General features: G+C 34.8%; 6 protein-coding genes across 9 annotated transcripts in view; 4 read left to right on the top strand and 2 right to left on the bottom strand.

Moving 5' to 3' along the window:
- Positions 1–3,795, top strand: part of LOC115963931 (probable Ufm1-specific protease) — a 9,008-nt gene extending 5,213 nt beyond the window's left edge. The window contains exons 6-12 of one of the 2 annotated variants that reach the window (XR_004085964.1): positions 318–443; positions 586–633; positions 719–795; positions 1,932–2,020; positions 2,291–2,402; positions 2,814–2,911; positions 3,154–3,246. Coding sequence is in view for 1 of the 2 variants with exons in the window: in XM_031083178.1 (XP_030939038.1) it covers positions 318–443; positions 586–633; positions 719–795; positions 1,932–2,020; positions 2,291–2,402; positions 2,809–2,911; positions 3,154–3,383 (785 nt within the window). In the remaining variant the exon portion in view is untranslated. Of the gene's footprint in view, positions 1–317; positions 444–585; positions 634–718; positions 796–1,931; positions 2,021–2,290; positions 2,403–2,808; positions 2,912–3,153 lie in introns of both variants that reach the window. The other variant, XM_031083178.1, reaches the window with a different exon arrangement.
- Positions 3,796–5,428: 1,633 nt separating this feature from the next.
- Positions 5,429–10,105, top strand: LOC115964090 (pentatricopeptide repeat-containing protein At5g50280, chloroplastic). The gene is made up of 2 exons (XM_031083406.1): positions 5,429–6,435; positions 8,275–10,105. The coding sequence occupies exons 1-2, from the start codon at positions 5,543–5,545 to the stop codon at positions 9,587–9,589; spliced, it is 2,208 nt and encodes a 735-aa protein (XP_030939266.1). The 5' UTR covers positions 5,429–5,542; the 3' UTR covers positions 9,590–10,105.
- A 6,044-nt stretch (positions 10,106–16,149) lies between these two features.
- LOC115963340 (MA3 DOMAIN-CONTAINING TRANSLATION REGULATORY FACTOR 1-like) lies at positions 16,150–21,184 on the top strand. Of its 3 annotated transcripts, none has more exons than XM_031082307.1 (4): positions 16,150–16,396; positions 16,614–16,856; positions 18,653–18,747; positions 19,064–21,184. In XM_031082307.1, exons 2-4 carry the CDS (start codon positions 16,619–16,621, stop codon positions 20,876–20,878), a joined length of 2,148 nt encoding a protein of 715 aa, XP_030938167.1. In that variant the 5' UTR covers positions 16,150–16,396; positions 16,614–16,618; the 3' UTR covers positions 20,879–21,184. The 3 variants fall into 3 exon arrangements, with proteins under 3 accessions (XP_030938167.1, XP_030938165.1, XP_030938166.1); XM_031082305.1 differs by having other exon boundaries at positions 16,603–16,856; XM_031082306.1 differs by having other exon boundaries at positions 16,592–16,856.
- Positions 21,185–26,373: 5,189 nt separating this feature from the next.
- LOC115963853 (probable UDP-N-acetylglucosamine--peptide N-acetylglucosaminyltransferase SPINDLY) lies at positions 26,374–33,677 on the top strand. The gene is made up of 11 exons (XM_031083062.1): positions 26,374–26,717; positions 27,508–27,727; positions 28,558–28,650; positions 28,737–28,838; positions 29,019–29,186; positions 29,267–29,355; positions 30,493–30,614; positions 30,803–30,984; positions 31,245–31,529; positions 32,851–32,998; positions 33,128–33,677. The coding sequence occupies exons 1-11, from the start codon at positions 26,554–26,556 to the stop codon at positions 33,499–33,501; spliced, it is 1,947 nt and encodes a 648-aa protein (XP_030938922.1). The 5' UTR covers positions 26,374–26,553; the 3' UTR covers positions 33,502–33,677.
- A 761-nt stretch (positions 33,678–34,438) lies between these two features.
- On the bottom strand, positions 34,439–45,277 carry LOC115962597 (DNA-(apurinic or apyrimidinic site) lyase). Its single transcript, XM_031081460.1, has 9 exons — positions 44,953–45,277; positions 41,941–42,033; positions 40,859–41,003; positions 36,967–37,168; positions 36,776–36,854; positions 36,433–36,494; positions 35,258–35,344; positions 34,835–34,938; positions 34,439–34,685 (listed from the first exon to the last, which is right to left on the bottom strand). Exons 1-9 carry the CDS (start codon positions 45,175–45,177, stop codon positions 34,600–34,602), a joined length of 1,083 nt encoding a protein of 360 aa, XP_030937320.1. The 5' UTR covers positions 45,178–45,277; the 3' UTR covers positions 34,439–34,599.
- An 11,022-nt stretch (positions 45,278–56,299) lies between these two features.
- Positions 56,300–60,777, bottom strand: LOC115965525 (CBBY-like protein). The gene is made up of 8 exons (XM_031084772.1): positions 60,363–60,777; positions 59,956–60,026; positions 59,569–59,727; positions 58,779–58,845; positions 58,358–58,453; positions 57,938–57,984; positions 57,547–57,627; positions 56,300–56,569 (listed from the first exon to the last, which is right to left on the bottom strand). The coding sequence occupies exons 1-8, from the start codon at positions 60,687–60,689 to the stop codon at positions 56,446–56,448; spliced, it is 972 nt and encodes a 323-aa protein (XP_030940632.1). The 5' UTR covers positions 60,690–60,777; the 3' UTR covers positions 56,300–56,445.
- Positions 60,778–70,462: the final 9,685 nt, after the last annotated feature.

Genomic DNA, 70,462 nt, shown 5'->3' with positions numbered 1-70,462 from the left:
TCTACAATTCAAAGTAGTGACAAGTTCGACCACATTGTTCAGCCATAGAGTTTACTTGTTTGTTTATTTGTTTTTGTTTTATTTTTATTTTTGTGGGCCCTTCAAGATTAAAATGTACCAATACACCTTTTACCATAAATGGTGTTTATTGACGAGGAAAAATGATGTCTTTTAATTTTTAAATAAATGGAGAATTCCGGAGAGGAAGAACCAGTGTGCTAATCTATTTTGTAATTTTATGTACTCTTATTAATCAATTAGTATTATATTTGAGACTCTTAATATTATCTTATTTTTATGGCATTTACTTTCTGCAGTTGAAATTAGAAAATCCCTACACCTAAGGCTGGGATTACCTTTTGATCGTCCTCTCTTAAGGATTGCTAATGTGCTTGATTTGTCTACAACAAATGTCGGTGGAAGGAGTGACTCAATACGAAAGGGTAACCATTCTCAACTAGAGAGGCAACCATTTTTTTTTTTTTGAAGTCAGAGGCAAACCTTTTCTTCTCACCCACTCCCCCATTCATCTTTCTGTGCGTTTTGTTCTCAAACTATGTTGGCGGATCTCTTTGGTAATATCAGGTTCTACTTTTCTTAAAGATGTGCATATTGAGATTCCAAGCAGTGGAGGTGAGTGGCTACCATTGTTTTCTGTTGATTCCTTTTCCCTGCTTCCTCTTAGTTATATTCACTGGAAGTCTGTTATTTTATGCAGTTTCAGGGGGCAGTATGTCTCTAGTTCAAGGTTCTTATGAATACTATCACTATCTTCAAGATGGTTTTAATGATTCGGTAATGTAGATTCTCTTTTCCCTAGTAGTTTAATGTTTTATTAAACAAACATATTACCTGTGACATCCACTAACATTATTATTCAATATATTAAAAACATGCTTAGAAATTACTTTGATGACTTTTGCTAATATTTACATAGTTAATGTCAACTATATTTAGATTCTCTTCAATGTTTTGATACTATATTTTCATAGAACATATTGTAATGTGTACTTAGTAATCATGATTTAATAATCTGACTTTGAGCAATGAAATAATTAATTTGTTTATGTTTTATAATTCAACATGTTGTCCTATCAAAGCTTTATATATTGTTATTCAAATCTTGGCCAGCATCCTTTCTTCAAGCTTGCATGTATAATCTTATAATTATATTTAATGTTTAAACGAATTATTACTAGAAACTATACTAAAAGCACTATGGGTAGTGTCTTTTACTTGCACTCTTTTCTCTTAGCTTCAGTTATCTAGTAGATCCAAGGAGTGGCTATATCTATTTTATCAAGAGACCAGATTAAGAGATCAGATCTTCTTTAAATTCTTGCCTTTCCCCCACAACACCCCCCCCCATACAAAAAAGAAGAAGGAAACGTCTCAATTTCTTGAGGAAGGTTTTTCCTTTGACTGAAGTCAATTTTAATTGACATGGGTGCTCTCTGCTTGGGATTTGTAGCATGACAGTTTTGGTTGTCAGAAGGTGGTGCTATGAGAGATAGCTGGAACTTTAGTTGGCCGTTTGGAGACTTCATGTACTGGGTGAACCATTAATTATTGTTGAATATGACTCCTCTGGCAATTTTAGTTGTGAAAAGAAGCTTCTTAAGGCTCAGTGAGAACCATGCACATTCCTTTGCCACGTTATAGATATTTCTTCCTTTGAGATTTTTAGGTTTTCTGTCTTATTCATCTTAGGTAAAATATAAGTTAATTTTCTTGCTGAAAGGGAGGTGCTTATTTACAAGATCATAGGGGTCACTTTGCTCTGCTCATGCTTGGTTTGAGCAGTGGCCAAGCTACTCTTCTAATTTCTTATCATATAATTAAACATTTTGTTTAATATTGGATGGCTTATCTTATCATTGTCATGTTTAGTTTTAGTATTTGAAATTCTGCAATTATATTTCACTTGCCAGGGATGGGGTTGTGCTTACCGTTCTCTTCAGACTATCATCTCATGGTTTAGACTCCAGCACTACACATCCATAGATGTTCCTTCACATAGGTACGGAAAAGTCAATGCTTAGAATGTGGAGCTTCAGATTTTTCTTTCTAAACCTGTTTAGGTAGTGTGCTCATCAGGCTTTTGAGCTCTTAAGAACTCACTGCTTTTGAAGTTTGATTTCGATCAATTTCATTACTTGAAGTTGCGTTATTTTTTATCTGTAATTCTGTACTTTATTAATTAAGAGGAAGTCATAACTGAGTAAAGAGGGTCCTTGCGATCATATCAATTTTGTAAAATTAAATCTAACAAATCAGTTGAATTTATCAGGGAAATACAGCAGTCACTTGTAGAGATTGACGATAAGGATCCTTCTTTTATCGGTTCACGTGAATGGATTGGTGCCATTGAATTGAGCTTTGTCTTGGACAAACTTCTGGGTGTAAGTTAACTTTTGCAATTTCTTAAGTGTCACTTGATTATTTTTTGCTTTTCCAGTCTGCACATGGACATGAGAATGAGATGAATTGTCAGATTGAATAATACTGGTACTATGAATAGTCCTCTGCCTGAATAACACACAAAGTAAATTTGACCTTTCCATAGATGATCAAAGCGGTGTACTAGAAAGTATATCTAATAAATTGTATCTTATGCATATATCTAATAAATTGTATCTTATGCACAAATCGGTATGGGTATGACACAGTAACACAACAATTTTCAAAAAATTAGCCCTTACTAATCCTTACCTAGGAAGCATGGGAACGGGTACGACATGGGCACCCTCAAATGAAGTGTGCTTCCTAGTTTTCAAGTTTGACGGGATATGTTGCTGTCTTGAACAGGTCAGTTGCAAAGTCATGAACTTAAGATCTGGAGCTGAGGTTCCTGAGAAGTGTCGAGAGCTGGCATTGCACTTTGAGAATCAGGGAACACCTATTATGATTGGTTAGTTGGTTGAAATAAACTGTTTTCTTTTACTCATCTGCCATGTATTTGTGGCTTCTCTCAAGTAAAGATAAAGTGATGTACTATTGCACCTTATAGCGTCAACAGAGTTGCTGAAAATTAATTTCCTATTTAGGATTATGTTTGGCCCTCCTATGGCTACAAGGTGCCTAGATATCACGAGTTGGTCTGGTAAATAGTTAGAAACATTTGGCTCTTTCTAAGTATATAAATGAATGCAGGTGGTGGTGTTCTTGCATATACCCTATTGGGAGTTGACTATAACGAAGCAAGCGGAGATTGTGCATTTCTCATACTTGATCCTCACTACACTGGCAATGATGATCTCAAGAAAATTGTAAATGGTGGATGGTGTGGGTGGAAAAAGGCTGTTGATAGCAAGGGAAAGAGCTTCTTCTTACATGATAAGTTTTATAATCTTCTGTTGCCACAACGACCAAACATGGTGTGATTTGGACAATCGAGGTGGAGTTACCACCAACTCTTTACCCTCTAATTTCCTTGCAGAAGAGGCAGCCTTTCAGTAAGTTATGTACATGCAACCAATGTTGACTACCCAAAAATGAATTAAAAAAATTGTTGGAACTTAGGGTGAACTGGGAGTGGTAAATAGTTGCCAATTGTGAGTTTTGTCTTCTTTTGAAAGTCATAGTTAATTTTGTGATTTGCATACGATGAAGTACGGTCAATTTCTTTCTCATTGCCGTTATTTTCTGGTTGAATCAGCTTCTTGTTCAATTGTGGAACTGGGCCACCCTTGTTTTATATATAACTTACTTTAGGAGTGTTGGTTGCTATAGCTGTTTGCTACTGCTGAAACCCATGTTACTACTTAATACTGCTCTGTGCTAGTTGCATATGAATCTAAATTGCTTAAAAAGTTTGCACGTCCTAAGAAATCCTAGCAGTTCTTTTCAACCTTTACAAAATGGTGGATAGAGTGTAACAACAGTATGAAAATTCTCTCTTTCTCAATGAAGTGTAAAAAGTTCAAATATTATGGATCTGAAGAAATCAAATCTTGTTACTTCGGCTGAGAATGATTCCTGAATTCATATATATATATATATATATATATATATTTTTAAAAATTTATAATAGCACGATTAATCCTTCTGTAAGGTTCTTTAGCAACCTACAAAGGAAAAGCCAAAAAAAAGTCCAAAGACATTACCAAGACGACCTTACTTTTCTTGAAGATGATCTAAATTGTTATCTCTATTTATTATTAACAGTATAGTTTAGAGGTTGTAATAGGGATAGCAATGGGGCAAAGTCGGATAAGGGGTCTTCCGTGCCCTTTACAGGGCGAGAGTGAAACAGGTTTGGTTTGGAGTAATCTTTTAGTATCCCTAATGAGATTGTTTCCACATTAATGAGATAGAAATGAAAGAAAAATGGAAGGGAGGTAGCAAGTGCACTAAAAAAGAGAGAAATCAAGTGCTTTAAGGATGGTAATAGAATATGTATAAAATTATTAATATATATAACGTTCAAGGCGGGACAAGGCGAGCAAAATCTGTCTCTCTTGTGACCTCCTCAAAGTGGGGGAAATTCATGTGGGGAAGGGAAAATCAAGTGTGCGGTGGAATTTTTTTGCCATCCTTAGAGTATAAGCAACTAAATCCTATAATTTTTAGTTATAAATTAAACCCTATAGTGTTAAAAGTAACAAATTAAATATGAACTTATATTAAACCTCATACACAATCCACTTAAATGAGTGGAGGTTTAATTTGTTACCTTTTGAAATCTCTATGTTTAATTTATTACTCTTTGAACGTCTAATTTGTTATTTTCTGAATTTCATAATTTAATTAATTACTTTTGAAACTACAAAATTTAATTTGTTTCACCATATTAATTATTAACTTTAAATCTTAGAATCTAAATTCCCCCTCCCCACCAAAAATAAATAAATAGAGTAGACACAATAGGAATGGCAACAACCTGCTTGGTATGGGGCGGGTTTCATGTCCCCCGTCCCTGCCCCACTTCCACTTCCAGGTTTTTTTTCCCACCCTGTTCTAGCAGATATTTGCGGGTATCCGTCCTGCCACACTCAATGTTATTATATATATAATTAATTAAAATTTTATTTTGAATATATTAAATTAAAACTAATCAAACATTTCTTAAAAAAAAAAAAAAAAATTCTAACATTATAAAACCTTCTCAAATCATAATAATGGGTGAAGCGGATACTCGTAGGGCAAATTTAAATTGACAATCCCCAGAGACTAGGGCCCATTTGGTAGAAAAGTTTGAGTAATATTGTTTGAGTATTTTTGATATACATGTGGGTGAAAAAGTATGTTGAAATATGTGTAAAGTTGTTTAAAATATGAAAATATATGTTAGAACTTACTCACCAAACAAGGCCACATATTGAACAATTTGTAATTTTGTCCACTGCCACTAACGACTTGTCGTTTGTATAATTTTTTGGTGTCTCTCTCCTCAAAACTCACCGTTAACGCTGTCCCACAGTGACATATAGCATAAACCTCCCGAAAGAAAAAGAACCATATCTCTTCTCCACTTAAGCTTAAGCATAGTAGTTGTTACTGACTACTACTAAGCTGAGTAGCAAGCTATCCAAAAACCACCATGGCTCTCACACACCACCACCACCACCACCTCTCTTCTTCTCCATTTTCCCTCATTCACACTCACTATCCAATTCCAAATCCAACTCCTTACCTTTCACTTTCACTCTTCTCCAAGTCCAAATCCAAAACCCCAAACCTCTTCTCTCTTTTCTCAACTCCACCCACCTCCACAAACTCCTCCGACTCCTCAACCCACATTTTCCTCCCTTTTCTCCAACAAGAAGAACTCCTAGAACCCCAACAACAACATGATAAAGAAGAAGAAGAAGAAGTAGTGGAAGAAGATGAAGATGAAGATGAAGAAGAAGAAGAAGAAGACTCAATGATAAGATTCTTCAAGTCTCGCACTTCGTCTTCAACCCAAGACCCACAACGCGAATCCAAACTCTCCTTCCAAAAGAATCGCCGCCCCACGTGGCATCTAGCTTCCGATATGGAATCCGAAACAGAACCCGAAACCGATGTCGAAAACGTAATCTTTGAGGAGAAAAAACAAGTGGGTCATGTCGAGAAGTCAAACTCGAGGCCGTTGCCGGAGGGAATTGTGGGTGAGATTGTGAGAACTGCGAGGGAGTTGCCTGGAAATATGACGCTAGGAGAGGCATTGGGTGGTTTTGAGAAAAGGGTTAGTGAGAAACAGTGTGTGGAGGTGTTGGGTTTGATGAGTGAGGAGGGTCTTGTAATGAGTTGCTTGTATTTCTTTGAATGGATGGGGTTGCAAGAACCTTTGCTTCTGACTCCTCGAGCTTGTTCAGTTTTGTTTCCAGTGTTGGGAAGAGCTAGAATGGGTGAGAAGTTAATGGTCTTGTTTAGAAACTTGCCGCCCAAGAAAGAATTCAGGGATGTTCATGTTTATAACGCTGCCATTTCGGGGCTTCTGTGTTGTGGAAGGTATGGGATTCTTTAATTATTGATTTTGGTTTTATGTATTTGTTATAAGAATATGCTAAAAGTACTACAAATTTTACTGCAAAATGGTGATAAAAGGATGTGCTAATGAATGTGATTGGTCCTGCATCAACACGCAGAAAATTTATTTCTTAATTACTTTGTTGTTTTGTTTTTCAAAAGTTACACATTGGTTTGTAAAGCCTATGTAATAAAATTTGTAGTAACTATACTATAGCATTACTCTTTGTTATGTTGTCTAGTAATTTAGACTTGTAAGTTGGTGGTTATTGATTTTGGCTGATGTTTTTGTTATGTTGTCTAGAACCCGTTTGTTTCAAATCATAGCTTTCTAAAACATCACTTTCTCTGGTACAACTTCTTCGAAAAACCTTTTTTTTTTTTTTTAATTAGTTACTTACATAGGCACCCACAACCTCAGCCTCCATCCCATTATTACTGGAAGAGGAACTTCCAGTTGCACTATAGCTCATCAGTACCCTGGTCTCTAGTTGAGCTAACTAGAACCCACCAAACAACCTATTTTCAAAAGCTAAAAAATAAGCTTTAACTTAGGCCAAGTCTAGAGATAGTAGCATCCTCAATTATTGTGCTTTAAGTTATATGTCAAACAAGAGTAAAGCACATCTTTTCAGACATTATAGTTTGCCTCATTAGTATCACCTGTGCACATGTCAATCAGGAAGAAAGGGTTTTGTAGCAGAGTCATGCTAATTGGGAACAACTAAAGTTGCTGTGAAGCAATATCAAGGCTGTTATCCCGTGGAAGAATTCAATGTGAATTTATACTCTCTACAAATTGTTGTTCAGTGCCAAGAGCGTTATAGTTCACTTGGTATCTCTTGGTATTTTCAACGGAGACATATGAGATTCAAATCCCCCACCCCCAATTATTGATGTATAAAAAAAATAGTTGCTTTTGAAAAAAAAGCAGTTGTCTATAGTGCGTGAATGTAGGTGCCTTTTTTTTGTTGTTGATAAAATTAATGGTACTAATTTAAAATGATGAAATTATAAAGCATAGGATGAATGTAGCAGCCCATTTTTGTCGTAGACCAATTCTTTTAAATGTAGCTTATTGATGATTTTTTTTCAAAATAGACTGTCTATTTTATCAGCCTGACCAACTTCTGCACTTGATTACATCTTTCATCAATGTGTTGAGGGAATTTCATGCTTGAGAAAAGAAGTTTGGAAATGGGAAAATTGTAAATCTGATACAATTCTTACAATGATGGGCAAAAAACCCATTGATTTTTTTTTCTTGTTTTATTTTTCCAAGTGATCTGGATCGTTTTCCTCATTAAGCTTATGTTGTTGAATTTCTAAATAATGCAACTCTATGTTCTTTATGTCTTAAACCTTTGATGCATTTCATTTCCTGGTTTAGGTGTCCTTGATGGCAAATAACATTTCAGTGATTTTCCCTCTTAGTTATTTCGTAACTCTCTCATTTTGTGGGGTGGGGGTTCTCTTATTATTTAAGAAGACTGTGAAGGACTACAATTGATGAGTCAATACCCAGAAGTCATCTGCTTATGATGAGCTACAAAGACGTCCACAATGTTTTTGTGGCATACATTAAGGCATTCATTTTCATATCAGATAGGGTACCACTTCAGTGGTCCTATTGGGATTTTCAGTGCCCAAATTATAATTTAGATATCAAATTTTAAAAAAATTATTATGTAGTTCTTTCTTACTCTCTCTCTCTCCCTCTCAATATATATTTAAAAGCTTCTTCTGCTACTATAGAGGAAAGTGTTTCATATTATGTTGATATACAAGAGCTCATTATTGATGTGTGCTGACTTATTTCAGGTACAATGATGCTTGGCAGGTGTATGAGGCAATGGAAACAAATAATGTGCTTCCAGATCATGTGACATGTTCTATTATGATTACAATCATGAGAAAAACTGGTCGCAGTGCAAAAGATGCATGGGAATTCTTTGAGAGAATGAATAGGAAAGGAGTCAAATGGAGTGTAGAGGTTTTGGGTACTCTAATCAAATCATTCTGTGATGAGGGGCTGAAGAATGAAGCCCTTATCATCCAGACTGAAATGCTGAAAAAGGGAATCTCCTCAAATACCTTAGTGTATAACACTTTAATGGATGCTTTTGGTAAATCCAACCAAATTGAAGAAGCTGAAGGTCTTTTTTCTGAGATGAAAATGAATGGGCTAAAACCCACATCTGCTACTTATAACACTCTAATGGATGCATACAGCAGAAGAATGCAGGCTGACATTGTTGAGAAGCTGCTGCTAGAAATGCAAGATATGGGCTTGAAGCCAAATGTCAAATCATATACATGTCTCATTAGTGCGTATGGGAGGCAGAAGAAGATGAGTGACATGGCAGCAGATGCATTTTTGAGGATGAAGAAAGTTGGCATAAAACCTACTTCACATTCTTATACAGCTCTTATCCATGCTTATTCGGTTAGTGGCTGGCATGAGAAAGCTTATTCTGCATTTGAGAACATGCAAAGGGAAGGAATAAAACCTTCAATAGAAACATATACTACTTTACTAGATGCATTTAGGCGTGCTGGTGACACACAGACATTGATGAAGATATGGAAATTGATGATCAGTGAGAAAGTTGAAGGGACTCGGGTAACATTCAACATTCTTCTTGATGGATTTGCTAAGCAAGGTCACTACATTGAAGCAAGGGATGTGGTCTCTGAATTTGGAAAGATAGGCTTACATCCAACTGTCATGACATTTAATATGTTGATGAATGCATATGCACGAGGAGGGCAACACTCAAAGTTGCCGCAACTGTTAAATGAGATGGCAGCTCTGAATCTAAAACCTGATTCTGTCACTTATTCAACAATGATCTATGCCTTTGTTCGTGTCCGTGATTTCAAGAGGGCATTCTTCTACCACAAAAGGATGGTAAAAAGTGGACAAGTGCCAGATGCCAAGTCTTATCAGAAGCTTAGGGCAATTTTGGATGTAAAAGCTGCAGTTAAGAACAGGAAGGACAAGAGTGCCATACTTGGTATAATTAATAGCCAAAAGGGTTTGTTGAAAGCTAAGAAGAAGGGAAAGAAAGATGAGTTCTGGAAGAACAAGAAAAAAGGTGTTAGAACTCATAGTTTTGCTCATGGTGGACAATGATGATGCTATCGGTGGAGTCCTGTGATCACCATAAAATCATTTTCACACACAGGCTCTCTGTATGGTTGAGCTATCTTCACTGTGTCAGTTAATGGCTTCTCCTGAGGGTTTGCTTCAAATAGAATAGAATAGTGGGGAAAAAAATACTGATGGCTGACTCCAATAAGTCTGTTGAGGATCCATTGCTGACCCCAAAAATTTTGAGACTAAAACTTGGTTGTTGTTAAATGAGATATTTCTTTCATACAAGAGATTGCTACTGTTGGGAAAGGCCTAGTCCTGCTATCATTCTTATAATGGAAGCCTTCACAGAACAGTACTCATACAGAGACATTGTTTGCAGTGGATGCATGCCATGCCAAGTGATGAACTGGGTAATTTTCTTGATCCATGCCTTATTTATATTGAAAGCTATTCTTTTTCCTTGTTGAGTGAATCCCTTGTGTAAAATCATGTTGTCATATTATACGAACAAGTAAAGTATATGAAATATTGAAGTGCAACTTTTCCCATTTGTTTTATTTTTCATTAGTGTAATCCAACCATGTAGAAGTAGTAAAAAAGGACATGTCAATTAAGGAAAAAACAAAGGGTATAACTTCGGATAAAATATTATGACAGTAAGGAATTCATGTGGGATGTTCTCTGGTTTGCTCTGTGCTTTTCTTGCATAGAGTAGCCTTTCGTATATATATTATTCTTACTTATCAAAAAAAAAAAAAAAAAAAAATCATGTGGGATGTTGCAAATCCTTAGCCAATCTCAAAATTTTGGGATCAAGGCTTGGTTGTAGTAGTTGTAAGCCTTAAGAGGAAGTATATGGGACCAAGGGTGGTATACTTAAGAGAAAGTATTTGAGCTGTCTGGGTAAGAAGATTTAGGGGCAAACAAGATGATGTGGACTCTGTTAAGCTGACTTGGTTGAGTTTAACTGGTTCTGTTTTAGCACATTGCTCATATACCAAGAAGCATATAGCTGAGAAACTACATTTTTTTTTTTTTAAATGCAAAGCCCACAATAACTTTCTTCTTTGTGGAGGGATACACTGAAGAACTACGAATGTACTGAAGGTTTGGTGATGCTTGTACAAGGCATTTTTCTGGAATTAAAAATATTTGGAAGGTGTTTGGGGGGGTGTTTAGACTTAAGATTTTGACTGGACAAACTGGGTGCAGGGATGAGTGATGACCCATTGCTTAACATGACAAGTGACAACAAGCCTCACTCCATTCTCTTGTTTTGGTAAATCAGTGGCAGACTATACTTTGCTTGCTTTTAACACTATATATCTATAGCCCCCTAGCTACTTTAAACTCTACTATCAGAAGGTTGTTACAACTTTTCTGCAGTATGTCTGTGTTTCAAATTTCAATAATTGCATATGGAATTGGAATTATGGATTAGACATAGAGTACGAATCATAGGAAAAGCATTATGTACTCCCGGAATACAATACAACTAACATGGTATCCCATGCCCAATAATGTAAATCACCTAAAATAAAAATTACTAAATCGTATAAGAAGAAATTTTCGAAATTTGGAAAGCTCACCACTCACAAACAAACAATAGAAAAACTCATCCAAACCCATGGCATTCATGTTATGGGCCTTATGGCTGGTCTCTTCCAACAGTACAAAGAAATTGATTAATACACACACATGCACACTTTTGTCTTGTGGTGTCAACTGTCATATAATGTGAGTGCAAAATCATATTTTAAGCTGTGTCAGATTTTGTGGGTTGAGGTTTGTTTAGGCATTGTGTATTATCCTTCTTTTCATACCTGATATTGGTTATGACATGCACCAGTGATTCCACTCACAAGTGATTTGTCTACTTGTTTCTTTTGTTTTATTTTTTATTTGTCTTACTTTCTTATATGTACTTAATTGAAATTTGATTTAAGCATCACTTGTATTGATTTTGTTTTTTCCTCTCAAGACTCTGCAAGGATTAAGATTCCTTGATCTTCAAACTTAATTGGTCATGGCACCAAACTGACTCATAAATAGTTTTGAAATTATCTTTTTCTTTATTTCTTTTATATATATATATATATATATATATGTGCTTACGAATAATAATCATCATTATGGTTTGTCCCTCTCAATCTCAAGAATCTGCTGGGGTACTCAGTTGCTCCATATTTTTTATTTTTATCATTGTTCAGTATTATTTTCTTTCAATCATACATCATTCTAGTTTCAAACGTGCTTGAGCACTTATAAGTATTATTTTGGACAGAATTTTCCTGACAACAAGTTAGAGAGAAGTTCTTTCCACCATTATGTCAAGGCTCAAATAAGCATTCACATTGTCTATTACTTACTAATTCAATAATCATATAATTTTTTTAAAAGGATTAAATATTTTATTTGAATAAAATACATATGGATGACGACATGAATTGTCACATAATTAGTCTAAAGATTTTCTCAAATCTAGTTTGAAATAAAATTGTTTTATTATTTTTGTCAAAGAAAGTGGATAGTTTCATAAACTATTCATCAAGTTTATGACACCTTCAATTTTTAAATAGGCATATGAGCTATGAGATTTTGTCTAAATGTGTAGTATAGATGTAATGTTAAATGCTTTTTGAAGCTGTCTTTTTCTTTATTTCTTTTTTATATATTGTGCTTACTAATAGTATTCATAGTTATGGTTTGTCCCTCACAATCTCAAGATTCTACTGGGGTACTCAGTTGCTCCCTATTTTTTATTTTAATCATCGTTTAGTATTATTTGCACCTAATCTCATCATTATTTTCTGTCAATCATACATCATTCTAGTTCCAAATGTGCTTGGACGCTTATAAGTTATAAGTATTATTTTGGACAGAATTTTCCTAAAAACAAGTTTAGAGATATGCTCTTTCCACCATTATGTGAAGACATGGTCTATAATCTATTACTCATCCATTTAATAATCATGTGATTTTTTAAAATGATTTTATACCTTATGTTAGTAAAATATATATGAATGATGATATGAATTGTCATGTAATTGGTCTGAGGATTTTCTTAAATCTAGTTTGAAAGAAAATTTTATTTTTATTATTTTTGTCAACAAAAGTGGATGGTTTTTTTTTTTTTTTTTTTTATTGTTATTTTTTTTTTTTTTTTTGGGTTGAAAAAATAATGGTTATGAGGGGATAGTCACCCCTTAACTGCCTTGGGGCGATACCTCATTTTTATGAAGTATAAGAAGCATTACCACTTCACTAGTGGGGAAAGGTTTTAAGACTTATTGGCCTAAGTCCCAGCTACTAGTCCTCTCTCAACGGAGGTGAAAGCGAATAGTTTCATAAACTATCTATCAAGTTTATGACACCATCAATTTTTAAAGATGCATACGAGGTATAAGATTTAATTGCTTAGTTATGATGTAATAGCAAATACTTTTGTAGTTTTAAATACTAACTATAGGAGGCCGTAATTTTGTTTGATTGTTGGTTTGAAAATAAAAATTATTATTATTTAAATTTCGCAACTTCTTTGAGAACTATGAGAAAAAAAAAATAGAAAATAATAATCCATTGCAAAATAGTTGGAGAAAAAAATAGATGAATATGATAAAACTTACAAGCTACAGTAAAAAAGGAGAATTTGAAATTTAAACTATAAATATTACGGATAATTAGAGAAGTACCAATCAATTAAGTTATAATACTATTGTTTTTCAAAAAAAAAGTTACGATATTATTGGCTAAACGTTATAGTATAAGTGTTCAATCTATAACATCAGTTTTATGATAATAGTTACATATCATTGGGCCTAGACCTCAATTTATTTTTTATGTAGGTGGGTATTTTAGATCTTTTACACATTGAACTTTATTAATTATAGTAACTAAAACTCACTCGATTACTTTTCTTTTGGACTTTTTTATATTTTGTGATTCTATGGGCTTTCTATAGCCCATTCTTGTAGTAAGTTTGTTTTATACGGTTTATGTTGTGTGCTGACACTTTTTTGTTATTTTCCTTTTTGGGTGTGGTAGTCTAATCTAATCCCCGTCAATGAAAAAAAGACACATAGTTTGTAATTTTTTAAAATTAAAATAAATCAAATATATGTCGACTGACTATCTACCTGTAATATATATATATATATATATATATAATTATATATATTAATTAGAAGGCTGTCTATTTTTACTTCCCTCTTGATGTGTCATGTGTGCACCGAGTCTGAGCATCCTCAGTTCTCACACACTCACTGCCAGCCTCTAAAGACAAACCGACAAAGCCCTCCACCTTCTTAAAGAAAAAAACCCAATTGGAAAAAACTTTTGACTGTTCTTATAAATTGGTTAAAAATAAAGGAGGAATGCTTCCGTCACATATTATTTTATAATATTTTTATAAAATGTTATTATGGTCAATTTTTTATTGGTTTTTATTTAGTCTTATTATTAATATTATTTTTTCATTTATCAATAATCATTTACTATATCAATAATTTATAATTTTTTTTATAAAATAATTTATATTTTTAACATTATTCAAAACTAAAAACAGCTATAATTTGGACTAGGCTCACTTCAATTATGTTTAATAAACACCACATTCACTAGAAGCTTTTCATCCACATTTTCATGTTTTTTTTTTTTTTTTTTTTTTTTTAACTTGCTGTTTGTGAACTATGAATTTTTGTTGCGACTCTAATCTCATTGTTAAAAGAAAAAAAAAAGGGTTATAGAGTTTCAAAAAAAACATTTATTGGCAAAGATGTGGTAAACAATATCTCAATGCAATGCCAATAATATCTTATCTTATGGTGGTGTGTGACAGTTATGACAAATCTGGCAATGCTTTCCTCAATAATTCATTTAATGATGGTAAACGCGTTCAGGATTGATGGGATTTTGTAGTAATAAATGTCATCAAAGGGCAGGTAATAATGAAAATTATGAAATTTTGGCATTTTCCTTGATTCCTAAAATTAATACAACAATAACCTATAATTTATGATAATCCAAAATAAACAAAATAGTAATTCCAGTTTTTTTTTTTAAAGCTGTCTTATCAAATTTTTACTTGCCCTGCAAGCTACTTCACATTTTTGTCTACTCTAAACTTTTGGACATAAATATAGTATTTTTTTGGTAAATGAACATAAATATAGTAAATGTCACTTGGGTGTTCACATTAAATATGTTTATCCAAAGAAAGAAAAGGTCGTTACATGTTTACATTCAACCTTTCTCTTTTCAAGAAAACTAGTGGATTAAATATCATTTTCTCACTTTGCAAAACTATTGGCATGATTTACTTTTAAAAACAAATCAATATATATTGCCATTACGTAAAAGGTTAAGAAACAGTAGCAAACATTTTCACGTTATGTTGTTAGGAGACCATTGTAATCGGTAATCTAATCCAATGAAAAAAAAAACATATATATTTTTAATTATTATAGTGTTGAAAACAATTGGATTTTGCAAGAAAATTGCCTCAATAGGAAGTGAACTCCCATATTAAAAAGAAAATTTATAATTTGCTATGAATAAAATCACAATTATTTGATTATGGGTGAAGCTCCATTTCCATACTGAAGAGCATTAAACGGGATACAAAAATGACACATAACTTTTCACATGTTTTGTCTGATAACTGTTCACATGTTATGTTTGTATTACTGAAATGATACATGACTTTTCACATGTTACGTTTGATGACTTGTCACATATTATGTATGTGTCATAGACACTAAGATTTGCCATACTAAAAAGAAAATTCTATATTTTGCTATGAATAAAATCATAAATATTTAATTATGAGTAAAGTTTCGATCTAGTGTTTCATTGTATTGGACCAGACACGAAAATAACACATAAACTTTTATGTCTCTTGTCTATGTCACAAAATAGTAAACACACGGAAAAATCCTTAAATAATAATAATTGCAATAAATTTCATTTAAGAATTAACATTTCTATATATTAATTGAAGGATAAGAATACATAAGATCCATTAAATGCAATTCTCTAAACCCCAAACAAACGAATGACTTAAAACAAAGAGAAAAATTAATTTAGGAAATATTTTTAAAAACAGTTAATTGGAAGAAAAAAAAAAAGTAGCTAAATTTTCCAACAACTTTTTATATTCTCATAAAAGTGGTATTAAAAATTAAAACTTTCTTAAAATAGTTCATTAACAAATACATTGAGGACACCCGTTAATCAGACGCTAAAAACAAATGTCTTGATGTGCAAGCATCAAGAATCATCTACTAAATTTATAGTCTTCTTCTAGTAACTAATGTTTCTAATTTCATTTCAAATCACACCCTAAAAAAAATAAAAAATAAAAATCAAATCTTGGAGACTTGGACAACAAAACAATACAAGGCTAGTTTGGTAAATCCACCTCCACAACCCCCCCAATTGGGCCTGGGGTGTCGACCACCACCACCACTGTGACTGGCTAGCAGCTCCTTTTATGCCACGTGCCACGTGGACACCCTAATCCAACGATGACGTGTCACTCTCAAACCATAGCCTCCCTATAAATACTCTTCTTTCCTCTATCCCTCTTTTTTCATTCTCATCCGTTTCTCACTCTCTCTCTTTCTCTTTCTCTCTCTCTTTCATTTTCTGTTTTCTCTCTTAACCGATTCAGACTCAATAGACACAAACAAACAAAATATTCGGATCCGCTCCGGGTCGGACCGGCCGGACCTAGTTCCTGATCTAGGGTTTCTTTCTGGAGCGTGGTTTCGAAGATCCGGTTCGCTTGGCTCGAGATCCGGGCCAAGCACTCAACTACCGGATTCGCCGCCAGATTCACTACAGGTTCACTCTCTTCCTGTTTGGTTTGGTTTCTAGGAAAATACGGAATCAACTATTGAAATCTTAGATTTCTTTTTTCGTTTCTAACTTCTTAGAAAACACTGATACTATTTTTTTTATTTTTTATTATTGATTAGAATTTATAGAATAAGTGCAAAAAATATTGGATTTTTTTTTTTTTTTTTTGTTGTTGATCAGATTGTGTTTAGGATTTGGTTAGTGTGAATGGCGTCGAGTGAGGGGTTTCTGACGGAAGAACAGAGGCAAAAGTTGAAGATAGCGAGTCAAAATGTGGAGAGTTGGGGTTTGTCTTCTTCGCCGAAATCGCCAACGTATTTGCTTTCGGAATACAGCATAAAAGCTCCTCCTGCCGGTGGCGGTGGCGGCAAGGCGGCCAGTGCTGGGATTGCCGTGAAGCATGTGCGCCGGTCACATTCGGGGAAGTGTGTGCGGGTGAAGAAGGGTGAGTGTTCGCCATGAATTTGATGAATTAGGTTATATTTTGTATTGTATTAATGCGATATTGACATGTTGTGTGCTAGGATGATTAAGAGTTTTAGTGTTTCAATCACTTCATGAATAGCTTTTTCTGTGTGCTTTAGGTTCATTTGTTGGTTTCTCCTAACTTGATGGAGTGATTTAAGGGAATAGAAACGATGTTTTTTTGGTTCTTTATGTGCTTTACTGGGTTATAATGTTTTGTTCTTTTGTGTATGATTACTGCACTTTAATTTGTGGCTTATTGAACAAGTTAATTATGGAATAGTCAGGAGCTTAAATACAATTTTTCACTTGAGCTGGAAATACCTAAGTCAATTTTATGAATAGATGTCTAGGTTTTTTTTTTTTGGTGGTTTTTGTAGAAATGAGGCTCCTGAATTTTCTACAATTGAATTGTTTAGTTAGGTTGTTCCCTGGAAGAATTATCCATGGGTGTTGTTCATCATGGATATGGGAAGTCTAACATGTTTCTAAAATGAATATTTTCTGTTGTGTGTGTGTGTGTGTGTGTGTGTGTGTTCTGTGGCCTGCTGCTTTTCTTTTGGGTTGGGGGGGGGGGGAGGGGGATTGGGGGGTTGATCAAAAAGTAGGAACAGTTGAGGTTGGACTATTTCATGTTGAATTTTTAGATGTTAAATAATGTGTTTTTCATTTGATTGGAAATTAATGCTTTTATCTGCTCATTTGCTTTCTTCAACGAAGATGATCTTTTTATTAAGATTTGTAGTTCCTGCATAGTGAAAGCATGTGAAAATATGCAATGGTTCTAATATGCTTCATACATCAATTCTTTATCTTTTTAATACTTTCAGATTCAGAGTGACCTTTGAAATTAGTTTTCTTATCTTCTTTTAAGAATCTATCATACACAACCACAAGAGTATAAATTTGTTCCTATTTTTGTTTCCCTTTTGATTGGTCTTTATTTACCCCCCTCCCCTATCTCTTGTTTCTCTCCTTTTGCACTTTTTTGTCTTTGTAACTGCTGAAGATTATTGATTTTCATGGATATTGGTGTAGTCTTGGTAAATTATTACCTGATAGATTTAATAACAGTGTCTAGAATGCAGTTGATAGGCATTGTTTGGAAAATTTCTATATATTCTGTGGCCTCCATCAATAGTGACTACAGATTTATAATGTTCTTCTTCAGTTGCCACGGCAATCTAATGGCTTGTTAAGGGTGGCTTCAACAATCTTTTCTAAAACTAATTAATCCCATGTAGAGGTCAAAGCTTAGATTGTTTCAATTGTTAGAGTTCTATGTTCTCATGATCTATTCTGAGTAAATAAGAATGCTGCAACCTGGAAGAAACAAATGAATATTAAAAATCTATAATGTGCCACTGTGTTTCTGATTTCCGACTAGAAATATGCTTTTATGAAGCGGCAAAAATGAGGCATGCAAAATTGCAAATGTTAGTTTTATTAAAATTTTTAAAATCTGCTATTAGATTTTCCATAACCCTATGATGAGTTTTGACTTCATTATCAAAAAGAAAAAACCGATGGTAGTCATATTTTACATTATTCTTGGGGGTGATTCTCGATTTTCCATAACCCTATGATTGTCGATTGTCTTCTTTCTTCTCTTTCGGCTAGTTTAAGATGGATGTTAGTCAAGGTAACTGAGTCATTTACCTTATGTTTCCTTGTCATACTTTAGTTATTTCAGTGCAAGTATGATATTAGTGGTTTTTCAAAGCACCTTTTCTTGTATAATAATTGGCTGCTCTTCTCTTTAACTGATATGTGCAGATGGTGCTGGTGGTAAGGGTACATGGGGAAAACTCCTTGACACTGATGGTGAATCTCATCTTGATCGGAATGATCCAAATTATGACAGTGGCGAGGTAATAGCAGTTCTTAATTTTTGTGTATTAATTAGGTATATTATTAGGATTTAGGAGTATTAAATACCACTTGTGCTAGCTGCAGTTTGACTTTGTACTGTAATGAGATATATCAATACTTGTAGTTAATGTTAATCTGGAGATCAACGCCTCCATTTTTTTTTGGGGTGGCGGGGCAGGTGGACTGTCTGCCAACCACCTCTCTTTGACTACACAAAAGTGTCTTGTTCACTGGGTATAACTTTTTGTAACGTTAATGTTGTTGTCATCCTCCTATCCTTGTTGAATGTGATTCTTTTATCCTTGCTTCCAACAGGAACCCTATCAACTTGTTGGAACATCTGTTTCAGACCCCTTAGATGATTACAAGAAATCCGTTGCCTCTATCATAGAGGAATATTTTAGCAATGGAGATGTAGAATTGGCAGCTTCTGACCTCAGAGAACAAGGGTCAAGTGGATATCTTCCTTACTTTATTAAGCGGCTTGTTTCAATGGCCATGGACAGGCATGATAAAGAGAAGGAAATGGCTTCGGTTCTGCTTTCAGCTTTGTATGCTGATGTCATCAGTCCTGACCAGATACAGGATGGATTTTTTATGCTTCTTGAATCTGCTGATGACCTTGCTGTGGACATCCTTGATGCAGTTGATATCCTTGCCTTGTTCCTAGCGCGTGCTGTGGTTGATGACATTATTCCTCCAGCTTTCCTGAATCGGGCAAAGAAAGGACTCCCAGAATCTTCCAAGGGAGTTCAGGCTATCCAAATTGCTGACAAGAGCTATCTTTCAGCTCCACACCATGCAGAACTTGTGGAGAGGAAGTGGGGTGGTAGCACTCATATCACTGTTGAGGAAGTGAAGAAAAAGATTGCTGATCTATTGAGGGAATATGTGGAGAGTGGAGACACTATTGAGGCATGTAGGTGCATAAGGGAGTTAGGGGTTTCATTCTTCCATCATGAGGTTGTGAAGAGGGCTTTGGTACTTGCTATGGAGATTCGCACAGCAGAACCCCTTATACTTAAGCTATTAAAAGAAGCAGCTGAGGAAGGCCTGATTAGTTCTAGTCAAATGGTAAAGGGTTTCTCTCGGTTGGCAGATAGCCTTGATGACCTTGCCCTTGACATTCCATCAGCAAAAACTTTGTTCCAATCACTTGTCCCCAAGGCAGTATCTGAAGGATGGCTTGATGCTTCATTTGCAAAGCCCTCAAGTGAAGACGGGGTGGTACCAGATGATGCAAAGGTGAGGCGGTTTAAGGAAGAGTGTGTGACAATAATTCATGAATATTTCCTGTCAGATGACATTCCCGAACTCATCCAGAGCCTTATGGATCTTGGAGTGCCAGAGTATAATCCAATTTTTTTGAAGAAGCTCATCACCCTTGCTATGGATAGGAAGAACAGAGAAAAAGAAATGGCGTCTGTTTTGCTGTCCTCTCTTCATAGCGAGATATTCTCAAGTGACGATATAGCGAATGGTTTTCTCTTGCTTTTGGAATCTGCAGAAGATACAGCACTGGATATTCTGGATGCTTCTAATGAGCTCGCGCTTTTTCTGGCTAGGGCAGTGATTGATGACGTCTTGGTTCCACATAATTTAGAAGAGATGAGCTGCAAGTTGCCCCCAGATTCCAGTGGGAGTGAGACTTTGCGAATGGCCCGAGCACTCCTTTCTGCACGACATGCCGGTGAGAGGATCTTGAGGTGTTGGGGAGGTGGGACTGGCTGGGCTGTGGAGGATGCAAAGGACAAGATTTTAAAGCTTCTGGAGGAATATGAAAGTGGGGGTGTTGTGGGTGAAGCCTGCCAGTGTATTCGGGATCTTGGCATGCCTTTCTTTAACCACGAGGTGGTGAAGAAGGCATTGGTTATGGCTATGGAGAAGAAGAATGATAGGATTCTGGATCTGCTGCAGGAATGTTTTACTGAAGGGCTGATCACTATCAACCAGATGACAAAAGGCTTCACTCGGATCAAGGATGGGCTTGATGATCTAGCTCTTGACATCCCAAACGCCGAGGAGAAATTCAATTTTTATCTAGAGCATGCCCAGAAGAAGGGGTGGCTCCTACCATCCTTTGGTTCATCAGCACCGGACGCCTCGCTAACTCAAGCAGCAGCTTCTTGAGAATAACATGTATTTTCACTTGTTTTTCTCTTGTATGTGCTGACCCGTTACATGATTTTATTGTTAAATGGTGAATTCACTTCAACGGGGATGGATATGGGATGTTTGAATTCGTTTCTGATGCTTCTCTTTTTGTGCTCATCTCATCTGACGGAGATTCTTGTTAATCTCAGCTGATGTAAAAAGTTGCTCTTTTATTCCATTGACAGCTTATTAGGCTTGTGTTGCAATGAGAGGGACATGGTTACATGCAATATGATGATGGTTAGAGTTAGATTTTTCATATTCATGGAAAGCTTTTTGTTTTGTTTTTTGTTTTTGATTTTTTTGTTTTTTTTTTTCCTTCTTAATCTGTATTTTCATGTTTAACAATGGATTTAGTTGGATGAATTACGTATTGTTTCTCGTGGCCAAATCAAACTGGATTTGTTGAGCTGCTGCTATAGAAGAGACACATGGGAATAATAATAATATACTACAAATTTACAAAGTTTGAAACATAAACAGGCGGGGATTGAGGAACAAGCAATGTCATTACTCATTGGGGGCAATGGCAAGGTCAAGACTGACTGTACTAGCTTTTTTCCTCAGCGTACGATTAGCTTTGTCTGCTATCGTGCGTGAGTCTTCCGGGGCTGCTTCGTGAGCTCTAGCTCCGTCGTCAGCTATTCCCTACTACCCTTCGTGGGTCTTCTTGGCTCCTTAGTGAGCTATCATCTGCCCTGTAAGTGGGCTGTCCCTGCCCCTTGTGGGTATCAATATAACAATAAACCCGTTTCAAAAATCTTGTCGATTCTCTGCCGTTTTCTTTGTCCGTGAATTAATTTCGGCAAACTATGATTCTCCTTGCATGGAATTGTCGTGGCCTAGCTCAAGTTGAGTCGAAAAGATCTCTCAAAGCCATTGTAAATAAGTCAGTCCTGACTTGCTATTTTTGTCTGAAGTTAAAATTAGTTCAAATAGAGTCAAATCTCTCCTTTATTCATTGGGTTTCTATAAGTTAGAATGTGTTGAACCAGGAGGTCTAAAAGGAGGCATCATTTTGGGATGGAAAAATGGTTTAGATGTGGAAATTGTGACGATAACGTGATAAATGGCCTTGTATTCTCGGACCCATTAAATGAACCATGGCTATTGTCAATGATCTATGGGCCAAGCGCAGGTTAGGGAAACAAGCCTTTTTGGAAGATCTTCAAAAGGTTGGTGAGTCATTTGCTAGGGCATGGATGTGTATGGGAGATTTTAACAACTTGTTGGGGCCAAGTGATAAGAAAGATAGGAAACCAGTATCTTCATCTTCCACTAGGGGATTGAAAGGATTGGTAGATTCTGCGGGATTAATTGATGTAAAATTTGTAGGGGCACCTTACACCTGGTCCAACAAATGCCTAGGCCTTGCCAACATAAAAGACTTGACAGAGCTCTAGTTAATACTAGGTGGGCTGAAATTTTCCCAAGAGTGCTGCTGAAGCACTTTCCTTTGAATTCCTCTAACTATATCCCAATTGTTCTTTTCATTGGAGGAGAACGGGGTAGTAGACCAAGACCATTCAAGTTTGAAGAAATATGGACAAGGGAGGAGGCAAGTAATCTTGTGGTGGAGAATGCTTAGAGGCTCAACTTCCCTGGCTCCCCAATGTTTAGATTATGCAAGAAGATCAAACAAGCTAATCTAGAGCTAAAACAATGGAATAGATCCTGCTTTGGCAATGCACAATCCAAAATCAAGGAGGCATGGAAGAATTTAGACCAAATTCAAAGCTTAGACCCAAATCCACAAAACTTGGAAAAGGAAGCAAATTTGTGTTTGGAAATCCAAGAACTGTTGAAAATGGAGGAAATATTATGGCATCAAAAATCTAGAATCAAATCACTTACAAGCTCCAACCTCAAAACAAGATTCTTCTATCTAAGTACAGTGATAAAGTGGAGAAGAAATTCCATTGATTTTATGAAGAAAGAAAATGGAGAATGGATATCAGGTTGGGAGGAGATTGGTCAATGCTTTCAAACCTTCTTTAATAACATGTTCTCTTCTTCAACCCCAAATATTCCTTATGATCTAAATAATTTAATTCCAAGGTGCATCACTCCAGAAGATAATGAAATGTTGCTAGTCATGCCTTCGATGGAAGAGATCAAAACAACTGTATTTTCGATGGATTCTCATAAAGCACCTAGGCTTGATGGAATGTCCCCCCTTTTCTTCGAACACTACTGGCACTTAATAGGTGGTGATGTTGTGGATGCAGTTTTAAGCTTCTTCGGAGGTGATTGTATGTTGAGAGAAATAAATTATACCTTTATCACCCTAATCCCCAAGCATGAAAGGGCTGCCACGGTTAACCAATTCAAGCCGATTTCGCTCTGTAATGTGTTATATAAGATAATTTCAAAATTATTTGCAAACAGATTGAGACCAACCCTGTAACACCCTAACCCATAATTAATTTTATGGGTTTATATGCATGTTATTATCTTAATTACTTTTAAGTGCATGAAGCTTTGATATTGTGATATTATAGAACATATATGCTCTTTTAATGTGATGGATATAACTTTATAAAGGTAAGGATACATATATATGTGTGTGTGTGTGTCTAAAGTGAAGTTATTCTTTGTAGAAAAGTGTGAGTGTGAATGCAAAAAGTTGAAAAAGTGGGTGGTGAGATTTTTTTTCCTAAGCATCACACGTATTCCATCCAAAGTCCACATCTCTTATCCCCTTTTTGCTACCCCAAAAGTCTTCTCCCTTATCCTATTTTCTTGGCTGCATCAGATCAGAAAGTCCAGTCCCTTTTCTTTTTTCTCTATTCCTCTTTCTTTGTTCTTCTTTGCATGAAGCGTATTGGAAGATGTTGTGGAAGAGTAAAATGCATGAGAGGCTTAAGCTTCTTCTTTGGAGAATAGTTTGCAAATCTCTTCCGGTCCGGGAGATTCTTAGTAAAAGATTTCTAATTCCTAACATAAGTTGTCCAGTTTGTGGGGAAGAGGTTGAAATTGTGGAACACGTCTTTATACGTTGCCCCATCACAGTTCAAGCTTGGGTCAACTCAGTTTGGCCCTTAAACATGGATGTATTCAAAGATATGAATATTGATCAGTGGATAAAGATTATAATAAATCCAAGAGAAATGTCAAAGATCCACGGCAAGGAAGCAAAGGAGTTTACTCTTTTTGCAGCAGTTCTTTGTGACCAAATTTGAAAGAACAAAAACCAAACAATGTGGGGAAACCAACTAATAGACTCAATCAAGCTCTCCATCCAAATAAATAAGGTATTTATTCAACACAAGCAAGCTTGGCAGTTGATTCTTGGAGAAAAAGAGAACTCTCCCTCATGGAAGCCTCCTCCTCTTGGATGGATCAAATGTAACTTTGATGCAGCAGTGAAGCCTGATAAGGTGGTGTTGGCAGTGGTTTGCAGAGATAGCAATGGATCCATAGTAGTAGCACAATCTCAAGAAGAATGCCCAAGTGAGTCCTTATATGGGCAGAATCTAAAGCAGCTCTCTTAGTAGCTAGTTTGGCTTGTAAAGAAGGTTTTGCTAGAGTTGTGCTAGAAGGAGATGCCCAATCTGTGATAAAAGCTTTCCTAAACCCATCTACAAAATCCTCACTGGTCCATCAATGCTGTTATGGAAGATATCTGCATGACTCTAAACTCTTTTGTATCTTGGAATGCCTATTTTGTTTTTAGAGACTCTAACTTTGTAGCCCATTCCCTAGCCCAATGGGCATACTTTGTAACAGTTTTGGGTCCCCCCTTTCTCTGCAGTTTCTGGGTTTGTGGAAGGAGGTGTAGGCTAAATCTCTCCCCTTCCCTTGCTTCTGTTTGTTTCTGCTCTTTTTTTCTTTTTTTTTTTTTTTTGTGTTAATATATTGCCTTATTCAGCAACCAAAAAAATAAAGGTCGAGACTCTGACTAAAGAGTCCATTATTCCAAGACGATACTCTTGTAGGCTTTAGATTCTAAAACTGTGGGATCTTAAGTTAAATCTTTATAGTAATATTTATTTTCATAATAAATCTTTAAAGCAATTAAAATATAACGTAATTGATTTTTTTCTTAGACTTCCATCCATTTTATTGGATGTAAAATTATCACGTACCAGTGGAAATTAATTAAAACTTTACATGTGATACTCACATGAAAATTAAATGTCAATTTACAAAGTCAAATTTTGTAATTGAGGAATGATGTCATATATCACATGTTTTTGTTCACATGAATACATGATATTTACATGCCAATTTCCTATCCAATAAAAATGAAGAAAATGTAACAAAATATCAAATACCTTGTTTTAAATACACAAAAAAAAAAAAGGGTTAACAAATGACATAAGACTATAAGAGGATTGGGTTAGGAAATATTTTTATAAACTTTTTATAAAAAAAGAAAAAAAAAACTGATTTTTTTGACAATTTTTTATATTTCTCAAGAAAGTGGTATCAAAATTGTCCTAAAATAGTCCATTATCAAATACTCAAAGGACACCTATTAACCGAACCTAAAAAATAATATTAAAAGTCAATTTACAAAGCTAATTATACAATCTATACTGTCTCTAAGAAGATTTCTCTCTTTGGACTGGACTTTTTTGTGATTCAGAAATACCCCTGGATCTTATGTTTAATAGGATAAAACTTGAGGATAACTTGATAAAAATATATCTCCAACTCCACATAAATTGATTATAAAATAGGACACTCTTCTACTAATTCATGTTTTCAAAACAAACTTATCCCAAAAAAAAAAAAAAAAAAAAACACTTCTTAGTCCACTTTGATATTTCCCATCAAGACCACGTTCCTTCCTTCTCCTTTTTTTTTTTTTTTTTTTTTTGAATTTTTGGTTTCCTTAATTTCTAATCTCACCTACACTAAACCAAAAAAAGAAAAAAGAAAAAAAGTCTTATCACACGTGCTTCATGTCTTTAAAACAAACTTATCTAAAAATTAAAATTAAAAAAAAAACTTCTTAGTCCACTTTGATATTTCTCTCAAGACCATGTTCTAACTTTTTTTTTTTTTTAATACTTTATCAACCTGTTTCTTTTATTTAATTATTCCTTTTTTTTTTTTGAATTTATGATTTCCTTAATTCCTAATCTCACATACACTAAACCCACCAAAAATAAAAAACAAAAAGCCTCATCACACACACAAAACATGTGTGATGAGAGTCAGGAGACTAGTAAAAGATAAGTATGTTTAATAATGACTTAAACAGTTAGGAGTATTATAACTAAATTGGTATTTTATTCTCAAAAAGAAACTTAACGGTATTTTTAAGAGTATTCAATTAAAACATTCAAGATTCAAATTCACATCCTATCAACAAACAAAAAAAAATTCAAATTCAAATTCACATAAACTATTGGATTTATAATATATATATATATATATATATTAAAAAAATTAAAAAATAAAATTATATTATATGCTCTATAGTCTATAGTCTATGGTCTATACGGTATATTTTTAATGGAGCGGGGTCGTTCGTGTGCAGGATGAAACCAAACCCCGACCCAACTCGCACAGAACTCTGAACCAAACAAAGCCTATTATAGCTCCATCTCAACTGTCAAGCAAAGCAACTATCTCTCTTTGTTGTTGCTTCTTCTTCTTCTTCTTCTTCTTCGACACTATAAAACTTGGAAAAGCATAAAATGTCCGAACCGCAGGAACCTCAACTCCGAACCGCAGAGAGCTTAGTCGAAGAAAGCTCCTCAAAACGACCTCCTAAGCTCGTCGTTTTAGCCGACCTCAACGACGAACCTCCTGAAGCCGACGACAACGACTCCCTCCACGTCTCACCTCCAGACCTCTCCAGGTCCCTCTCTCTCTCTTTCTCTTTGTTTGGTTGCTCGGAAAATCCGAGAAAAAAAAGAATAGGAAAAATGAATTTTCTTTCTTTCTCAAACCCTAACTGAAAGAACACTAGGTTTTGCATTGCTTTAATGCTTAAGGAAACTAGGTTTAGCTTTTAAATATTATACACAATGAAATTCTCTATTCTGTGTGGTTGAACTTTGATACAGTATATGTAGAGATTTTGATGAGCTTATTATAGTTTAGATAATTGATTCGTCACGGTTTGTAGTCGATACTAGTTTGATATAGTGGAAAGCAGGGGGAAAAAACTGCTTAATGCTACAGTATTTGTAGAGATTTTGATGAATTTAGTGTAATTTAGATAATTGATTCTTCGTGGTTTGTATTGGAGATTAGTTTGATATAATGTGCAGTAGGAAAAAAGCTGCTTAATGCTACAGTATTTGTAGAGATTTTGATGAATTTAGTATAATTTAGATAATTTCATCGTGGTTTATATTGGAGACGAGGTTGATATGATGTGAAGTGGAAATTTGATAAGCAATTCAAAAAAGTTGCTTAACGCTACAGTTTTTGTGGAGATTTTGATGAATTTAGTATAATTTAGATAATTGATTCGTCACAGTTTGTGTTGGAGAGTAGTTTGATATAATGTGTAGTGGAACTTTGATAAGTAATTCAAAAAATTGCTCAATGCTACAGTTTTTGATGAATTGATTTTAGTTTAGACAATTGTTTCGTCGCCTTGTATTGAAAAATAGTTTGAACTTTGGTGTAATATTTTATAGGTTGACTAATGATGAGAGCAGTCAGGATAAGAGTACAGTGATGTGTAAGGACAGCGAGACCATGGAAGGTGAAGTTAAACGGTCAAACAAATCGGGGAAATTCCGTTCTAGAAATAGTAAAGCGGACTGCTCTCCTGATTATGGAGCTGATGCTGATGGCGATCAGCAGGGTCAAGGAGTTCCTTCATTGCGTGAGGAGAAAGTTAGCAGTCTTAAAACTGTGAGTTCAACTCTTTTGTCTCTGTATCTATTTTTCAGCGTTTAAATTATGCTGTTTACTGCGTTTTGTTCATGTTTCTGTAACATTTGACACAGCCTTGCCAAAAGTTGGGTTTGTGCTGCATTTGCGTTTATGTGTATAGATGTATATAGTTTTCTAGGTTTGTGTTTCCATATGTTTGTTTCCTTCTGTCTGATTATGTTAGCAGCTGGCTTAGTTAATTGTTAGGAGATAATGTATTAGATTTTGTTCCCATTACTCTTTTTTTTGTGCCTTGAACTAATATTTCATCCTCTCCAAAAAAGGGGGTGAGGGTGCCTACCAATCACCTCTCCCAGACCCTGCAAAGTGGGAGTTTTGTACATTGGATATGACCTTTTTTATTTGATATTTCATGTGATTTATGATTAGGAAAAGTCTCTAGTGATTCATCCATAAATTTTTTTTGTTTATGTTTTTCTACCTATCAAATGTGATGGATTTTATAGGCATTGAGCATGCTTGTCAACTCCTTTCATGTTTCCATGGCTCACGCCACAGTTGCACAATAGTTGCAGCTGATCTATGGTAACTCTTTTGGATTTCCACTGCCCAAGATTTGTACTGTTTATTCTACAAAAATAAATCAATAAGATTCCAGCTTTTTAAACTCAATCTATATACCCTTCTGTGAATTATGTGATTGTTCTCTTTGTCAGATGTGATTGTGCATGCGGAAGTTGGAACAGCCTTGTTGGTTGTCTTGTACACACTAGTCATACTCATACTGTGGCAGATATCTTTTAAAATTTCTTTGATGTAGTTCTGATGTACTCATTTCATGCTTGCAGGGGTTAGTTCATGTTGCAAGGAAGATGCCCAAAAATGCTCATGCTCATTTTATACTTGGCCTAATGTACCAAAGGTTGGGTCAACCTCAGAAGGTAGACTCTGAAACTCTCTGAACGTTTCATTTTAAAAATTAATATGAGTTCTGTAAATATTTCATCAAGTTCTAGAATATTCTTAGGCAGTTTCGGCATATGAGAAGTCAGAAGAGATCTTACTCCGCCCTGAGGCAGAGATTGACAGGCCAGAGTTGCTTTCATTGGTTCAAATTCACCATGCACAGGTGCAGTAATCCTTATAACTTTATTTTAGTTTCCAGTGTATGTAATATTTTCTTCTTCTTTTTTTTCTTCTTTTTTAACACGATAAGTAAGTGACATATTACTATTATTTAAAAAAAGAAGAAGAAGATAATTAAGTGAATGGTCCTAATGGATGGTAACATGTTTTGTCAACTGTGTAGTGTCTTATACTAGAAAGTTCGGGGGATAATAATTCAGATAAAGAACTTGAACCCAAAGAGCTTGAGGAGATTCTTTCTAAATTGAAGGAGTCAATGCAGTCAGATATCAGGCAGGCAGCTGTGTGGAACTCCCTAGGCTTGATACTTCTTAAAACTGGTCGTCTGCAGGTATATGTATGAAGCTTCTTTTGTTCACTGTTGCGTATTCTCCTTTTGTAATCTGATTTGGACTTCGCTATTTTCTGTAGAGTGCTATTACGGTTCTATCATCATTGTTGGCTGTTTCCCCTGACAACTATGATTGCCTTGGAAACCTTGGGATTGCTTACCTTCAAAAGTAAGAGCGTAGTAATATTCCATCTTTATTGTATCTAAATGAGGTCAAAGGCATGTATGTTAAGATCTTGTCATCAGAGTTACCTAAGTTAGCATAAAAATGAAGGATGCAATTGTGGAGTGCAAACGCAAGAAGTGAATCAGACAAGTTTGAGCATGAGCATGTTATTCTGGGAACTAAAATTATCAAACATTTCGAATTTGTAGGATAAAGAAACAGAAATATCAACAATAACGTGTACGAAATTTTTAAATGATTAGTCATTGTCCTCTTGCTAGTGCTAGTGATGATGATTTCTCTACTAATCGTAGCACATATTCTCATTTCTTAATGATCAAGGACCTTTATTGACAATTATTGGATGGATGTATAAACTTTGGGGGGTAAAAAAAGCGTGGAAGGTTTGGTTTTGAATATCACCTCTTTTAAGAACTTTGAAGCATGCTGTTTCTTGCTTCTAAGATGTACTTCTGAGGAAGCAGGATTTTTACCCTTCTAGAATCTTCCAGTAATTCTTGGTATTTCTTTGACTGAACATTATATATGATAGAATTAGAAGATTTATGGCGTGGGTCTGACAATTATGAAGTATTATAATTCAATGATCATGAATCTTGACTTAAGATTAACCTATTTTAATGTCTGTTTCCTTCATTTCCCTTATTTTTGCTCGTATGACTCTGATATACTCCCCTGTATACATTGGTTTTTTTTACCCAATAAAGTATGTTATTTATATTTTTTTTTTAAAAGAAGAAGATATGTTTCCTTCATCTGCTTTATGGTGTTATATGCATTCATATAGGAGCAATATGAATGTATTTAACACCATAGTATTGTCTCAAAAATCATTCTATGATTGTGATTACTAAGAGTGTTTTTTAAAAAAAATTGTCATGTTTTGGGTGATTCTCCGGCAGCTTATTATATTTATTTATATATTTTCCTTGAAAAATATGGCTGGGGTATAACTTAACCCCAAAAAAAAAAATATGGATGGGATAGATTTTTGTATTACACTGTTGATGAATATGGGAACAGCAGTTGAAGTGTTTTCTCCCCCACACCCCCCAAATTTTTTTGAAAATTTTTGCTTCTACTTACTTGGGAAATGTTACTGATTACTCTACCCTGCAGTGGAAATTTGGATCTATCTGAAAAATGTTTCCAGGATTTGATTCTAAAGGATCAAAATCATCCTGCTGCCTTGATCAACTATGCTGCCCTTCTTTTATGTAAACATGGCTCGGTTGTAGCAGGTATGCTTTTGAAGAGTTTGAACTCATTTTGGGATAAACTCTACTGATTTGTTGTTCTCTGTGCTTATTGTGCACATTGTATGATTCTGGTGGATTCAATTCAATCTTTGTGGAATAATTATTTTATGTTGTTATTAGATTGTTTAAGAATCCTTCATAAATGCAGTTCCCTCTTTCTAAATTCTTAGGTGCTGGGGCAAATGCTGGTGAAGGTGCTTTCACAGAGCAGGTTACAGCTGTCAATGTTGCAAAGGAATGTTTGCTAGCAGCTTTAAAAGCAGATCCAAAAGCAGCACATATATGGTCGAATCTTGCTAATGCATATTATATGATTGGGGATCATAGGAGTTCTGGCAAGTGCTTGGAGAAGGTGCTCATGGCTCATTGCTAAAGTCATTATTATGTTATTTTTGGGGTCATCTATGGTCTCCTTGTACTCAATGGAAAGGTTTTCATCTTTGTTGTCTGACACTAATTATTGTAGCTATTTATTGCATGTGTTTATTTATAATGTTAAAATTACCATTTTTGTTTCTAAGCTTGTGTGTCAATTCAATTATTTTTTAACAAAAGTGTCTGCCTTTTTAACTTGTGGGTTTCAATTGACTTAAGCTTGCTATTTTTCTATAGGCAGCAAAATTGGAGCCCAATTGTATGTCTACCCGATATGCTGTTGCGGTTAACCGAATCAAGGATGCAGAAAGGTCTCAAGATCCTAGTGAACAGCTTTCTTGGGCTGGAAATGAAATGGCTTCAATTATAAGAGATGGGGATTCTATTCTGATTGATCTTCCCGTGGCATGGGCGGGGCTAGCCATGGTTCACAAAGCACAACATGAGATTTCTGCTGCATTTGAATCTAAGCAAAATGAGTTGATGGATTTGGAAGATCGGGCATTTAACAGCTTAAAGCAGGTATTTTTGGAACATTGTTTGTAGAAATACCTGCATTGTATTTACTTGATACTCTCTTATTTATAATAACTGGCTAAATTCCTACACGATGTGCAGTGCAACTTATTATTAATTTTCTCCAATATTTCAATAAGTTTGTCAAGAATATTGTAGGTTAATTGGTTGGCACCTTAATTTCCAATAGAGATATTCATGATTCATATCCCAAACTATCGATGTATAAAAAAAAAATTGAATAAATTTCCTTGTAAAAAAGTGTAATCTTTAGTTGTTTTATAGACAAAATAGAAATCATACTATATGTGTGTGTTCACAAATTGAAAATTGCATGATATTGTGGTTAATATAGATAAGCATGTTTCTTGTCTACTAAAAAAATGCATATATCCTTCAATTATTGTTTCTCATATAAATGTAGAAAAAGTATATTAAAAACACACACACACACACACACACACATATATATATATATATATATATTACATGTGATTGAAAGGAGTTAGGAAATTTAAAGGACTAAGATTTATTTTAGTGAGTTCACCTATTCAAAAAAAAAAAAATTATTTATTTTAGTGAATTCACAAATATTTAATTTTTTTATGGCTCTTGTGTCAATTGTTGTCAAAGCAATTAAACATGAGTAAGAATGTCATATTCTAAATTTATTATTATTATTCCAACTAAAAATTATCTTTTAGATAGAATTTATAAAAATAATCATATAAATTCATTTGATATAAATAATTAATGCACAACTATTGATAATTAATATAAGCATTTATTCTATTAGCTAATTTAATGAACTAATATTTTGATATAAATGCAAACTTTGTTGATTTAGAACCCTAAATAAAGAGAACTTCAAGGAATGCTCCACATGGCACAACTTCATACTCTCTAACATAAGATCTCTACTTTTATATATATATATATTGATTAGCCAATGGTTGCATGACAGGAGGAATTTATGCATCAAACTTTACATGTCCAGTATACATCATAGTAATATGATGATTATAATATGAAAAGATATTGAATTGTATCCCCTAGCTATTCTAGTGGTATATTTTCTGCATTGAACCTGTACTCTTTTTTCTTATGGTTGTCAGATTTGGAGAACAACCAATTCATGTCTTTCATATTTATGCAAAGTAATAGATAGTTCATTGATCTCACCTAATAGAATTAAACTAGTTGATGTAAATGATTAGCTAGAACCAAGCTTGGTATTGTTTTTCATGTCTATAAATTCTTCCATTGTTTTTTTTAGATAATAAATGAAAATATCTTGCATTAATCTATGCGTTTCTATTGGAGTTAGGCAATCGCAGAGGATCCAGATGATGCTGTCCAGTGGCATCAGCTTGGCCTTCATAGCCTCTGCACTCGACAATTCAAAACATCACAGAAGTACCTGAAAGCGGCAGTAGCACGTTTTAAAGAGTGCAGTTGTGCATGGTCAAATCTTGGTATGTGCAAGTCATGACTTTTTTATGTCAATTTTTTGCATCTCTAGCGTCTCCTCCGAAAAAAAGGAAAGAAAAGTAAGTGCTTTCTGTCAATATATTAATCTTGCTGTTACATATATGCATCACTAGGTATCTCACTGCAACTATCAGAGGAGCGATCACAAGCTGAAGAAGTGTACAAGCGGGCCTTGACATTGGCGTTAACTGGACAAGCACATGCTATATTTTCCAACCTTGGAAATCTTTACCGCCAGCAAAAACAATATGAGCGTGCAAAAGCAATGTTTACAAAGTCACTTGAACTTCAACCTGGCTATGCTCCTGCATTCAACAATCTGGGACTTGTATTTGTTGCTGAGGGTCGTTGGGAGGAAGCAAAGTATTGTTTTGAAAAAGCCCTCCAAGCAGACCCATTGCTAGATGCAGCCAAGTCCAACATGATTAAAGCTGTGTCCATGTCTAGATTGTGTGAAGGTTTGAACTCATGTCTTCTGCGGGACTAATATGTACTCTTTTGAAGGAAGCTCTTACCCCCCAAAAAAATAGTTAGATAGCTTTTCTCAATCATGAAATTGTGATTGTAAAATAACAGTTTAAAATGACTCTGATGAAGCATGCCTTACCCTGTATCCCTATGCTCAAATTTAAAATGACAGTTTTTCTTCAATTTTCCCCTCTATATTTTCTTGTTGAGATGTGAAATCTTCTATTATAATTGTAAAAGAGCTATCATCATATGCAATCAAAGAAATGAGGCATATTCCCATCAAAAAAAGAAAAAAGAAATGAAGCATATTAACGGTGTGCCTCTAATGACTTTTTTTTACATTGATTCTATTATAGTCTCTATAAAAAAAAATTACACAACGAAGCTTATGCTAATTTATTTTGAAAATAAATAAAATCAATTAATAAATTAATTTCAATCATAGGAAAACAAAATGGTCAATAAGGAAACTGGTTGAGGAGGCAGTTAAAATGACATAACCAAATTGATAAAAAACCAAAAAGAGAGAAGCAAGAGGGTCATCATGGTTATTTTAAAGGTATTCCAATAAAGTTACGTACGCATATTTCCTCAAAAAAAAAAAAAAAAAGTTACGTATAGGTCATTGTTTCTATTTTCATATTTTGCTAAGGGGTTAGAATTTAAAGAGTAGTACTTATCCAAGCAGGCAACTTGCATGTACTTTCTTTTTTTTGCTCGATAAAGTTTATAGACAATTTTTTCCATAATTTTGAGGTGGTGACTATGTGATGGAAAAAAGGTAAAAGAATCTAAGCAAAAGTGAACGTCAACCACACAGTCGATCGTATCATCAATTGTGGCTAATGGTATGGTCGTAGCAGAAGTAGAACTGATTTAGACTTGGCCATAATCAGCCATGTTTATGTCACCTCAGTCCATATTTACTATACCAAGCCAGGGTCAGTCTAGACTTAGCCCGATAAAAGTGCTCATTTCAATAGATTATCATTGTTATCATGTGCAATCTACAATGGAAACTTACAATAAATATTAAAAAAGCATCAGGAAAAACTCCCATAACGGTACTCAGTTTTAAGTTTTAATAATCTTTAAAAAGAGCACATATTAACTATTACATGGAAACTTCGTCTTGCTTGGAATTGGGGCACGCTTGTGAGAGCTCAAGCGTAACTGGGCAATGATCACTTCCATAAAAGCCTGCAGAGAGTTTAAGATCAATGTTAGACAATATAGTATGCTAGAAAAAGAGTAAACTTTCTGTAGGGGCTGACCTATCAAGAAATAAACAATTTCTATGTCATTTACTTTTTATTTTATGAGTATAATCAAAATGAAATAAGATGCACCTTCTAATTCAATCCCTTGCCCATGCATCTCACATGCAGTAATTCTATCTTTCAGTTGCTCAGAAACTATGAAATAGTCTATTCTCATTCTTTTTCCTCGATACCTGCAAGAAAACCACCCATTTTACATTCATGAGTCAGTAAATCCCAGCCTAGGATAGTTTTTTTTTTTTGATAAGTAATAAAGAAGTATATTAAGAAAACTGCCTCATGAAAACAGAGGCAGAACAGAAAGTACAGAGATAGAAACAAACACCAGCCTAGGATAGTTAATCACTCAGCTAGAAAATATATTGATTATCCAATGTCAACAAGTTCAACAAATTAACAATCCAACATTGTTAATATAGCATCAATTTGCTAGGATAGTTGTGATATATATATATACATATGTAAGTGATTGTTGTGATTTCAATTTCTTACTTCCCAATGGGATTTCCAGACCATGAGAAACCACGCTCCATGTCCTTCTCCTTGTGTAGGAATCTGTATGCATCTATTAGCTTTCCCCTGAGGCATAAGCCATGTTAATCAACATATAAATTGAGAAATTTATCAACAGAATTTAAAAAAAAAAAACCCTATAACCATAAGGAAGTCAATGGAGTTCAAACTTTGAATTTTTGGTCATCAATCACTAAGAATATAGCAAAATGAATAAATAAGCTTCCTACACAACATCCATAATGCCAGCCCAGGATCATGAAAAGGGTTATAAACTCACATCACCGAGTTGGTTCAACACAAGGATATTTTAGTTTGTTGATTATAAATGCAATCTCCTAATTCCTTCAGGAACAAAGAAGCAATCTCATACAACTGAATTGAACCTAACATTAATCTACCTGATATATTGAACTTAATATAACCAATTTATTAATATGTAAGTTCAGATTAAAGGCAAAGTAAATATTCATTTTTAACTAAAAAGGGAACAGATTATAGGACAAGTTTATTTGCAACAATCTGCTAATATTAGGTGAATTTTCTGCGCAAGAAACCCAACTTCATTCTTCCTACTCACAACTAGTAAAGATTGGATGATCTGTTGCAACAAAATCACAAAACTATCATGCTGATTCCTGAAACAAGTTTGGGAGATTATCTTCCTTCTTTTTTTTTTTGCTAAAAAAATTTATATAATGTGAAGCCTTTATATTTAACAATGTGGGAAAATAAACAAAAGGTTTTTCTAAAACTAAAAATGGAGCTTTTCCATGAGAAGCTGTATGAAATGGAGCCATGATGTTCCTCCAAGCACATGCATGCCATGAGAGAAGAGTAAAGAAAAAAAAGAATTATACATGAATCCATGACCAATAGAGCCTCTGCTCCATGAGAAAAGGGGTAGAGCAGCAATAGATATAATGGGGAAACTGGAACCAGCTTTCCTCTTTCCACTAAATGTAGGGGGGAATTGAAGACAGGGCAACTAAAGCAATTGTTGGAACAAGTTGCTTCTTCACTTTTTTTTTTTTTTTTCTTTTTTCCCTCCTGCTGACCTCAGTCTCATGGAAAAGCCATTTGCTTGCAGGTGATAATTTCACAATACTAATTTCTATGCAAAATGAAGGAAGCAAAGATTTTCTAATACGCACTCTTTCAGTATAGTACCAAATCGCCTCCTTTCAGCTAATGTAAATCCAGGCTGCCCACAGTCCTGCATCATAAAAAATTAAATAAAAGCCAAATCATAATTATATTAAATATGGAGTACACTACATAGTAAAGTGCACATAACTACAAGTCATTAAAAAAAATTAGTTTAGATAACAATTCATAATTCATAAACAAAACATCTCAGAAAACAGTCATCATTAGCTGAAATGGTAATGATGTTTACAGAAACATTTAAAAAACAAAGCTCAAGTATTTTGCCAAATGGATAGAGAACTAAAGTATTACAAAACTATGTCCAAACAAGCACCAATAGACTAACACCTCTTTATTTGGAGGAACGTAACCATTCTGCTTTGCTGCACTGTAAAATTCTGGATGACTCACATCGATCTCTTCATGGCTGCAAGTAACAAATGCAAGCAGTTGGAAGAGTATATAAGCTCCACAACACACACCCCCCCCCCCCCTTTTCCCCAAGAATAAGGTGATAAATGGAAGAGAAAAACAATTACCTAACATTCAGATCACCACACCATATGAGAGGCTTATCTGAAGATTGAAGGACAAACTCCAATATCCTTTTATCCCATTTCCTTCTCCTTGGAAATGAATTTTCCTCCTCTTTCCAACCATTGTTTGGTGCATATGTATTCAATAATCTAAATGTATCAAATTCAGCTAAAATGACTCGGCCATCTGGTTCATGCTTTGAAGCTAGCAACAACAAAGACAAGTGTATGATTCAACTGGCATTCCATTGCAAATGCAGAAAAGAAGAACAGATTTTAAGGGATGAATTCCCAGCATAAATATGCATCCAAGACTTCACCAAACATGGAAATAAAAATGTAAAAAATAGGAAAATGAAAACATTCATTTTTATTTTTTATTTAGCAAGTACTTAAACATGCATTCAATCTGAAAAAGTAAAAGTTTACTGACACAGGGCAAACCAAAACAATGCAATAATAATATTGAAGAAGGTTTGATTTGCAAATTAGATATTTAAAAAGCCTAGAGCATTAGCATTGGAAAATTGCAATGCTATTCTATTTTACAATTCTAAAATCCACTTTATCATTTATACCATACTATTTTACAATACCTTCACATCCCAAACTTCTATTTTCCTCTTTTACTCATTAAAATAATATATCTACGTAATAAAATAATATATCACAAAATTATAACTTTTCTCTCCATCTCTCTCATTTTCAGCCCTCTTCCATCTCATTTTCAGCTCTCTTCCGCCGGAGCCTTCATTTCCGGCGAGGTGTTGAAATAGTCTAACAATAACCCATCAACTCAAACACCCAAAACTTCATAGATCAACCAAAAACGCATCAATCAACAAAACCCACAAACAAAAAATCCTAAATTTCACAACTCGGCTTCAATAAAACCCAAAACTTCATTCGCTCCATGACGAGCTCGTACTCGCACTGCTCCGGTTTTGGATCGTGGGTCGTGGATCGCGAATTCGTGATATGGGTTTCACCGTGCTCGATGGTTGTGATCCGGTGGGTTTCGCCATGCTCGATGGTTGTGATCCGTGGATCGCGAATTCGTGATATGGCATCGCCGTGTTGGTTTCGCCGAGCTCGATGGCGTGATATGGTGCTGGGTTGGCTGTGCTCTGTGGTGCTGGGTTGCGGGTGGCTGTTTCGGTTTTTGGGTTGGCTTCATATGGTGCTGGGTGCCTGTTTCGCTGTGGTGCGGGTGGCTGTTTCGGTTTTTGGGTTGGAGTGATATGGTGTTGGGTGGCTGTTTTGCCGTGGTGTTGGTTTTTGGGTTCAGCGATGGAGAGACAGAGACGAGAGATGAGAGACAGAGGAGAGAGAGTTAGATAAAATATTATTATTTTTTTACAATACTTGCTACAGTGCAATTCTATGTTTAGAATTGCACTGTAGCAGTATTGCAAAAAAATTTGCAATACTGCTGTTTAGCATTCTCCAATGCAGATGGTTTTGGTGCTTAAAATTCTAAATTTCCCTTAGATTTGGCATTAGCATTCTCCAATGCTAATGCTCGATCATGTTAGCTGGGGAACTCTACTATATATGCTAGAGAGAATAGGGTTTGGTGAGAGATGGATGGGTTGGATCCATACGTGTATTACTACGGTTTGGTTTTCAATTCTTGTAAACAATTCTCCAATAGGCCTTTTCCAATAGGGGCTTAAGGCAAGGAATCCTCTCTCGCCTTAGCTGTTTATCTTGATGATGGAGGTTTTGAGAAAAATGTTGAGTTGGATGGAGGGCATGGAATACATATCTGGCTTCAATGCTGGTAATGGTTTTGATAATGGGTTTAAGATCTCAGCTGTTGTTTGCTGACAATATGATTCTGTTTTAAAATGCAGTAAGGTACCAACTCCTTCATGATGTTGCAGGTTTGAAATTTAATCAGAATAAGAGTGAAGTAGTTGAGGTTGAAGATATTGACAGATTGGAGGAGTTAGCTTCTTTACTAATGTAAAGTTGGGAGTTTACCCAAGAATTATTTGGGAATGCCTTTGGGGAGGGGTGGCAATTCATGTTCGCGTATCGGGTTCATGTCGTGTCAACTCATGAGTATCTAACTATTTGGGTCAACACTAACCCAACATGTTTATTAAACGGGTCAAGATTCCTCAACCCTAACAGGACCCATTTATTAAACAGGTCAATCCTCTTGACCTATTTATCAAATTTTATCAAAATGAAAAGAACAAAAATTATGTAAAAACAAACAAATAAATATTTTAATATAAAATTAAGAACTAATGAGTAACTGCATCACAAATAATCATTCAAAACTAAAACATATCTCAATATCACAAATAATCAATCACAATATGTCAAAAAAAGTAAAACACAACAACTAATAAGACACGAACTCCTTCAAACGAGTTCCATAGGTTGAACACTAACCCAATCTGTTTATTATATGGGTTAGTCATGTCAACCCGAATATGATACAAACCCATTAAGTCTTAACCCATAACTTGCTAATTTCGTGTCATGTCATGTCGGGTTTGCGAGTCATGTCCAATTTTGTCACCCCTACCTTTGGGGTTGTCTTTTAAGGCTATGATAGTGTGGAGTCCATTTATTGAGAAAATGGAGGAAAGATTGAAAAGATAAACTAACACTGCTTAAGAGTACATTGTCAAGCCTTCCAATCTACTACCTTTGTGTGTTTACTATATTGTCTTATGTGTCAAATAGATTAGAGAAGTTTGCAGAGGAATTTCTTATGGAGAGGAAAGGGGGGAGTGGTTTAAGTTTCACTTGGTGGATTGGAATACAATTTCTTCTTCAATTGCTTGTGGTGGTCTGGCTAAGAGATTCATTTATCGAGACCAATCATTGCTTAAAGTATGGGCATGATAGGCTGATAGGAGAGGTTGAACAGTGAAGCTTGTGTGTTAAACAGTTGGGTGTAGCTTATGAAGGAGTATTAAAACAGGGTGGGACATATTTGTTAGCCATGTGTGTTTTTTTGAGGTCAGGAGTGGAGAAACGTGTGAAATTTTGGCAAGATAGGTGGTGTGGGGATCTCTATTTTGAGGAGCTATACCTGACCTTGTACTCTTTGGTAGTCGACCAGGAAGCTTTCATAGTTTCATACTTGAAAGGCAATATCAATGAGAGTGAGAAACTTTGGGATTTCTGGTTCATAAGCCAGATTAATGGCTAGGAGATGAACATGGTTGCTTCCTTGCTTAGATAACTTGTATTAAAAAATACCAAGGAGGACAGGTCCTAATAGAATGGGGTGGAGTTTGCGAGGTAAAGGGGTTTTTAATGTGCAATCTTACCACGGTGTGCTCAGAGCCCCAAGAAGCATTCCATGGAGAGAGGAATTTGGTATATCAAAGCACGAAAGTGGGTAGCCTTATTTTTGTGGACAACAATGTGGGGTAAGATTTTGACTAATGATAACCTCAAAAGGAGAGGAATCACACTATTAGACTGGTGTTGTTTATGTAAGTGTAGTGGGGAGTCAATGGATCATTTTGCTATCTTATTGTGTTTCTATCTATGTTGTGGGGCTACATATTTTGTCTTTTTGGATTTAATTGGGCGATGTCATGTAGAAGATTTGATTTACCGGTTGGGTGCAGGAATTGGTTTGTTAAACGCTTGTCCAATGTGGCTTTTGTGGCATGAGCAGAATTCTCTCACCTTCAAAGATATAGAATGTTCAGAAGGGTAGTTGAAGCTTTCATTTCATAGATTACTCAGTGAATGGGTTACTGTCTTGGGCTTTAGTCACTAAGTTCACTAATTCGATATCCTCTTAGGATAAAATTTTTAGACAATGTTGAGCGTTGTATTGTTCATGAGGTACTTATTTCAGAATAAAATCTTTTATTTATAAAAAAAATGAAAACATGTGTTATTGCAAATGAAATACCTATTCTGTCAAGATTGAAAAAGATCTTTTTTGGTTGGAAACACTTCTTTACAATTAATGCAGTTCCAGCATACTTTGAATCTGCAAGAGACCACCAAACACGATAATTTGCAAAGGGTGGACTTGAAAGAGCACGCATCAATATCTGTATGGTTTTGATAAAAATACAAAAATGATTGAACGTTAGAGATATCATAAGTGTTACACCTATATCAAATTGTTTTCTAAAAAACCTGTTAATGAAATCCACAACAAATAGGATATATGCTTCCATATCATTCAAAGCCAAGCAACGTTATCATTTCCAATTGTGGCAAGAAAAGATATAACAACCCTTTTCAATTACTAGGTTGGCTATCTTCAAGTTCTCTATGTTTATGGGTAAGTAATAACACTTGATAAGGTTGCCAATAAAAAGCTTCAATATTTGATTTAGAACTGAGTCTTTAGATTCAGATGAAGGATTTAAAGCACACTTCTACTGATTAAAAAAAAAAGTATAAGTGATGCAGTGCACTCATTCAACATTATAAGTTTCAAACTTTTGATGGTTAATACTTAATACAACACACCAAACAAATTGATCATACATCAAACATCAATATGATTAGTATGCATTTGAAAATCTTCTAAAGAATTTCAAATTCACATAATAGTAAAGGGTCACTGTCACTGTTTGTTCTGCTATTGCAGCTGCAACTTTCTCGGTTGACAACAGCAACAACAACAACAGCAAATCCTTAATCCCAAAATTACTGGGGACAGCTGATCTTTCTCAGTTGAATAAAACTTATTTATTAAGTAAAAAAGGTAAAGGTAAAGGTAAAGGGTTTCAATGGAAACATGTATCCACATGTGGACATGTGTGTGTGTGTGTGAGAGAGAGAGATAAGTTTTACTGACACCTGATTAAAAAAAAGTAATAAATTTTATTGAAAGTGGGGAAACCCAATGTAGACAGTGTATATACAAAGATAGTCCCTAAAGAATTACATTACATAACATAATAACTACATTCTACGAGAGAGAATCTATAAAGCTTTTATTCATTGAGATGTCATAGTAACCTGAAAATGGTTTACCTGTTTTTCTTCGCGTGATGAGTTTGTATCATCTTTTAATTCTCCTGGATTTTTAGGTGCACCCTTCGAACCAGCTGCAGGCATCCTTACTTCCTAAAAGTGATGTCTGGTTAGTTGCCAACAAAAAGGGATGAAGCCCAAAAAAAAAAAAAAACTAAACAATTCACAGAACAATTTTGAAGCACACATAAGTTGTACCAAACCATCCCGTGGGCTCAGCTTAAATATAACTACTTCCCCCGTGAAAGAACCCCCTCAAATCCAACAGGTAAACAGTGTAATATGTACAACTCCATCAAAATTAAGCAATGAGTTTACACAAGTGTTTTGGAGAGGTGTAATCTCACTTTAACTTCCCAACTAACCTGATTAATGTCATCATGATTCATGAGCTACATCTCTAACGTCAGTATCTATCCTTTTTAAAGGAGGTTAGCTTGAGTCTTTTCTCCCTTCAAGAGGAATCAAACAAGGGGAATCCTATATCCCCTTTTCTATTCATTTTATGTACGGAGTATCTTGGATCTCTCATTTATGAGAAGCATGCCAATGGGTCTTGGAAAGATGTGAGAGTGTCTTGCTCAAGGCCTGAGTGAGTTTACACACTTGTTTTTGCTAATAATTTAATACTTTTTGTTGAATCTAGCCTCCAAATGCCCTTGTGATTGATGAAGTTTTTGCCAGATTTTGTAATTTGTCAAGCCAGAAAGTTAGCAGAGAAAAGTCACAGCTGCTTTTCTCTAGAAACACCCCTCCCTCAACTAGAGATGGAATTTGTGCATTTCTTACAATTTCAAAAGCTCAAACATTTGACATATATTTGGGCTTCCCACAGAAATATGGTAACCACGGACAGCCTGATTTTGATTTTGTGATTCAGAGGCTGCAAGATAAATTGGCTGGTTGGAAACCAAGTCTCCTCTCAGTCGCAGGAAGGAGGATTCTTATGCAATCAGTAAAAAAATCAATCCCAAATTTTGTTCTCTATTGCCAATCAGAACCTGTAAGAGAATTTGGCCAAGCCAACAGGAATTTTATATGGGGATCAACACTGGACAAAAAGAAATTGCACTTGGTTAACTATAACAAAGTCACAATGCCTAAAGAGTGGTGGTCTGGGTTTGGTGTAAGTAAAGCCTAGAAATTTAAGCCTGCTAGCGAAGACCAACTGGAGGTTGTTGAATGAAGATAAGTCCCTTGGGCCCAAGCCATAAAGGCCAGATATGTAATGTCGGGTTTATGGAATCAAAGGAGGCCATGTTCTAGAGTTTGGGTTGCTTCCAAGGCTTCAAAACCCATTTTAGAGAAAAATCTCAGGAAGGTCATCAATCATGGTCAATCAACCCTCTTTTGGAAAGACTAAGGGTCCAGTCTAGGGACTCTGCGTATTATACTAGTGGTCCTCTAGATAGGGGCAAAGAAGAATTGAGAATGAACTAAGTGCTAGAGGAAAGCAGAAGCTGGAATTGGAAGCAGTTATCCTTTGCACACCTGACCAAATTCATGCAAACCATTCCAGTCATCCCTCTACTCGTGCTGTTGATGATTATTTTGCATTGGGTTTTAAACTTGACCAGAAGTAGCATTTGTAACAGAAAAATGGAGACTATCTCTTATGTGAAAGACATTCAAGTCATCCCTATACTCAAGTGCTGTTGATGATTATTTTGCATGGGATTTTAACCTTGACCAGAAGTGCCATTTGTAACAGAAAAAACAGAGACTATCTCTTATGTGCAAGAATGGATTCTCGAAGACCTTCTGAAATAACCTTGGAATTCCTAATATGTTGTTACCTTCCTTCTCTAAGACCATTCATGATTGGTTCTATAAAAATAGTACATCATCTGTGTGCTCCCAAAGGCATAACATCCCCTGGTGTGTCTTATTCTTGTTTGGAATTTGGTGTCTAGGGCTTCATAGGAACAAAATGGTCTTTCAAGCAGAGGGTTCCGATATAAGGCTTCATAATATATGCTCTAAGAAGTATGAAGGTAGTGGAATCTTGTTATCGTTCCTGAGCTCATTCCCTCCATCCCAACCTCACAAGCAAAGATTTTAGTTAAATGAAGCAAGCCACCAAAGGGTTGGTTTCAACTCAATTCAGATAGGGCTTCTTTAGGGAATCCCAGCCTAGCAGGTGGGGGAGGTCTTATTGGCAACTCAGCTCCTGGATGGGTCCAGGGTTTCTCTAGAGCCATTGGCATCACATCAGTGTTATTGCCTAGCTATGGGTGTTGCATGATGGGTTGATTATGGCTAAAGAGATAGGGGTTGAGAAGCTTTGGGTAGTAATGGATGCTTAGGAAGTTGTTAACCTTATTGCTAACAGAGGTTCTCCTGAAAGACTAATACAAAGTTTTTTGATGGAATACAGACTATTCTCCAAGCTTTCCAAAAATCCAAACTGGAGCATAATTTCAGGGAAGCCAATCGAGCTGCTGATGACCTTACCAAGAGGTATTGTAAACAAGTTGAAGACTTTTTAATCCATTACTATCTGCCAATGGATATTCTTTTGTTCTAGCTATAAATCACTCTGATCGTTAACTCGCATTTAATGCAATTTCATTTGTTTACCCAAAAAAAAAAAAAAACGAAAAACAAAAAGAATGAGACACCTCAATCAAATACCAAAACATCAAACAGCAAATGTGCCATTCCACACATGCATCAATGCTCAAAGACTCAAACTTTAAATACCCATGTTCCAATACACAAATTCATCAATTTTTCCATATACAAAACACCCACTTGCCATTACATTCATCTTATCTATATTCATCTAATGCCTACATAGAATCAACTAAAAAAAACACAAAGACTCAAACTTTAAATACAATGTTCTAATACATACATTCATCAATTTTTCCATATATAAAAAAACACCCACTTGCCATTTCATTCATCTTATCAATATTCATCAAATTCCCACATAGAATCAACTAAAAAAACACTATTTTCAAAAGGGGTACATCAAAATAGGGAGTATAGGAACTGTAAGAGAGTCACCTGTATTGCAATGACATCAGGGTCAAAACTGGTGACCAACTTGGTGAACTCAGGCCAGTTGTTCTTGACTCGGAGAAGAAAGCTATTGGCATTCCAAGTCATGAACTTTGATGGCTCTCCTTTGTTTTCATTTGATAATGAAACGTCTTCTTCCTTTTCAGGCTGTGAAAGAGAGGGCTTTTTCGAAGACCCTTCCTTCTCTACTGGTTTGAAGAAGCGTTTCATGGCACAGTGTCTCTCACTTTCCACTCTCAGCTCAGCGTTGTCAGCTTTCCAATATAAATATTGACGTTTCTGCAATGTCTCTCGCTGCAGCCTCCACGTTTTTTTTGGAAGTTTTAATGTTTTTTTTTTTTTTTTGATGGGGAAATTTTAACGCGTAAAGTAAAGTTGGTTTTAGATTTTTTTTTTTTTTTTTAAATAACTATAAAACCCAAACTATATGGACTCGATTTTAGGGTTATAAAATCGAGTGTATTGTACTTAGTTTTGCTATTGCGCCAGCAGTTGAGGTGGACAATGTGTCCACGTAGGCCCAAAAATCGAGTTCATTGGACTCGTTTTGTTTTAAAGGAAATTGAGTCCATTAGACTCAATTAAGTTAAATGAAAAACGAGTCTTTTGAACTTGATTTCCTTTTCGGCACGTGTAGATCGCACTCAAAAATTGAAGTTCAAAAACACATCACTCATAGTATCACTCTTAGTCGCATTCCCTCTCACTTTCAGTCTCATTCCCTCTCACTCTCTCTCTCACTCTCATTCCCTCTCAGTCTCATTCCCTCTTGCTCCGTCGCCGTCGCTACCTCTAGCTCCGTCGCGACTCCCTCTCGCTTCATCGCTCCGCCTCGCTTAGCCTTTCTCCCTTAGACACTGATTTTGGTTGGCTCTGCTGGTAGTCTATCACAAAAGTAAGGATTCTCTCTCTATTCCTTGCAACTGATAGCATAAAATCCAATATATGCTATAAAAATTGTATCTTTATTCTGAATCCCCATCCCACTATTTTGAAGTACTATTTTTGGTTCTTACCTAGCACATTTTTCGATTGCATTATGTATTTATGTGGTTTTGAATTTCCTTAATTCTTTGCTTGGTAATGCAGTACTAACTTAGAGTAATTGCTGAATCTTTGTGTTGAATATGGCTAGAAACAGATGGTATATAGGATATAGAAGTCATGTAGATGTGGGGTACATGCATCTTGATCTAGCATTTTTAACTTCCAACACCTACTGTTTTCTTTAATTTTAATATATTGCATCATTACCAAATCATTAACCTATTGCCACATGATTAATGCATTGATAACAATCAGGCTTTGTTATTGCATCACAGGCTTCACATAATTCTTGTGATCTGTTATGATTACTATCACTATAAGCCTATGGAAAACTCATTCTCAGATGGATGGAATCATCTCATTCAAGTGTGTTGTATGATTGCAGCTAGCTATCATTGTAGCTTTCTTGAGTATTTTATTTCAAAATGCAAAATCTGTAACAATAATCAAAGAAGACAGCTTGTTATTGTTTGATATGGAATATAGGTTTAGGTTGAGTTAGTCCCCCTAGTTTCCATCATTTTTAAAGATAATTTTGACTTCTTTCTTAATTAGAATGTTAACCATTCAAAGTATTGTGCGTGTTTTTCATAATAAACATAAAAGTTGTCAGTGTCAGAATTGTGTTGCAAATTAAGCTTTCTTTCTTTAATCTTAACATAAAGCTTTGCTGTTACAATTGTTGGTAGCATATTGAGTTTTTTATATGTATTTTTATTCCCTATGGTTGATTGTCATACTTATCGTTTGTGCAAGAAATTAGGCTATACATTGAGATCCTTGCCAATTTATCTTCAACACGTGCTTATATTACTCTTAACCCCCTAAACTTTGTGCAGTATGGCTGCCGTTGCTGCTGAGATCCCTGATGAGTTCGGTCCTGGTCCCATAGAGGGTTTGGTGTTAAGGTTTCTAAAAAAACATCGATCGTGCGCTGTTTAGGAAGGTGAGGTAAAATTGAAACTGACCACTTGCTAAATATTCTCTTCTTATCCTTTTACATTATGTTGATTTTTTTTTTTCCCATTTCTAAAATTAAAGTGTCAATGGTATTACTAGCTTTGAATGCATAATCATGCCCATTGCGTTGAGTTAGGTTGGTTGATTATTGCACACCCTTACATAAAGGTTACACTTAGATAATTAAAGACATTGAATTATGAGAGCCAGAGAGAATCAAATTTTGATGTATGTATTCGTTGTAAACATGGTGGGTAATGGGTTGGATTGCTATTATGGCAATGTTTACACTAGTATGCACGGCATAAGTAACAGGATAAACGGCTAAAAACAAATGTATCAAGTGCATTGCATCCTTTTATTTTTCTCTCGTTGTTGCTTTTTTTTTTTTCTTTTTTGGGATGATATTTTAATTTCCCTTGATAATCGCTTTAATTTTGTTTTTTGGGATCAATAGCTACAATCATATATACAAAGATTATGGCATATTGCATCTCATTACCATGGTTCTATCATGTGCAGGATCTGGGGGCACTGAAATGCCGTGGTCGTAATGACGAGTTCCGAAAATGACGCCCGATGGTGGATGATCATGTCCTGGACATTGTCAAGAGATTTAGATTAGAGGGGCTGTATCGGACCCCATCTAGAGAAATTGATCATAACTTAATAACGGCCTTTGTTGAGCGATGGTGGCCTAAAACTCACACCTCTCACCTGCCACATGGTGAGACGACGATCACATTACGAGATGTAGTTGTTTGTACAATTTCCTCTACGCCAACTTCTGCACGCGACTCCAAAGTGATGTACAACTCAAAATCTGCTACTTGTTCCCATTTCTGCATCTTGCTAAACATGATCTTCACATGTTTGTCTTATGTTATCGCCATATATCTGTAACTAATGCATTGATTGAGGACTTCATGTGGAGAACGAAAAGTAATATGTATGTCATGCAAAGCAGGGTTTAGTTACAGCTCTTCCATAATTTTTACTTTTAAATCATTCAAGGTCTTTAGCTTACGGCATATCATCATATAGTAGCACTGGATACCCGGACCTTGAAATGGGAATCCGTCATAAGGGTTGGCATTGCTAAGGGGTCCACCGTAGTATATATTTATATAAATCATTGTCAACCTATAAATCATATAGTGCAATTGTGTTAGTGACAAATTTATAACTCTCAATCAACATCAATCACAAAACTTTGCGTATGAAATGCCAACAATACTAACCTCAACCAAATTTTGCATATACTTACCTTAGGTCACATACAAAAATAGTCATTACCAATTTCATATTCTTTTAAAATTCCAAATCATTCTAGGGGCATGACTTTCAAAACCCATTCAAATAAGTTACGATGAACAAAAATATAATACCAACCAGTTATCCATTGAAATCTCTGTTACAAATCTTAAACAAATATATCTTGAAATAATTTATGCTAAAAAGACTACAAATACTATCTTAGGTATCAAACTCATAATCCATTTCATACCCATTATAAACACCTAAAAGTACTAAATATTCCTAACAATTGATCACAATATTTAGTACTAAATATTCCCAATAATTAATCACAGTATTAATTTTTTTTTAAAACCTAGCATATTATTAATCATAATATTTACACTAACAAAAAATATATATATATATATATATATTCCCAATATGTTGTAATAACATAATTAATCACAATATTTGGTACTAAATATTCCCCCAATAATTAATCACAATATTAATTAAAAAAAAAAAAAAAAACTTAGCAAATGATTTAATCACAATATACACTAACCAAAAAAAAAAAAAAAAAAAATTCTCAATATATTGTAATGACATGTGTGGGGTCATGGGCCCAAATCATACAATTGGGTTTTGGGCTTAAGGCCCATGCCGAGGATAAGGGGCCGTCCGAGGATGGGTAAGTATAGGCAAGGAAACCTATGCTGGTGGATAAGGAAGACAATATTGAACATAACGGCCTAGGAGTGTGTGCCGAGGATGAATTTGTCCTCGGCTAGCCAAGGTTGAGGTCCGTAAAGGATGCCTGCCATCTAGAGGTGCGATCCATGAAGTTCTGGAAATATGGATAAGCATTGTAGGAACAAAAAACAAAGAAGAATCCCAAAATATCTTGGGAAAAGCTGCTATCACCCCATTAATGAGGAAGTGACATCTGCACAGTATTATTGCAGTCTTACAACCACACCAGAAGACTCCTAGAAGGGGCCGATGGGACAAGTATTAGCATAAACCATTAACTATCCACATGTAGGGTGGAGATAAAGGAAGATATGTGGTATAAATAAGGATAGAGACCCCAGAGATCGGAAAGAGAGAGAGGAGAAGAGAAAGCACTATAGCAATCTCAACAACTCCTGTAACCATTATCATCCAATATATACTAGAACAGAGCTCCTCAGAGTGTGCCGAGGATAAACTTTCCTGTACAAACTTGGTTCGTTTCTGTTTGATTGTCTTGGAAACTCATTATAACTGTTATTCCATTCACTAAATTCTAGTTCTTCTACCCACTTTCTACAAATTTATTGTACTAGGTTCACTGGACCAATATCCCATACATTTTGGGCCTGGGCTGAAAATCGTGTCCCTACAATTGGCGTCGTCTGTGGGAAGAGCTCGTGTGTTAGTGAGTGCAACGGTTAATCATGGTGGGATCAAGCTCCTATCAGCAAGAGTCCCTTGAGAGTACCATTTTGGCGGTGGTGCATGCTACACGAAAGCTTCCCCATCATTTCCAAGAATACACAGTTATTGTCATAACTTAGCCTCCGCTCAGGGCTACTCTTCGAGGTACTGATTACGCGAAGAGGGTTACTAAATGGGGCACAGTTCTAGGAGCTTCTGACGCCAAGTATGCGCCCCGTACATATGTCAAGGGGCTGGTTCTCGTGGATCTAGTAGCCCAGCTTGATGAATCCCCATTGGGGAAAGTACTAAACAGAACCAAGGTCTTGTATGGTCCTTGGACTCAAACCTATGGGAAAACTAGTTACTTCAAGAAGAATATAAGCACTAAACTGAACCAGGGTCTTGCATGGTTCTCGGACTCAAAACTATGGGGAAACTAGTTACTTCAAGAAGAATATAAGTACTAGATAGAACCAAGGTCTTGCATGGTCCTCGAACTCAAACCTATGGAGAATCTAGTTACTTCAAAAAGAATATAAGTACTAGACAGAATCAAGGTCTTGCATGGTTCTCAGACTCAAACCTATGAGGAAACTAGTTACTTCAAGAAGAATATAAGTACTAGACAGAACCAAGGTCTTGCATGGTTCTCAGACTCAAACCTATGGGGAAACTAGTTACTTCAAGAAGAAGATAAGTACTAGACAGAACTAAGGTCTTGCATGGTCTTCGGACTCAAACCTATGGGGAAACTAGCTACTCCAAGAAAAACCTAAGTACTAGACATAACCAAGGTCTTGCATGGTCCTCGAACTCAATCTTATGGGGAAACTAGCTACCCCAAGAAGAACCTTAGCTATGTCAGGTCCCTCAGACCTCCTGCTAAGAAGAACCTTAGCTATGTCGGATCCCCTCAGATCTCCTGTTAAGCGTTATACAGAGCCTTAGCTATGTCAGGTCCCTCAGACCTCCTGCTAAGAAGAGCCTTAACTATGTCGAGTCCCTCAGACCTCTTGCTAAGAAGAACCTTAGCTAAGTCGGATCCCCTCGGATCTCTTGCTAAGCGTTATACAGAGCTTTAGTTATGTTGAGTCCCTCAGACCTCCTGTTAAGAAGAACCTTAACTATGTCAGATCCCCTCGGATCTCCTGCTAAGCGTCATACAGAGCCTTAGCTATGTCGGGTCCCTCAAACCTCCTGCTAAGAAGAGCTTTAGCTATGTCGGGTCCCTTAGACCTCCTAGTAAGAAGAGCCTTAGCTATGTCGAATCCCCTCGGATCTCCTGCGAAGCGTTATACAGAGCCTTAGTTATGTCGAGTCCCTCAGACCTCCTACTAAGCTATGTCGAGTCCCTCAGACCTCCTGCTAAGAAGAACCTTGGGTATGTTGGGTCCCTCGGACCTCCTACTAAGTGTTAAGCAAAACCTTAGCCATGCATGAGTCCTCGAACCATATGCTTTGGGAAAATTAAAACACATGACATCTTTCTATAAGTGTCAAGACAGACCCAAAATTATAACCAACTCCTCAGATTGGTAGCTTTGAAAGGAGCAATTTACAGTACAAATATGGGGCGCGTGAAACGGCACTCCCCCGGGTGTAAATCAAAGGATCAAAGCAGAATTAACTCTTAAGAATTCAAAACCCCACCTTTTTCCTCTGATGAGAGGAAAAAACCGGAGTTTTGAGGGGCTATTGTGGGGTCATGGGCCCAGATTATGCAATTGGGTTTTGGGCTTAAGGCCCATACCGAGGATAAGGGGTCGTCCAAGGATGGGTAAGTATAGCCAAGGAAACTCATGCTAGTGGATAAGGAAGACAATATTGAACATAATGGCCTAGGAGTTTGTGCCGAGGATGAATTTGTCCTCGGCTAGCCAAGGTCGAGGTCCGTAAAGGATGCCTGCCATCTAGAGGTGCGATCCATGAAGTTCTGGAAATATGGATAAGCATTGCAGGAACAAAAGACAAAGAAGAATCCCAAAATATCTTGGGAAAAACTGCTATCACCGCATTAATGAGGAAGTGACCTCTGCACAGTATTATTGCAGCCTTATAACCACCCCAGAAGACTCCTAGAGGGAGCTAATGGGACAAGTATCAGCATAAACCATCAACTATCCACGTGTAGGGTGGAGATGAAGGAAGATATGTGGTATAAATAAGGGTAGAGACCCCAGAGATCAGAAAGAGAGAGAGGAGAAGAGAAAGCACTATAGCAATCTCAACAACTCCTGTAACCATTATCATCCAATATATACTAGAACAGAGCTCCTCAGAGTGTGCCGAGGACAAACTTTCTTGTACAAACTTGGTTCATTTCTTTTTTATTGTCTTGGAAACTCATTATAACTATTATCCCATTCATTAAAGCCTAATTCTTCTACCCACTCTCTACAAATTTATTGTACTGGGTTCACTGGGCTAGTATCCCATACATTTTGGGCCTGGGCTGAAAATCGTGTCCCTACAACATGAATCACAATATTTAGTACTAAATATTCCCAATAATTACTCATAATATTTTTTTTTTAAACTAGCAAATAATCACAATATACTAACAAACATGAATCACAATATTTAGTACTAAATATTCCCAATAATTACTCATAATATTAATTTTTTTTTAAACTAGCAAATAATCACAATATACTAACAAATAAACTAATCACAATATACTAACAAATAAATTAATCACAATATTTACACTAAAAAAAAAAAAACAAAAATTTTCCTAATATGTTTTAATTTTTTCTTTAAAAAAAAAAACCACAATATTAACTAACAAAAAATATTCCCAATATTATAAAAACATTACCTATGAGAGAGTGTTGTTAAGATTATTGTGTGAGAGTTGAGGAAAGTTGTGAGTGAGAGTGAAGAGAGGGTGTGATAGCTGAGCTGAAGAGACTGAGTGAGACAGGTAAGGGGAAAAAAAGGTCCTAGTTGGGACCCACATGCGACACGTGGACGGGTGGTGGCCATTAATAGAAAATTGAGTCCAGTAGAGTCGATTTCCTTTGGTAGAAATCGTCTCTAATTTAGTCGATTTACATCCACGTGCCATAACGCTGTGGTGGAACCACAGGAAATCGAGTCCTTTAGACTTAATTTTTATAGGCGTACTACGTGGCCAATCCACGTCAGCTGCTATCGCAATAGGAAAGGGTACATAAATAGCCCAAAATTGACCCTAAAGTGCTTGAATTGTTAGATAGCAAAATTGTTTCAAAAGTTTGCTAACTAACAAAATAGTTTGCTTTTTATGGTTATTTCTGAAAAAATGCCTTGGTTTCAAAGCCATCAAGGTTGATTCAGTTGGTCAAGCTTGAACGCTTCGCCTAAAAGACTTAGGTTCAAGTTTAGGTTCGAGTTTCGCTACCAATAGTTCTTCTTAATGGGTGATCTATAAGTCCAATATAAGTCCTCTCTAAGACCTACAATTTGTCTTAGCCAATATGAGGTAACCTCTCCTGACCTAAACTTTTGTTTATTAAAAAAAAAAAAAGTTGGTTTCCAAAAAAAAAAAAAAAAAAAGTGTAAAGTAAAGTTACTTGTATGCCCTTTTAGTTATAAACATTGTGATTGATAATTGGGAAAGGTTTTGAGGCAGCAAAGCTTTTCCCTTGATAATTTGATATACAATGCAACGATTTATTTATTTATTATTATTACTATTATTTATTTATTTTTAATTATTGGTGTCCTTGTGGAGAAATCATATATAATATAAAAATGTTTAGAGTTTGTAAGATGTTTAGTGAGTTTTTTATTTTATTTTTTATTATCGTCTTAAACTTATGAAACCATTTCAATTTAAAATTTACGTTCATCCCTGTAATTCATTTTACATTATTTTGAATAGTAGTGGAGTAGTCATCTATGTAATCATGCTTGAACATACAATCAAGCTCTGGCTTATTTGACAATAAAATAAATTAAGCTTAATTATATAATCTAGTTTAGTAATGATCTCGACTTCAACTCACGTTTGAAATTAAATTTAACGAACAGTTTGAATTTTTAATACTCAATTCTTTTCACTTGCTTACGGCCCTAATTTTACTTTTTACTTGGTGTTTCAAACTTAGAGACAAATTATTTTTTAAGAGAAGTGTTATGTCCACAGTATTTTCACAACAAATCATAGGTAGTAAGTTGTTACTGGTTTTAATTTAAACCTACTATTGAAATTACTTTTTTAGTCATCATAATAGCCAATAATAACCTACCACATAATATTTGTTGTAAAAGTGTTATGAAAATGTTATGAATATAGTACTTCCCAAAGTTGTAAAACACATTGTCGTTTTTTTTTTTTTTTTTTTTTTTTTTTTTAAAAGAAATTTGTAAAATGCTCATAACAACAATACACTAAGACAACAAAAATACTATAGTCATAAAGCACTTAACTCTCCAAAAAAGCATGAAATGCATAAGTAGGTGCGTGTAATGCAGTGGATTCTAGTTAGCTTAACTGATAAAATATTTAATGGTTGAATAAAAGATTTGGGATTCAATTCCCTCCTATACCAAAAATCGATTGGTATCTTAGTTTGATGATAAAGAACTATTATCAAGAGTGGACACTATAAGTTGAAACTCTTTAAAAAATGTGCATGTAATGCAATGAGAATGATAGCTAACTAAACATAGCCTCATTTTTTATTGTATACTAGTCGCAGACTCGTGTAATGTGTAGACAAATTTGACAATTTTTTTTTTAAAGTAAAAATTGAAAATAGTGGATGAGATCTAAGTGTTTGTTACAAAGCATAGTTTTTATTCTTTTTAAGAAGCATACAAAGTATAGTTGATACAATATATTAGATTTTTTAAATTAAGTCATCTATATTTGTTATTTGATAATTTTTTAAGTTTGCAAGTTTTTTTTTTTTTTTTTTTTTTTTTTTTTTTTTTTAAGGAAATACATTTTACATTCAATAATTATATTATATAAGGCGAGATATTTTTATAAATGATGAAATGTATGATTATAGTTTATTTCTAGTGCTCTTTACAAAGGATTCATCATTTAAAACTGTTCAAAGTGGACCAGATGGACATAATTAACCAAAGAGAACCGAATAGGCCAAAATGGATCAATGGACTAAATAGACATACTGGACCGAGATGCTATACTGATATGGCTCAACAAAAGTATAGTAATAAATAAATATTATACTTCAGTTTTCAAATATTACTACTCGCAAACCCATGCAATGCATATGAAAATTTAATGCAATTCTTTTTTTAATGAAACATTTAATGTACTTTGCATTCAACAACAATATATAGTGAAGATGTTATCATTATATGAAAAACATAATTGAATAAAAAGATTTAAATTATATAATTATAATATTGTTTTATATAAATAGAAAAGATGTTATTAAAAAGAAATTCTTTTAAATATATCATAATCGGTTGTCTAATTTGAATATAACCAAAAATATTTAAAAATATATATATATATATATATATATGTACACCCTCATTTCATAGAACACATATAACGTTACATTAAGTTTAAGTTATTATATAAGTTTAGAATTGTAGCATTTTTTTCCCTTTCCAAATATAAGTATAATGCTTGTATTATTAAAACTTGATTTTTTAGGTAATCTTTAGAATATTTATCATTTTTATTGTTTTTTTAGGGCTCATATCTCTAATTTCTAGTGACTATTTTTTTAATTCTTTATTTGAAAACTAAAGAGATTGGCTTAAATAGAATAAAATTTTATACTTTTCAACTCTAAAATTAAGAAAATAAATAATTTTTTGAGCCAAAAACTGAAAATGCATCCTACAAAAAGAATTAATTTAAGGCCCAATTAATCCAAAAGGGACCGAATGGACTGAATTGGACAGAAGTGCACTAAGTGGACTGAATAGACCAAAGTGGACTGAATGGTTATAATGGACCATAGTTGAACGAATAGACCTAAGTGGACCTAAATAGACCGAAATGGTTCGAATGGACCTAATTGGACCTAATTAGACCGAATGGACCAAAGGAAGCAGAATGGATCAAAGTGGACCTAAATAGATTGAATTAGACCATAATAGACCAAAGTGGATTAACCGAAATGATTAGAATGGACAGAATTAGGCTGAAATAGACCAAAGTGGACCGAATTGGACCAAAGTACATCAAAATGAACCGAATGGACATAAGTGGAATGGAATGGAATGGACCGAAGTAGTCCGAAATGCTATTCCAAAGTGACTCAAAAGTAGTGTAGTAAACTAGTAATAATACTAATAAATATTACGCTTTAGCTTTTAAGTTGTTTATTATGCTTTTGATGTGAAACTAACCAATTACGTCACTTTGTAATTTTTTTTAGTTAGTAAACGATATCGTTTAAAGGCTCTTTCTATATTAAAATTTTAAATGAAAACATTCATAAAATATATTATTTAAAAAAACTTATTTTTTATTAATAATTCACTCATTTAGTTATTTAGTAATAGATCATTCCTACAAAAAAAGGGTAATAGCTCTTACAATTGAAATGGACCAAAATGCTTCCTTGATGTGGCTCAACAAGAGCGTAATAACAATAAATACAACGTTTCAGCTTTTAGATATAGATTACAAGCTATAGATAAATATTATATAAGAAAAATTGAGATTTAAAAAGTTGCACATAAAAGCTAAAAAGCAAAAAGTTAGCTGCTAGTCCCAAACAGATGCTATTTATAGATATAGCTGTTTTATCTTAAAACATGATTTAGAAGGAGCATACATCTGAACATTTAAAAAATATATATATTGCTAACAAGAAATTGCACATCTAGGATCTAGCTAACATATTGCTTCTCAAGGAGGCTTCCACAAAACACCAAGTCAAACCGTTCCTCTGGAGGATCTCCAATACAGTCAAAGACTGCATCTGCATTTAAAAAGTCTTCCTCGGCTGTATAGCTGCAAACAGAAATTAAGGCATAAAATGATGTTGCCAATGATTACACCAAGAACAAAGAATTTACAAAGGTTAATAATTATACTGATTATACATATTAGCAGAAGGTATGAAGCTAATGCTGACAGTAAATTTTAAGAGCCTTTTGGAGGTAAAGTAGAAAAGAGAAGGTTGCTGAGTTCTAAAGGTGGGAAGCAAAAGCCACCTTTACAACAAAGAAGATGATATTTTTTCAAGTTTGGGCAGGGCACTGCTTTTCAAGGAAGGGTAGAAATACACCATTCTTCACAGACCATGTCAATATTTGTATAATAAAGGATGTGAACTTCGTAATGAAAGAGGCTTCATTAAATAGCCTCATCAATTATGATTATTGTACTTTCTTGCATCTAAGTTTTATCCATACAAACAAAATTAGTAGTAGAGAATTTTAATAGAATGCTGAAATTAGAAAGGGTTGCGGGAGACCTGGAATGTAGAAATTCCTTTGGTTTTGGTTAGGCAAACATAACTCCCCAATTAAGCAAAAACATTCAAATTACCCGCTATACGATGCATTCAAGTTAAGCAAAAAGCAAACATCTTAATGCCTATTGGTAGCTTAGTATCTGAACAAGGTAGCTTAGTATCTTAATGCCTATTGGTAAGCTTAGTATCTTAGCAAAAAGCAAACATCTTAATGCCTATTGGTAGTTTAGTATCTGAACAAGGTAGTTTAGTATCTTAATGCCTATTGGTAAGCTTAGTATCTTAGCAAAAAGCAAACATCTTAATGCCTGTTGGTAACATCTGAACAAGGTGAACTGCTCGTCAAATTAAGCATTCAAAGCATTCAAACATAACTCCCAAATTAGCAAAAAGCATTCAAGGTAGCTTAGTCATTTTCATGGCATGCAAATGCCTATTGGTAAATAAGATGCCCTAGGAAAAAGTAAGGGGATGGTAAACACTGTATTTTCGTTGGTACACTATAAGTTACCCGCTCTTTGTTATGATACACTTCATTCCAGCAGCTTTGGCTGCTGCAAGTCCAATGGCGCTGTCCTCCACCACAACACAACTGAAGAAAATAACCATTATATGAGTTCCAAACAAATGCAAGCATCTTAATCAGAATAAAATGCATGCCAACAAAAGAATTTTAGCCTATGATAACCATATTTTAATAACAATTGAAAGCTGAACAAGGAGTTAAGTACAAAATTACTAGTAGCATGCTTGCAGTAATTAAATACATTTAATCAATCCTAGGAAATCAATTCAGGTACTGGTGAATGCAGGTATTGATCTAACTCCATCCAGCAAGTATGAAACTCACTAAATTGATTATCTAAGCATCAGATATAACTTAGGCCCTTGGGATGAAATACCTTGAAGGATCAACTCCTAGAGTGCTGGCTGCTAATATGTAGATGGCCTGTCAGGAAGAATAGATACAGTTTAGTGCCTAACAAAAACACCCATCAACCACACACACTAAATGAACTCAAAATGATTAGACAATCACAAGTTGATCCAATAGCACATGAGCATCTTGTATACATGGAAAGTAGAGGAAGTGTCTTATGTTTCTGGAACTGTAAATATTGATCATGTTGTTGCATTTAAGGACATGAACGATATACAAATTTAGGCCATACAGAATTTCCATTCTCAGTTTGTGATTACTTCACAATAATAGATGGAGTTCCAACTTAAAATGTAGAGAAAGTAAAACCAAATGATAATAAATTTAGATGGTGGCCAGACACAACCTTACTATATTAATATTAAGAGGATGATAAGTTTACCGGATCAGGCTTTTTTCGGGGAACCACATCTCCGGCAAATATCTTGATTTTTCCTGCTCGTTCAGGTCCCAACAAACATGCTACTATTGCAGATACCTAAACCCAACACATATAAGTCAGATGTTAACATAAGAAATGGTTCAGTAATTAGTATGATTCAGTTCACCAATAAACTAACTTGACAAAAATAGCAAGATCGTGAACTGTCAATCCTAACATCAATGTATAACCTAACATAGTTTTCAAACATATAAAACCTTGATAGAGAAATATGTCAATGAGACCCCTTAATTTCACTTATAACAATTGTTTTACTGTGTCAACAGAAACCATGTGACATGCAATAATAAAATTTCACCATCTTGAGTCATGGAAAACTAATCACACAATCAATTACAATTATGAACCTGATTATGCATACCGCCTTCTCATTTGAAGTGCTGCACACAGCAACTTTGACTCCTTTGTCTAAAGCCTGATCAATCAGCCTATACAATTTGATAAGAAAAATTACGTCAAACTCAAACAGCAGGAAATCTTAACATATCACAGAACCATTTTGTTTTGACTGTAATCGTATTCATATTCATAAGATAGAACTTCAACATATGGAATTCTAGAAGGTTTATTGATAACTTATAATTGATTTTTTAAAATAAAAAATCAGAATTTCCAGGTTATATTGCAGCTCCAGAGAACTTTGAAGGAAACACAAGTTTCAGAATGGAAGATGGAATCAACCCGTTATTAGAATATATCACATGCCTAAGATAAGTCAGGAAGAAGAAATCAAAGAAGCAATACATCACTAATTGTCATTAAAGTTATTGATGATGTATGGAAGCTAACTAGATTAAGTTTAAGGTTCAAAATCATGAATTTTAAGGGATACAGATGCAACTTAGTCAGCCACTTACGAGAAGCCCAACAAATTGAACATTGGACCATCAGCTAGTATCTATTCTTATAACAAACTTTACAATCAGATAATTAGTCCAAAAAGACACAAAGTACCATACTGGTGCACCTGTGGTCATTACTAGTTTCTAGCTTAGAAGACTGATGACTGTTAGCTAGACTTAACTCATTTCATGACACCTACTTTCATGTTTTGGTTTCCAGTACAAGCAAAAGATGTATGTGTTGTAATCAAAGACAACTAGAAGAGGCTATATGTACAGAGACAAGCTTAAGATCAGATAGTAACAAACTTTCCAACACCCGGCCGAAGAGGGAGCAATTTTTTCTCAATGAGGGCCATGAATAACTCTGTCTTTCTCTTGTGAAGTGAAGCTATGAACTCCTTTCTTTCTTCGTCACTCTTTGGAGCTTTTTCTGGCCAACCTGTCTTGTTAAAGTAGGCTGTCATCCTACAAAGACCAGAATCAAATCATTACTAATTCTCTTCAAAGTTCCACAACATATTGTCTGTGAGTTGTGTGACATATATACTACTAACTTAAAAATGCATATAGAAAAGAAACAATATCAAACCGAGGAGCTTCTTGTGTGTGTGTCTGACATAATGTTGTATAGATTTTGTAAGGCCAATGTCAGTTGAAGAAGCTTTAAATTTTTTTTAAGGAGACTGATATTACCTTTCTTTTCCACCTCCAATCTTAAGCAACTCACCGTACAAATCTACATCCCATGTGACACCCAGTTCTCTCTGAACCATGAATATAATTCATGTGTTAGGATATTAATCCATAGATTACATAGCATCAAAGTCAGAGCAAAATAAAGCTAGTTTCTTGCCGTAAACGTTTCATTGACTAATATTTTCATAGCGGCTAACAGCCATTATTGGCAATTCAATTATCTCTTATACTCTTTGTTTCAACCATTATTTTCAGCAACCAAAGAAACCATTCACCAAAATTTATCAAAGCAAGAAAACCCATATGAAAAATTCAACAAATTCTCATATTCCCATCTAATACCACACCAATGACCAATGAACCATCAAACACAAAACACAAAAAAAGCAACAGAGAATGCATACTTCTTTGAAAGTGTCATTGAAAGAGATACGATGCCCGTCTTTCTCAGTATCCACAAGCACACCATCACAGTCAAAAAGAAGAGCTGATGGAAGAGCTGAAGAAGAAGAAGAAGCTGAGCAAGTGAATCCCCTAGAACCCTTTCTCAAGCTTGTTGGTCTGGTTGTTGATGTGTCTTTATAGATACTTGTTCTTGTAGCGATTAGTGAAGATGATAAGAAGGTTCTTTCATGGGGTTGTTGGCAAGTAAAAGAGGTCTTTGTGTTAGATAACAAAATTGCTGAAGAAGAAACTGCAGCTATGGAAAGAGAGAAGGTGTTTGACGCCATTAGAGATTGGTTCTCTCTCTCTCCGGACTTTCTCTCTTTTTGGGGTCTGTGAGTCTGTCTTTGCAGTTTGGTGTCTTTTTAACGGTTTTGTGTCTCCAACTTATCCAACGTTAAAACTTAAAAGCCACAAATGCATTGTGGATATTGCGGCACCAATAGATCAGCTGGAATTGGAAAATTAATGGGCCCATTCCAATACAAAAACTCTGGTAACACAATTATCTGGCAAATTATGAGTAGTAGAGAAAAAATGATTGATTTATGTGAAAATGACATGCAATCAGTTATAGTCTATTATATAAAATCTTGTGGCAAAAACTATGACATTTTATGTGGTATTATAATTACTCATTCCAACCCGTCTAGTAACAATAAAAATGTAAAACACATAGAGACACCAATTTCACACGTGGAAGTGGTTGACCAGTCGCAGACAACTTGTGTGACTGGTAAAGAAGAAAGATGAAAGATGTAAAGAAAAAATGAAAATCATTTGATTGAAGCACCTAAAAATGTATAATAATGCTAATAATAATGTACATATCAATTTTTCACAACTCTCGTAATGGTATATTGAGATTAAAATAACATTACTTTCACGTAAGTTTATTATTAACATCATTTTTATTATTATCAATCACAACACATCATCTTAATAATTGTGAAATCTATTATTCATAAACTAAATGGAAATTTATGAATTAGAAATAGATCCATAAGAGTAAGGAGTTATTATCGAAAGATCTATAAATTAGAGTTATCAATTTTACTATTTATGAATGTAACACATTGATAATAATAGGAGACGTAGGAACCAACATTATAACACATTTCAAATAAATATATTTTTTTTTTTGATAAATAAACATTTCAAATAAATATATACATGTTCTTTGAAAATATAACGTCACGAAGTTAAGTAGATATGGTGTTTAAAAAAAAGTTGGTCCTAATAATAGGCACATAACGGATTAGCAAGAGAGAGCACATTTTTTAACTTCATTTGTTGATATAGGATTACCAAGTCTTACACAATGTAGTTATATGCCTAATGATTTAATATAATCTTTGAAATAGATGTACAACCCAAATTAGTAGTGTTTTAGAAATGGATTTAAATAGATCAAATGACTGAATTGGATCAAATTGGACTAAATGAACCGAAGTGGACTGAATAGACCAAATAGGCCAAAGAGGATGGAAATGGACTGAATTAGATATAATAAACTGAAATAGACTGAATGAACTAAATTGAACCGAAATAGACTGAATTGGACAAAAAGGATCGAACTGGATTGAAGGGACTGAAATGGACTAGAGACTAGTGTCAATAATATACTTAGGATCTTTGCCACAAAGGTAAAAAAGATGTTCACGATTTAAAAGTCATTCCCACCAAACATACGAGCCTATGAATAAATCTCCAAATGTATGATTTTTACTGGGTTCAGAGAGAACTAGATTTCACATGGTATGTAGACTTGTATGGCAAGTTGATCAAAATTGGAGGTGGATTAATTATAATTATAATTATAATGTCTTCAACTTGCATTAGCCTCAGAAAATCACAAACACACTAAAGATGATTCTCGGCTTGATTTTCTTTCTTTTTTATATACATTTTTAAGCTCAGTACTTTATATGTGACTATGTGAGCCAAAATCTACTAAGTTGTGGAACTTTGAAGAGAATTAGTAATTAGTTGATTTTGGTCTTTACAGCGTACTTTAACAAAGAGTGAGGAAGAACAAAACTACAAAAATAGTTTATAGCTTATCAGAGAGAGAGAGAGAGAGAGAGAGAGAGAGAGAGTTGTTGTCAGTTTTTTTGAGAAAAAATTGCTCCCTCTTCAACAGGTACTGCCTGATCTTGGATATTGGAAAGTTAGGTACTGCCTGATCTTCGACTTACTTTTGCACCTTTAGTATTTGATATTTGTCTTTGATTATTACCTAGCCATCAGTCCAAAATCCAAAAATGGAGTCTTTCTAAGATGGCCACATATTTGAGAGGTTGTCAACTTCCACTCAGTAGTTCGTAATTAATACTTAATAGTAATCATTTTGTTTTTCTTGAATTACAATTACATTATTAAAGTTTGGTTTAATTTTGATTTTTTTTTTTTCTCTAAAAGTCTAAAATTTGAGATTTATAATTGAAATATAAAACGAAAAAAATAAAATTTTTGGAATGTAATTTTTATTAATTTAAATTTTTATTTCATTAATTTATTTAATAATTTGATAATATATGTACTTTTTTTAAAGTGGACCGAAATGGACCTAATAGACCAAAGTGATTAAAGTAGACCGAATGGACTGAAATGGACCAAAGTAGACCGAAATGGACTGAATGAGACTTATGGACTGAATGAGACTTAAGTGGATCGAATTAGACCTGATTGACCAAATAGAATATAAACTAAAATATTTGTATATTCAGATGTTTATTAATTGTATAACAATGTGATTTAATTAATAGTTGTAATTTGAAAAAAAAAATTGATTAAACCAAAGGATAAAAGAAAATAAATTGAAATAATATTCAAAGTAAAAAAAAACTTGGAAATTCTCAATGGATAATGTGGTGGTCACTTAATTAAATCTTGTCACAAATTCACAAATCAATTAATTGAAATTTTTATTACATTAAAAAATTCATAAACATGATTAAAAAAAATAGCATGTGATGATGTCTCTTTTTGAAGGGGCTGGGCAGAGACTGAAGCAAAAATAGCTTGCGGAGTGGTGTCTTCATTTTTTTTTTTTCATTAAAAAAAAGAACTCTAAAAAAGTTGCAGAGCCTCTAGTAGTAATCAATTTTGTTGGTTGAATTACAATTACATCCCTAAAGTTTGGTTTAATTTTGATAATTTCTTTTCTCTAAAAATTTAAAATTTGATATATTCCACTAACGATTGGTATTGTCTGAATTTACCCCCTTTTTGTCACTGCATCATGTCTAGATGTTCGTTAAGTGATAGATTTAGCATGGGAGTCATCATTAGAGACTGCAAAGGTGGAACAATTGCTGCTCTCTGCAAGCCTCTTCAGGCCCACCACTCGGCTGAACTGGTGGAAGTCGTAGCTATGGAGCAAGGTATCTTGCTTGCTCAAGAATGCTCCCCGTGTGATGTTTGAAAGTGATGCCACCACAGTGATTAATACCATAAACGATTCTGCCTTTGGGACTCCATTTGGGCACATTATCCAAGATATTAACCATGCCTAAGCATCCTTTGAATTCTGCTCCTTCAGACATCTCAATCGGGCTTTCAATTATGCAACCCATGAGCTTGCTCAATTTGCCCATAGGAATGGCTCTTCTCATTTATGGAAAGGAGTTACCCCTCCTTTTTAGAAACAATCGTACAAGCAGACATGCTGCACTAATCTTGCATAGCGGGTTCTTCTCTCGTATTCCTTTCTCTGTTGCAATGCAATATATATTCCCTTTCAAAAAAAAATTGTCTAGATGTTCGTTAAGTGATAGATTTAGTATCCCAATGACATCTTTTATATATATATATATATATATATATATTTTGCACCCTTTATGATTAAGATTATTTTAAATTTGCATCTTCTATTCCAAACTTAATAGACATTTTGGGCTGATCGCATTGACGGAAAGGAGAAAATCTATACTATACCTAAGTTAAAAAAAAATATCAAAATTACCCAAATTTTTAGGGGTGCAATTTTTAATTTAATCTTTTTTTTTTTTTTTTGGTTAACTCAAATGCTACTAGTCTACTATTATTTAAATTCGAGGAATATGTTGGTCATTCATGGTCAATTTTCAATATCTTTATCATAAATTTATGTAAATTTAAACAACATTAAAAACCATTTTGAATTCTAATTATGCTTCAACGTTAATATGATATATAATGATTATTATATAGCTTAACAAGATAAGTTAATAAATTCAGCTGGGGACCACTTGAATCTAGGTTCTCAACCCCTCAAGCCTTTAAGGTTTGTAGAAATACCAACTTGCCCAACATGGGTGGTAGTTAGAAGTTTAGCTTTGGAGTTTAGTAAAATAGCTTTCAAATTGTGTTTGATAAGCCTTGTAGCAAAGCTTGATATACCTAAGCTATGGAAGCTCAAAGTAGGTAGGCATTCATTGTTTAGATGGAGTATTGTCCTCTTTGCATATCATCAAACTGTATATGATAATTTTAGAGAGGAATAAAACAAAGATATATCCATCTTTAATTAAAAATAAGAAAAATAAAATATTAATTAAGTGTTGACAACTAAAAACATGTTATACAAAGAAAGCAAAATTATGGGTAGTCCTACTACAACAAACTTGAGTTATTTCAACATATTTATATCCATGGTCACCATATTTCTGTGGGAAGCCCAAATATATGTCAAATGTTTGAGCTTTTGAAATTGTAAGAACTGCACAAATTCCATCTCTAGTTGAGGGAGGGGTGTTTCTAGAGAAAAGCACCTGCGACTTTTCTCTGCTAACTTTCTGGCTTGACAGATTACAAAATCTGGCAAAAACTTCATAAATTACAAGGGCATTTGGAGGCTAGATTCAACAAAAGTATTATGAAAAATGCTAACGATTGCTCTTAAGGTATTGATTAAGAATCCAATTAAAGAAAGTTTTGATATTACTTTTATAGGAAATGAAAAAACCTATCAAAACATTACTTTTATAAGAAATGAAAAAACCTGTCAAAACATTAATTGTTTTTTTTTTCTTTTCCTATCAAAACTTTCATTAACTAGATTCTTAACCAGTGCCCTAAGGACACTTGTTAGCATGACCCTTATATTATGAGCAAAAACAAGTGTAAACTCACTCAGGTCTTGAGCAAGACACTCTCACATCTTTCCAAGACCCATATATAATGCAAAGATAAGAAATGTTAGAAGTTAATGAATATAGATCCTTGGCAACAGTGCTGGACCAAGAAGTCCGCGCCTAAAAGATAAGAAAAAGGGAAAAGGAGAAACAAAGAGTCACGTCTGTAAATCATTAAATAAACCTCAAATCATACATTTTTTTTTTTTTTTGCTGAAAATCAAATCATACATTTATATATCAACTGTTTTCATTCTTTCATAACATAAAGAATTACTCTTCTTCTTTTTTGTGAAGTAAATAAATACCAAATCATTGACATCTTTTTGCTTTTTGAATACTTGATTAGCTCATCATTTCTGTCACTGCATTCTCGATCTTCACTTCTGTTGCATGCTTTTCATTGTATTCAACTTTCTCCAGGGGCTCGGACATGATAAAAAGAGAAATCATCATGAGGACGAGGGAGCTAATCCCGTATCCCACGAGAAATGCTCCCTCTCCCACGGAGGGAATAAAGGTGTCTTCTCCCCATGCAATAAGAAAGGTCGCCCCGAAATTTATTATTCCCACAAGTCCACACCCTAATCCGATACTTCCGGGTTCCAAAACCTCCACTTCATACACGGTGGGTAGATTGGCTAAAGTAGAATTAAAAATGACAAGAAAGAGAAGCAGAAGAAATACACTTTCATCTGACCCTCTTTCTGAGTAAGAAAGGAAGAAGAGATCAAGGGCACTCAAAGTCACGGACAGAAAAAGAATTATCTTTCTTTTGATAAATTTGAAAACGATCATGCTAAAGAAGGAGCTGACTGAGTTGATGGTTAATAATACGGTTTGGTTTTTCAAAATGGTTGGCGCTATGTGGCTTATCAGTTTGTACCCTACTAATAATTGAGTCACTTGAACCAATATCGATGCCACTAGATTCCGATTTAGCACACTGGACCAACACGGAAAATTCAAGAAAGCAACCTAAACCAAAAAACAAAAATCATACGAATTATTATTCCAATTATATTTAAAATTATGAATGAGGTTTAAATACTAAAAATATTTTGAATATGAACATTGAGGATGATATTGTTAAACTTTGGTATTTTTTAAGTTGGGTAAGTAACGAATATATATTAAAAGAAAATAAATTATTTTTCAAAAAGATTTTTTTGTAAAATTACCTTATTTTCCTATTTTTAGTAATAACCTTAAATATATTGAATATTAATTTACTAATTTTTCTTATTTAGCTTACTATGAAATAGAGTTATATCTCATATCTAAAAATAAAAGTATATTTTTTTCATTGAATAAAAATAGTTTTTCTTTGATTTTTTTTTTTTTTTGCTTTTACCAAATAATGAAAAAAGAAAAAAAAGAAAAAAAAAAAAAACTAAATACTGCCATAGTAAGAATTCCATACCTTGGGGGTTATTATTATGACAAGAACATGTATAATTGTTGGTAGTGCAACAAGACTGATGCAAGTGCGCCAGGAAACCTAAATAAAAAACACAAGAGATAATTAATTATCAAAAAAAAAAACTATGAAATTGAATTATTTGAAATATTTATTAATAAACTATTTATAAAAAGTTTTAAGATTATATTTATAGGAAATATAAAAAATTTAAAACAATTGAAGAAGTCATATAAATAAAATTGCATATTTATCATATATATCATACTTACTAGAGGCGTAAGGCCAGTTAGGCATTCCGCAAAAACTTGTCCGATGTTAAAAGCAAAAGCACCACTAGCCAAAACGGACCCCGTTCTCTTCCTGGACGAGGCTTCTCCCAAGAGGACCGGACCAGATACGGTCAACAAACCCGCTCCAAACCCGATCAGGGAACGAGATAAATATAGTTCATTCACACTCTTTATGTTATAAGCTACGTAAGAGCCCACGATGATGCTGACATCTCCAAGAATGTAGGGCGCTTTTCCTTTTGAACCAGTAAATATGTAAATGATGGTTCCCAATAGAGCCCCCAGAGTATTTGTTAAAAACAAGTTCATGACCAAGTGGTCCTTACTCTTCGGAAATTCAGACAGAATGTCAAAGTGTATCCCACTTATAATGCCTATTTAAAAATTAATAAATAAATAAACAAGTATTAGTAAACAATACAGATTATGTATATATGTATTAAAAAGAGAAGGAGAAGGATTTACTTGAATCATATCCTAGACTGAAACAGCCAATGACAAACATAATTGATATTGAAATCCACATGAAAAGAGTAAAGAGTTCCATTTCTATTTCTTTGAATACTTTTTTTCCTTTGAGCAAATACATAAAATTAAACCTTATATAGAAACGTAAGTAACAAATTAATAAGTTTAACAAATTTTTTAGTTTATTTGTTTTAAATATATGATATTATTAGCTTCCTTCCTCTTCCAATTATGATTCTTCACTAATCTAAAACTGTGACTACTGAAATTAGGAGGGTGTTTGATACATGCACTTAAATAACAGTTTTTAGTTTTTTTTTTTGAAATACGTGTGAGTGAAAAAATGTGTGAAAAACGTGTAATATTGTTTAAAAACTAAAAACTATTTTTTAAGTTGCGGTACCAAATGGCCCTAATACACTGCTTTGATAAAGAAAGCAAGTTTTCAGTCAAAAAAAAGAAAGCAAGATTTCTTTTTTCTTTTTATTTTTTATTATAACTTATAGCCTTAAACAGTGCTTGTCTCTCATTTTCCTTTTTTGTTAGGGTCCGTTTGGATACAACTTATTTTTGCTGAAACTGAAAACTGAAAACTGAAAATACTGTAGCAAAATAATTTTTTAATGTGTAAATAGTGCCGTGGGACCCGTGAACAGTGAATTTTGTCTTTGCACAGTGAACCCATGTGATGTTACTGTTCACGAACTATAAAAAAAAAAAAAAAAAAAAAAAAAAAAAAAAAAAAAAAAAAAAAAAAAAGTTGAGGGCCATTTGTGAGAGCCCAAGCAGACAGAAAGAAAGCCCAATAATAAGGGCAACAAGAAATTGACAAAATAAATAGCAAAAAACCATTAGGCCTAAGCGGCAGGAATAATGGATCACAGGCCCAACAAATAAACAAATGGGTCTTGAAGAGGCAAGTGGGTTCAAAGAAGCCCGGAAAGAAAGAAATGGCATCCCATGGGCAGTGTATGAGGTAGAAAAACGAGAAAGGGCCACCGCAGGCCCAAGGCAATGCAAACTAAGAAAGTAAGGGGTTTATGGCAGACCCATGAACCCCAAGGATGAGAATAAGGTTATTGGGTTAGGGAAGCTCAATGAAGTTAGTAAAAAGCCTATGGGAGTGTGGAATTAGCAAATGGGCCGAGGAAGCCTAAAGAAAGTAAACGGGCCGTGGATGCTCAAAGGAAAGCCCAAAGGGACATAGGAGCTCATAAGTAAAAGCAAAACAGTGGCCATGACAAGCCACTGAGAGAAGGAATAAACGGCTGGCCCAAAAGAGACCCAGCAGGATTAAGTTATTACGACAGGAATAACAGTACAACGTTGCAAGAAATAAAGAAAACCGAGAGTGGGCCAAAGAAATGTAAGGCCCATCACCAGACAAAGTCCAGTTCTTGAATGGAGCGAGAAACCAAAGAAAAGCCCACATAAGAGGTCAGAAAACACAGATGGAGAGTCTCCAGATCACGGCAAACGCATGAGCAGCAGGCAGACTTTTGGACATATCTGAAAGGAAAGCACGCGCAAGGCCCATGCACCACCAGCCTGTACCCAGCCAATATGGGACGTGGTGGGGCCATGAGCCAGAGGTAAAAGGTAAAGGGGGTATGGTTTGGTGGTGGGAAGAGGGGAAAAGACCTATTTTGCGGCTCCTGCCCAAGCCCTTTTAGGAGGTATGTCCTGCTGGGATGACAGATCACCTAAAAGAGGCAAAGTTAAGGGGGGAACTGTTAAGTGCATGCCTTAAGGGAAAAGCCCACATAAGAGGTCAGAAAACACAGATGGAGAGTCTCCAGATCACGGCAAACGCATGAGCAGCAGGTAGACTTTTGGACATATTTGAAAGGAAAGCACGCGCAAGGCCCAGACACCACCAGCCTGTACCCAGCCAATATGGGACGTGGTGGGGCCATGAGCCAGAGGTAAAAGGTAAAGGGGGTATGGTTTGGTGGTGGGGAGAGGGGAAAAGACCTATTTTGCGGCTCTTGCCCAAGCCCTTTTAGGAGGTATGTCCTGCTGGGATGACAGATCACCTAAAAGAGGCAAAGTTAAGGGGGGAACCGTTAAGTGCATGCCTTAAGGGAAAGAAAGAGAAAACATTTATGCCGTGGCAGGAAAGAGTGCTATGGTGGACTGAGGAATGAAACAAACCTGCCTTTGTCTGGCAAGGGTGAGTGTCACACACCTTTGGTGGTCGACAAGTACACCCAGACCAGACAAAGGCGGTTAAGGGGCAAAGTGGTAAAAAACTGGCCACGACAGGCATTATAAAAGGACCCTTACCGTGCCCTGAAAGGATGATCGAAAAACTGAGGGTATTCACGGAGTAAAAGAAAAATAGAGTAAAAGAAAACAAGAGAAAGAAAAGAAAAAGATAAGAGAGAAAACAGAGGAAAGAGAGAGGAAATTGAGGAAAAAAGAGAGATAATACAATAAGCATGCACCAGTAGGTCGGTTTCCCTCTCTCCCCCTTCAAATCCTGCTCTCTTCCAAAACGTAATAAGGATTCCTTTTGGGCAATAACCATTCAAGTCCGACTCCCTCAAAGCCATTAATCCCCACGACAGGATCTTTTCCTGGGAGATTATTTGCATTGAGAGAAAGTGTTCTCCCCTCTTTGGTTTTGCTTCGGTAGACCAAACTTAAAACTTGATTTATGTCCATTCTTAATTAGTTCATATTATTTTCTTTCTCCTTTACTTTCTCTGTAAATGACATTATCACGACTGTAATCATGTTTTATAAGTAGGGATTACTTG

This window comes from Quercus lobata, chromosome 10 (genome assembly GCF_001633185.2).
Source record: "Quercus lobata isolate SW786 chromosome 10, ValleyOak3.0 Primary Assembly, whole genome shotgun sequence".
NCBI classification, from domain to species: Eukaryota; Viridiplantae; Streptophyta; class Magnoliopsida; order Fagales; family Fagaceae; genus Quercus; species Quercus lobata.
Note: the sequence above shows the minus strand (reverse complement) of the source record. Positions and strands in the feature narration are given on the sequence as shown.

What these genes read in the sequence shown, in the direction of transcription:
- LOC115964090 (XM_031083406.1), top strand. Translation starts at nt 5,543, where the DNA reads ATGGCTCTCACACACCACCACCACCACCACCTCTCTTCTTCTCCATTT. An exon ending in GGGCTTCTGTGTTGTGGAAG is followed by an intron (nt 6,436 to 8,274) that starts GTATGGGATTCT and finishes GACTTATTTCAG; the next exon opens with GTACAATGATGCTTGGCAGG.
- LOC115963340 (XM_031082307.1), top strand. Translation starts at nt 16,619, where the DNA reads ATGGCGTCGAGTGAGGGGTTTCTGACGGAAGAACAGAGGCAAAAGTTG. An exon ending in GTGTGTGCGGGTGAAGAAGG is followed by an intron (nt 16,857 to 18,652) that starts GTGAGTGTTCGC and finishes TGATATGTGCAG; the next exon opens with ATGGTGCTGGTGGTAAGGGT. An exon ending in CAAATTATGACAGTGGCGAG is followed by an intron (nt 18,748 to 19,063) that starts GTAATAGCAGTT and finishes TGCTTCCAACAG; the next exon opens with GAACCCTATCAACTTGTTGG.
- LOC115963853 (XM_031083062.1), top strand. Translation starts at nt 26,554, where the DNA reads ATGTCCGAACCGCAGGAACCTCAACTCCGAACCGCAGAGAGCTTAGTC. An exon ending in ACATGGCTCGGTTGTAGCAG is followed by an intron (nt 30,615 to 30,802) that starts GTATGCTTTTGA and finishes CTAAATTCTTAG; the next exon opens with GTGCTGGGGCAAATGCTGGT. An exon ending in TTGTGCATGGTCAAATCTTG is followed by an intron (nt 32,999 to 33,127) that starts GTATGTGCAAGT and finishes ATGCATCACTAG; the next exon opens with GTATCTCACTGCAACTATCA.
- LOC115962597 (XM_031081460.1), bottom strand. Translation starts at nt 45,177, where the DNA reads ATGAAACGCTTCTTCAAACCAGTAGAGAAGGAAGGGTCTTCGAAAAAG. An exon ending in ACGTTCCTCCAAATAAAGAG is followed by an intron (nt 36,495 to 36,775) that starts GTGTTAGTCTAT and finishes TTTATGATGCAG; the next exon opens with GACTGTGGGCAGCCTGGATT. An exon ending in TTTGGTACTATACTGAAAGA is followed by an intron (nt 35,345 to 36,432) that starts GTGCGTATTAGA and finishes CTTATGCCTCAG; the next exon opens with GGGAAAGCTAATAGATGCAT.
- LOC115965525 (XM_031084772.1), bottom strand. Translation starts at nt 60,689, where the DNA reads ATGGCGTCAAACACCTTCTCTCTTTCCATAGCTGCAGTTTCTTCTTCA. An exon ending in ATTGGAGGTGGAAAAGAAAG is followed by an intron (nt 59,728 to 59,955) that starts GTAATATCAGTC and finishes TGGTCTTTGTAG; the next exon opens with GATGACAGCCTACTTTAACA. An exon ending in TGTATCATAACAAAGAGCGG is followed by an intron (nt 56,570 to 57,546) that starts GTAACTTATAGT and finishes TTCTGTTTGCAG; the next exon opens with CTATACAGCCGAGGAAGACT.